Source organism: Papaver somniferum, chromosome 4 (assembly GCF_003573695.1).
Source record: "Papaver somniferum cultivar HN1 chromosome 4, ASM357369v1, whole genome shotgun sequence".
NCBI classification, from domain to species: domain Eukaryota; kingdom Viridiplantae; phylum Streptophyta; class Magnoliopsida; order Ranunculales; family Papaveraceae; genus Papaver; species Papaver somniferum.
This window is the reverse complement of record NC_039361.1, coordinates 57749065-57821153: the sequence shown is the minus strand read 5'-3', so window position 1 is coordinate 57821153 and position 72089 is coordinate 57749065. Positions and strand designations below refer to the sequence as shown.

Sequence of the window (72089 nt, the reverse complement as noted above, 5' to 3'; positions counted from 1 at the left end):
TGCTTTGCTTTGTATCTGGCTTGTGACTTCTTTAATTGTACTTCAACAGTTGCATGAATCTGAGATATCTTCTCCAAGAACTTTTGTGGCTTTTGTCTTTCACTTCCTTCCTTTCCCCCCACTGAGGTGTCACTATAAAATAGATATGGTAAACTCTCATCCCAAGTTTTAGGATGTTTAGAATTATATCCCCTTAACATGTGAACCATAGTACTGTTGACCACTTCTGTTTGTCCGTCTGTTTGTGGATGAAAATTTGTACTCTTCTTCAACCTAGTGTCTATCATCTTCCATAAATAATCCCAAAAATGACTAAGGAATCGACTATCCCTATCAGAAATAATCGAAGTAGGTAAACCAAAATGCTTCTACACATGCTCAAAGAAGAGCTTTACTGCACCGGCTCCCGTTACCGTCTTTGTACATGGAATTAATCCAATCATCTTTCTGAATCGGTCGACCACAACGAACAAGTAATCATAACCAGACTTGGTCTTTGGTAACCCGCCAAGAAAATCCATAGAAATACTCTCTCAAGGTCTTGATGGTACTGGTAATGGTAGATATAACCCATGTTTTTTGTTGGAGGGTTCAGATGTGCTACACAACTTACACCCTCTAACTAACTTAGTAACATCATCTTGCATCCTTGGCCAAAATACATAGCGTCGGAGGTTAAGTAGAGTTTTATTCATCCCAAAGTGTCCAGCAATTCGGGAAGTTTGTGCCTCTCTCAGCCAATGTAAACGATCTCCATCTTCTGGTATGTAAAGTAACTGACCTTTGCATAACAATCCATCTCGAAGTTCTAACTCGCCTTTCAAACCACTCTTTACACCTTCTAACACCTTTTTGAAGTCCTTGATAGATGCATATGACTCTGCATACTCTTGAGGAACAATCGGCTGAATTCTCATGGCCACCATTAATGCTCGGACTGGTGGACGAGACAACATATCTGCCAACTTGTTTGTTACTCCCTTCTTGTACTTAATGAGAATGTTGAAACTCATCAAGTAAGACATCCACTTCATGTGTCGGGCTTGTTGTAGTTTCGTCTGAGCGTGTAGATACTCCAATGGTTTGTGATCTGAATGTACCACTACTTCTTTACCTAAGAGATATAGTCGCCAATGCTTGATACATTGATATAAAGCATAAAATTCTTTGTCATAAGGTGAGTAGTTCTTAATAGCACCTGAGAATAATTCTGAATGGTACTCCACTGGTTTACCATCTTGTAACAACACTCCTCCCAGTGCATAGTTAGAAGCGTCGGTCTCAACTTCAAAAGTACGTTGTAAGTTAGGCAATGCCAACACTGGTGCTTCTGAAATCTTTCTTTTTAGTAACTGAAAAGCGTCTTCATAGGTTTGCTGCCATTCAAACTTTGCCTTAGGTCCCGTGAAACCATACAATGGTCCTGCAATATTTGAAAAATGCCGGATAAACTTACGCAAGTAGGTAGAAGCCCCTAAGAAACTTCTGATTTCAATTACGGTACTAGGTATAAGCCACTTAGTGATCACTTCAACCTTCCTTGGATAAATCTTCCGTTGTCCACCACCTACAATGAAACCGAGATACACCAACTCCTCCTTCCCAAATTCACACTTCTTTACGTTCAACTTCAGCTGGCCTTCATGTAACACTTTAAACACCTTCTCAACGTGAACGAGATGCTCTTCCCAAGTTCTGCTATATATTAGGATATCATCCAAGTAAACAATCACAAAATCTTTTATAAAAGGTCGTAACAAATCATTCATCAAACGCATAAATGTCGCTGGAGCGTTACACAAACCAAAAGGCATCACCAACCATTCGAACAAGCCTTGTTTGGTTTTGAAAGCAGTCTTCCATGTATCATCTTCTCGGACACTCATTTTGTGGTATCCGAATTTGAAATCCAACTTTGTAAAGACTCGAGCTTTTTCCAACTGATCCATCATGTAATCTATCATAGGTAAAGGGTAACGATTCTTGATAGTAATCTTGTTCGATGCTCTATAATCAATACACATACGCCAGCCTCCATATTTCTTTGGTACCAACAATACCGTTGATCCACAAGGTGAAATACTTGGCACTATCATTCCTAATTCTAGGAGTTACTGGACTTGTTTCTTGATCTTATCAGATTCCTCGACGGTCGTTCGATAAAGACCTACATTAGGCAGAGAACTCTCCCCGGTCAACATGATTTCATGCTCCATATTCCTTTTTGGCAGTAACCCTGTGACATCAGAAAACAAATCCTTGTATTTCAAATTTAACTTTTCTAGGTCGCCTTCTTGTTGAGCAGTCAAGGCTGCTAAACTTACTCTACTCGGCTCCTCTTCAAGAGAACGGATCACAAGGAGAATGAACTTTGTGCTAGCATTCACCAACAAGAGGAGAATTTATATCCCGAATCACAAAACTTTCCCCATCTTTGGTAAGATATACTTTTGTTCCCTCCTGTGTAGAGTTGCATCTCTATCCCATAGGTAAGGACTACCTAGTACTACCTGGAAGAAATCCAAAGGAACTACATCGCATGTAACTTCATCAATATATGACTCATCTAGAGCAAATTTGAACGTGCACTGCTGTGAAACTTGTAAGCCTCCTTCCTTTTGAATCTGTCCGAAAGGGTATGGTTTTGGATGTTTGTTAGTCTTCAATCCTAACTTCTGCACCAAAGAATTTGAAAGTAAATTCTTCTGACTTCCCGGGTCAATAACAACATCAACTAGTGATGTTTTGACTTGCATCTTCACTGTGAAGAGTCGCTCCCTAAGATCATATTTTTAAGGTCTTTCTTTTGCCCCTGTCATAAGAGAAAGCTTTGAATTGGGTTCCATTAGTCCATGCACTTCTTTTGGAGTTTGAGTGACTAGTGCTGCCTTCTTGGCTTCTTTCCTCTGCAATGCTTTAGGTTTTAGATGAGGGTTCTTAACCCAACAATTGTCGACTATGTGACCTGTTTTCTTGCAATGGGTGCAAGTCAAACTTTCCTTGTCACTAAACTTCCCTTCTTATTTGCTCTTCTTCTTCTGAATCGTCTTCTTCATAATCATCTTTTTCCGAAGCTTCAGGTGAAGGTGTAATCTTTTTCTTCATCTTCGTCTTGGGTGTATGAGAACGAATACATTCACTCATCTCCTGAAGGGTAACTTGAATTAACTTCATGTATGTTTGCATCATAGCCACCTTTTCTTCCATAGTTTGTGGTTCGCCTTCCTTAGGATCATCATCTTACTTTGTCATCCTTGATCCCCTTGTTTTCTTAACATCTTCTAGCTTCTCGAGTACCTGACTAAACTTTATGTAGAGAGATCTAGTGAAAACCATAAAGCACAGGGATTTACCCTAAAAACTAATCTTGCTCGTGATTCCAACTTGGTACGTATTGATCTATGTACCTTGGTAGCTATTACTATAAAGGCGGAATTCAGAATAATAATAGACGAGAAACTTAGAAAACATAACACAACTAGTAATTCGAAGAAAATATCTTCTCTATATTATGAACAAGAAAACAATTACAACTCTCTCTTTGTTACGCTCACAATCTCTCTAAACAGTGGATCAACCTTAAACTGTTTGCTAGCTTGCACAAGTATTGTTTCAAGCTTCTCCTAGGTTTTCTCTGCCTAGTATCTGTATCCTTAGCTATTAGCCAAAGCCCTTTATTTATAGCCTTCATCGTACTCAGCCGACCAAGGGCTTCTATTAGAAATATGTTTCCTAAACTAAGAGTATTGCCTAAAACAAAACTCTTCCCTAACTAGGAATTCTGCCTAAACAAGGATTCCTGCCTAGAATGGGATTCTTCCCTCAACTTATCTTGAGGTAAACTAAGTTCTCTAAAGGAGTACAGATACACCTGTATCAGGCTAGCTGTGTTAACTCTGAAGGGTTCCCTTATAAATACTGCGTGTGCATCAATAGACTTATCGGCTGAGAGTTATTGGCTAGTTGAGAGCCTGTGTTAGTGTGACATCTGTCTTGTTCCGAGTGGGTGCTAGTTTATGGTTTTCTCTTTCTTGAATTGTTGCTTTAAAGTTGTAAGAGAAACCTGTTTTTAGGTAGATAATGAATATTCAGTGTGTTCTTGGATACTACGGCAGAGTTACCTTATTCCGATCCCATTTCCGTTAAATTTTAGTGACATTTAATTCAAATCGTACCAAAAACAGTACAATTGGTATTCAGAGTCGTTCCTCCCTATCACCAAATTTTTTTTGTCACCATGGTTGCTCAAACTTATAAGGAGCTTACTGATGCATCTAATAGACACCAGGCTCAGATCGACAAAATTCAACTTCAACTTTATTCGATGCTTACTAAAGATGAGTTCGAAAACAGGATGAAAGTTAATTTTGAAGCTTAGCTGTCAATTTTGACAAAAAAAATTCTGTCTGAGATGGAAAATCTCCATTCAACCAAAAATTTTGAACAAGGTGACCATAGTGGAGCTACATGTAATCAAGCTGGTTTTGCTGATGACGGTGATGGGCATCGTTTCTAATCTTACTCGGGTGGCCGTGATTTTCACTTCCATCCACCAAGAATGGATTTCCCACGTTTCGATGGTGAAAATCCCAAGAACTGGATTCACAAATGTGAATATTACTTCCAGATGCAAGCTGTGCCAGAACTCAACAAGGCTGGAATGGCAGCCATACACCTTGATGGCAAGGCAGGTAAATGGTTTGAGAATTTCCGTTTGAATAAACATCACATCTCATGGAAAGAACTAGCTGAGAGTGTTTGCTCTCATTTTGAAAACCCTGCTCATGATAATATAGTTGGTATCTTTAATAAATTAGCTCAACTGATCACTGTTGAAGCATATTTTGAAGAATTTGAGTATTACAAGGCCTTATTGCTCAGTGTTCATAAGGATTTTCCTGAATCTTATTTCATTGCTAGTTTTATTGGTGTCCTAAAGGAGGAACTCAGAAATTCGATTTTAATGTTTGAACCTAATACACTAACGAATGCCTTTTCTCTTGCGAGAATGCAAGACCAAACTCTCCTCCTACAAAACAAAACTCCTAAAACCACACCAAATTTTTTTTCTTCCTCTTTCAATACTTCAAGACCCTTTCCACCACCCACCTTCCCTACTAAGCCTACTTATTTTTCTCCTACTTCTTCTACCCCATAATCCATACCTAAACCCTCCCCATCATTACCCTTCAAACGCCTCACCCATGAGCAGGTGCAAGCAAGAAAAGCACAAGGTGTATGCTTCAATTGTGATGAAATATACAGAAGAGGACATGTGTGTAAAAAACAATACTTATGTGTGTTAATAGGAGAAGAGGCTGAAGAAATCTCTGATTCTGGATTGGACACAGAACATGAGACTAATGAGGAAACCTTAATGGAGAGTAACATGGAAATATCACTAAATGAAGTAACTGGTACCATTTCAGCGGATACAATAAGGATTCCTGGTTCTGTCAATAAGAAGAGCATTTCAATTTTGATAGATACAGGCAGTACCCATAGCTTCATTGACTATAGCTTGGCCAAAAGCTTGCAATGTCCCATTGAACATACTGCTAATCTCCTAGTCACAGTGGCAAATGGAGATAAAACTGTAAGCTCTAGAATTTGTTCTAAATTGGATTGGTCCATGCAAGGGCACAAGTTTTGTGGGGATTTAAGACTTCTTCCTTTGGGGGGCTGTGACATTGTGTTGGGTGCTGATTGGATGAGGAATTTGGGAGATGTCTTATTCAACCTTGCCAAGTTATGTATTTCCTTCAAACATCATGGTAAGAAGATCATTTTACAGGGCATCACACAAAAACCATCTTTAAACATGATGAGTGGATCTGCAGTCAAAAGGTTCTTTCAAAAACACTCTCATGGTTTGGTTGGTCAGCTTTTTTCTATTTCCACCACTTATGGTCCATCACAACCACTCCCAAAGATTTCATGTGTCCTAAATCAGTTTACTGATGTATTCTATGAGCCAAAATATTTACTACCACAGAGAGATTTGGACCATAAAATTCCCTTGCAACCTCACTCTGTGCCTATGAACTTGAGACCCTATAAATGTCCCTATATTCAAAAGTTTGTGGTTGATCACCTAGTTCAAGACATGCTACTTTCTGGCATTATTCAACCCAGCAACAGCCCATTTGCCTCTCCAATTCTACTTGTGAAGAACAAAAACAACTCTTGGAGGTTCTGTGTTGATTACAGGAAACTGAATAGCATTACCATCAAGGACAAGTTTCCCATTCTAGTAATTGATGAACTCTTGGATGAGTTACATGGCTCCAAATTCTTTACCAAGATTGATCTGAAATCTGGCTATCATCATATAATAGTATTCCCTCCTGACACACATAAAAATGCTTTCAGAACCCATCATGGTCATTTTGAGTTCAAGGTGATGCCATTTGGCCTCACAAATGCTCCAGCCACATTTCACGCACTCATGAATAAGATTTTTCAACCTCATGAAGAAGTTTTTTTGATTGTCTTTGCAGTAATAAGATTCGAACTCTAAGACTTGTGAAGATTAAATTTAAAGGTTTAATGAAAATAAAAAGCAAAAGCGAGAGTTACTGGGAATAGGAGTTCACCAAATATTCAAATTCATGCGATTCACCTATTTATTCTAAACCATTATAGCTCATTCAATAAGAATTTTGACTCTATTTCTTTGCCTAAGGTAGATTCTTAAAATATTAATTTTAAGAATTATTGCATATTTTCATGCGATTCACCTATTTATTCTAAACCATTATAGCTCATTCAATAAGAATTTGACTCTATTTCTTTGCCTAAGGTAGATTCTTAAAATATTAATTTTTAAATCTTAAGCATGGCATATCAAAAGAATTATCCTAAGCATAAACCATCAAACGAAATGACAATTAATTAAGAGAAATCTTTTTCTAATTTTAATTTAATACAAATAGTCATATAAATAATTAAATGAATTTACCACATGACGAATTTTGGTTTCCTCCGTCGTCCCAGAGAAAGGTTTATCTTCACATAGTGAAAAACACGCTCAAAATATATTTTTTTATTGCTCAAAATGTGTTTACAAAGAGGAAAATATAACTCAGGAAATTCGCAACGCTGATACGGCGTTACAGAGCTCACAGTTACAATAAATATCACAAATTGAAGATGACGTTAAAAACTGACCGTTACAAAATGTTAAAGATACGACCCTTAAAACGACAGTTTTCTACGGTTTTATGTTCTTCAGGTTCTTCTTCCCTGCAGTAGCAGAAAAATCTGCTCTGCATCTTCCTATTCCTCTCTGTAGCCTCACCCAACTCTCGATGCCCCTCTCTGACTCATAGGAATCATTTATATACCCAACAATCAAGAAATATTTCGAATAAATGCTCATAATCTCCTCAGTAATGACATTAAACTCGGGAATATTTTCTTTATTCTCACGCGATTCCGAGTTGTTTGATTTATCCCCAAAACTTTCATCCGACAGAACAATCCTAAGAGAATATCTTCTCTTCAATCCTAAATTCCTATTATAACTCCGAGAATCAAATCAATTACACCCGATAATATCTTCCTTGCCCTGTTTTGGATAACTACCGAAAATAACCGAGTTTGCTTCTTCAAAACACATAAAAGACATGTGTACATAGTGAGCATATAATATTTGTTCAAATCCCATGAAAATTTGCGATAATATCTTCCCAAAAATACAGCCATACTCCAAAAATATCTCACGGGCACGTGCATTAACCTGTTTTTCTTCCAACTCCACGTAACCTCCTGATTCTTCGAGTTTAAACAACTTGTTATCCCTTTTTAACCGTAACAGGGTTGTATTAATCCAAATATACGAGAAAATATCGATAATAACTCTTCAATCAATTTTCAGAAATCTTCACAGGTTTAAAACATTTTCCCGCTTAAAGTGTTTTTTATCTTTTGCTTCAAATAGATCATTGTAGCCAAATTCGATCAAGTTCAAAGACCTTACCAAAAGGAAGATACCCATTCAATTTCAGCCATTAAGTCTCACTCGAACACCTCCAAAATCCAAACCCTAATTCTGCCACCATTTTTCCCGCCAAAATTGAATATTCAAACGAAGAAGAAGGTCTCCCCTTATCCTGAGTGTTGGAGTGTGAATAGCAACAGGTGTTGATTAGTAAAGAAGGTACCCCTTAGTAATTAAGCTACCCCTTATCCAAAGTAGGGGTCTGTTTAGCAAGTGTCCTCCGGGGTGCAAAAACCACTTTTCGAGCAACTTTCTCCATAAGAGCTTATTTCCTTGAAAAGACATAAAACAAGTTTATTAGTAATAAAATGAGGCCTAGCTAATATAGTTATGGGTGAAAATGCGTCGCACTTTCGTGCTCATCACCTCATCTCAGGAAGTTTATTCTGGTATTCGTTGATGACATTCTTATCTATAGTCCTTCCTTAGAGGACCATGTTCTTCATTTGCAAGATGCTTTACAAATTCTCAGAGACAATCAGCTTTTTGCAAACTTCTCCAAGTGTTGTTTTGGGCAAACTGAATTGGAATATTTGGGACATATTGTCACTTCTAATGGAGTTAAAGCTGATCCTGCTAAAATCTCTGCCATGGTGGATTGGCCTACACCTACAAATATTAAAGCATTAAGAGGATTTTTGGGTCTGACAGGGTATTATAGAAAAAATTTCAGAATTATGGTCTTCTATGCAGACTATTAACTGATTTGCTTAAAAAAGATTCTTTTGAATGGTCTCCAGCTGCCACTGTTGCCTTTATTCAACTCAATAAAGCCATGACAACTACCCATGTACTTGCATTACCTGACTTCACCAAATAATTTGTTTTAGAGACAGATTCTTGTGATTTGGGAATTGGTGTTGTCCTCATGCAAGACAACAGAGCAATTGCTTTTTACAACAAGCCATTGGGACCCAGAGCTGCTGCCATGTCTACTTATGAAAGGAGTTGATTGCCATTGTCCATGTTGTAACTATATGGAAACACTATTTACAAGGTACACACTTCATTATCAAGACAGATCATCAAAGCATTCATTATTTCTTAGAGCAAAAGATCTCCACTGTATTGCAACAGAAATGGATTATGAAGCTATTAGGTTATGACTATGAGATTGTGTACAAGAAAGGCTCTGACAATAAAGTAGCAGATGCTCTTTCTAGAAGACCTCATGCAAATGCCTCCTGTCACTCTACATCTCTTTCAAGTTCAACTTGGACCCAAGACATTATTGATAGTTATGCTGATGACTCTCAAGTTCAGAGTTTAATTGCTTCACTTATTATTACTCCCAGCTCTAATATTAAGTACACTTACTTAAATGGAATTTTAAGATACAAGGGAAGACTCTACATTGGCAGTTCAGCCACTACTAGAACCAAAATTTTGGACTACATCCATTCTTCAGCAGTAGAGGGACATTCTGGAATGCAGGCCACCTATATTAGAGCCAAATCTTACTTCTTCTGGCCTGCAATGAAGAATGATATTCTACTATTTGTCTCCACTTGTGATGTTTTCCAAAGGCATAAAGGAGAGCATACTTTTCCTGCTGGCTTACTTAAGCCATTGCCCATTCCATACCATACATGGCAACACATCTCAATGGACTTTATTGAAGGGTTGCCAATGAGTGAAAGAAAGTCAATCATTCTAGTAGTGGTAGACAGACTTACTAAGTACAGCCACTTTATTGGATTGCACCATCCTTACACAACTGCCTCTGTTGCTAGAGAATTTATCTCTCATGTGTTCAATCTTCATGGGTTACCTACTTCTACAGTTTCTGACAGAGACAAAGTTTTCACAAGTCATTTTTGGGAGGACTTATTCAAGGCATTGGGTACTCAACTGCATTTAAGCACAGCATACCATCCACAGACTGATGGTCAAACTGAAAGGGTAAATTCTTGTCTTGAAAGCTACTTGAGATGTATGTGTAGTCACCAACAAAATAAATGGCATCTTTGGCTTCCTTTGGATGAATGGTGGTACAATACCAACTACCACATTAGCTTGAAAATGAGTCCCTTCCAAGAAATCTATGGATATCTACCTCCACACTTAGCTTTTCCTTCTTCTGCCACAACATCTGTTGCTGTTGTTGAAGACTATTTGAAACAGAGAGTTGTTGTCCTTGATATTTTGAAGGATACTCTACATAAATCACAAGAGAGGATGAAATTCTTTGCTGACAAGACCAGAATTGATAGGGTGTTTGAAGTGGGTGACAAGATTTATCTCAAGTTGCAACCTTATAGACAAGCTTCCGTGGTTTTGAGAAGGAACCTCAAACTAGCAACAAAATATTATGGCCCTTTCACTATTATCCAGAAGATTGGTGCAGCTGCTTACAAATTTCAATTGCCAGCAGAAGCTAGGATCCACCCAGTCTTCCATGTTTCCCATCTCAAGAAACACATTGGCACCACTCACATTCCATCTCCTTCTCTACCTGTGCTAGATACTGATGGCTCCATTTTGGTAATTCCTGATGCTTCCTTAGACTCTAGAACTATATTACGCAATGTTATTTTTGTTCCTCAATTGCTCATCAGGTGGACCAATGCTTCTGTGGAAGATGCTACATGAGAATATGCACCTCATATTACCCACCATTTTCCTAAATTCCATCCTTGAGGATAAGGATTTGCTGATGGAGGGGGCATTGTCATGTGCATTTCCAAAGGCTAGTTGTGTTAACTCTAAAGGATGCCCTTATCAATACTGCGTATGCATCAATCGACTTGTCGGCTCAGATTTATTGGCTAGTTGAGAGCCTGTGTTAGTGTGACATTTGTTCTGTTCCGATTGGGTGCTAGTTTAGGGTTTTTTCTTTCTTGAATTGTTGCTTTAAAGATGTAAGAGAAACCTGTTTTCAGGTAGATAATGAATATTTAGAGTGCTCTTGGCTGCTACGGCAGAGTTACCTTATTCCGATCCCATTTCCGTTAAATTTCAGTGACATTTAATTCAAATCGTACTAAGAACAGTACAATTGGTATTCAGAGCCGTTCCTTTCTATCACCAATTTTTTTTTGTTTGTTTTACATGTTACCTTATTGTTTGTTTTGCATGTAATCAATAGGTTGCGGTCATGAGAGGTCAATATTAAGCTTTAACTGGTGGTATGTTTCTTACCCATTTTCAATATATTCCATGATGTTTCTAGGTTTGATCTTTTCATAAAAATCAAAATATTTAGTTTGGAAAGGTGGTTTAGAAAGTCGACATCTCATCAAAAGTGCCTGTTTGAAAAGGTGAAATTTAAGATTTTTATAATAGGGAAAGGAAAATTATTTAGGGGGAAAGATGACTCTCCGGTCAAACAAAGTTGATTAAGGATAACTGGGGAAGAAATAGAAAAAGCTTAATAATCTTCCATCTTAAATACCACTCCATGTTCGTATTCCTATTGCATATATATATATATATATATATATATATATATATATGTCTTTTTCTCTTGATACAATCCCGTATATATTTCCTTCGTGAATCGATTGTTCACTTCTTCTCTTATGATCCGAGTGAACATATTGAAACAAAAGCCAATTTTATCAGTACCCCTTTAGATCCAGTCACAATTAATCCATAGGAATACTGGAATAGTTTTTATCGATTGTTATTTGATATTTTCTTGGGGTTTGAGGAGATGCCTACAAACAATTATGCTAAGAGCGGCAGGTAACAGATATGGTGAAATAGTTTTTATTAAAATTTGTGGAGGAAATGTGGTGTGCAGTAGTGGGATTTAGCTTATGAAGATGCGATGTAAGGTTGTTTATTTTGTTTTCTTCATTTTTTGTTTTATTATGATGATTTTCTCAAAATAAAATATGTATAGCAAAACTAGGTGTTTAATGGTTTTGTTGTTATCTTTTTGTAATGTTGTTCATGGTATGATATTTTGATTTCACACAAATGTTTAATTCATTGAGATTATTTCATAATGGTTACTGCAGTTCACGTGTTCATGATCTAAAAATGATAAATTTTGGGAAGGAAGGACACACTTATTCATTATAATGGTAGTTGTATTACTGTGTTGTTGGTATCATTTGCTTGACACAAATTCTAGGTTTTGGCATATCACAGGCTTCGGTGCGGGTTAACTAAATGGTGCTTATGATTTGTATTCCGCGAATCAGATGTGTTATGTCGATGAATACACCGACAGGACATTCCAAACATGTGGTGTTAGCCAAAATCTCAATTTGGTAAATCCATTTACTTCTATCTTTGGTAAATCTCTGCGATTCACATGTCTTTGTGCAAGCACCTGCTGGGAAAGGATACTTTGATGTCAATTTTCTTATGGATGTGTCTCAGATACTGGTGTTGTTCCAATTGAGTGCATAACTATTCATCCAGAAGTCTGGCAGGCTCTTTGAATCTTACGAGGGAATTGAGGAGTGTCCTGGATGAGCAATGAAGGAATAATGGTTTGGATCATGGTGGAGAGGAAACACAACCAATTTTATTTGTCACTTCCTGACGCAGGGGCAACCCATCAATCCATCACTTCCCTACTTAGGTTCGGTAATATTTTGATTTTTATTAAGAACATCCTATTACTAATTTTTCAACTAGAATTTCTTGTGAATTGACATTATCTAAATTTTATATGCACACTGCAAATGGATTTCTAACAATTTGATACTTTCGAGCCTAAGTTTGCTTAAATTTACTCCATTAGGTGTAAAAAAAAAACCTTTCTCATGTTAGAGGAGAAAGGATGGAAATGTGAGTAGGTTTACAGTATATAACTCTCTGTTAGAATCAACATATTTAACCAAAATGTTGGAGACTTTAGACTTTATGTAACTGTTAGCTTAATTCCTTTAAAATTAGTAATTTACAATGACGCCTATTATATTTATGAAATGTTTTTTTTGAAGCATTTATGGAAAGATACATACATATTAATGACGTAATCTTTTTCAACAGTTGTAATTATATATGGAAAGAAAAATTTAAATTAGTGTTTATAAAACTCAAAATATCTAAAAAAACCTTAGGGCAAAAAAATCTTTAGAGGTCTACTTATGGTAAAAGAATCCCAAACGGCTAGCTTAAATATTACTCCCAATTGCGGAGTAGTATGGTAAAAAAAATCTTTTCCTTACCCTATATTTTCGAATTGATTTAAGAAAGAAAAATATTTTCATTACTTTGTTATATTTTATTTCCATACAAAGCAAATTAATTCCATTTCATTTCTCAATTCTCATTGTTTTCTTTGCAGCCGAGTCTCAGAGATCTATATTAAGGACACCGGCATGGACATTTGTAAAATGAATAATTTTCTTTGTCATTTTAGATATAAACATGTACAAGTCTTTTCGATGATGTAGTAGTGGATATATAATAATAAACCAGGATGATACTGGCCCCGTTCATCGTTTTCAATTCTATGTAGGGGCAAAAGGATAGATGTTAATATGAAATAGGAATAATAATGAATGTAAATCCAAAGCAACATTGTTAAATTATTGTCCTGAGATAATTATACTCTATCTTGGCTTTCCTTTATAAATTTTTCTGATATTTTTGATGAGGTTCTGCTAGATTATTGAATTATAGTTTTTTGTGAAACCTATTCTTATTATTCTCTTTCTTTTTTGTACATGTTGTACGCATGAAATTGCTTTGTTTTATAGACCATGCCGTAACGGCACTTCGTTAACTTGACCTACGGTTGATGTAAAAAGAAAAAAATCGTCCCTTTAATTGTTCATTTCCAAGATAGTTTTATGTTTTGTTTCAAGCCACATACATAATAAAATTATCCATATGCATCACTAAGAATTCAGCAACCAAATTATTTAATTAACCAATACTATTTAGATTCCCTTTGCCAATAAAGGTAATCCAATCATTAATTAATGGAAAATCCTTGCGGTTAAAGTAACAATCACGAGTATTCAAACAGAGTCTTAGTGGGATGTTAGTTCATTGCTTGATTACAACTTCTTTGATGAGAAGCAATTATCTGTTTTGTACTATTTAGAATTGGAAAACTATTTTATGTTATATCGTGTGTTCTTTTAATGTCTCTAATAAGAAGTTGGTGCCTGGGTTGGGTTGACCGCTTGATTCTTAACACAAGTATATGATTTCTGAAGAAAGATATACCAATGCATTTTCTTGATTACATCATCTTCGACGAGAAACACTTTATATTCTTTGCACTTTTTAGGGTTGAAAATCTATTTTATATTAATATCGATTTTTAGTATCACTAATATAAGATATCCATACAACTATACAATGAGTGTGACTTTTCATTTAACTATGGGGACTTGGATTCTGGAAGAGAACTTGAGTTGGACGCTTGATTCCTAACGCAAGTATATGATTCTTAAAAATATAGATCGGTGAATTTCCTTGATTACATCATCTTCAACGGGAATCACTGTATATTTATGCTTTGCAATATTTAGGGTTGAAAATCTATTTTATATTAACAATAAATACAATTTTGACCAGTAGGATCATAAATATGAAAAGAAAAAAATGGTGAGAATTCAGAACCAATACAATTTAGGTTCCATTTGCCAATAAAAATCCTCCAATTATTAGTAGGCGATCCTTATGGTTAAAGCAACAATCACAGGTATTCAAACGGGGTCATTGTGGGATATTAGTGCATTTCCTTGATTACAACATCTTTGACTAGAAACACTTCATCTGTTTTGCATTATTTAGAATTTTCAATCTATTTTTATTTTATATATCGTGTGTTCTTTTAACGTCTCTAATATCAGGTATTGATACAACCATATAATGAGTGTGATTTTTCATTTGACTATACGGACTTGGAGCCTGGAAGAGAACTTGAGTTGGCTGCTTGATTCCTAACACAAGCTTATGATTCTTAAGAAAGATATATCAGTGCATTTTCTTGATTAGTTCTTTGACGGGAAGCACTTTACATGCTTTGCGATATTTAGGGTTAGCAATCTATTTTGTATCAAGATCGTGTTATTTTTAGCATCTCTAATGTCAGATATCAAGTTGGAGCCGGGAAAAACAATTCAGTTATCCAATTTATTTTTTACGCAAGTATATGATTTCTGAAGAAAAATATATATGTGTGTTTTCTTAATTACATTTCCTTTGACGGCAAGCACTTCATATGCTTTGCGTTATTTAGAGTTGGCAATCTATTTTATATTAATATCATGATTTTTTTAATGTCTCTAATATCACTTGTCGATGCATGTATAATTGCTAATGACATTTCCTTGATTACTTCTTTGACTAGAAGCACTTTGTATATGTTGCACTATTTAAGGTTGGCAATCTGTTTTATATTAATACTAGAACTTGACACGTGCCGCAACAGCACGGCTTCGAAAATAAGTAAGAAAACTTATGTAAATTTAAATTGGTGTCATCCATTTGTTATTTAATATTTAGGGTTTCTGGCATGTCCATAGTTTTTATTTTGTTATGCATTTTTTGACTCATGGATACTAACTATAATATATTTATTAATTATCAAGTTGGCCCTTCTTATCATGATAAAGGTAAAGGAAAAACCGATGGATCTTTTTATTTTTCAGTCCGCAAATCTTTTCTTATACATGTACTCATATATGATTCATTCCTAGCATTTTCCACCTTGACGTTCCCCCAAACTATGCTCCTCCTTTCCCGAGTTGTATCCTCAATCCATTCAAAGAATTATATCGGTATTAATTTTCCATAATTTTTCCCAAAAAAAAAAATAATTATTTTATATGTTTTTAGTTTACAAAAATATCTTGTCAATCATTTGAAATGGTATTGCCCTTATGCATATCCCTTATTAAGCTACGTAGGCTGCAACAAAATTACAGCACCTGAACTCATACGTCTCGAGAATAATTATGTAGGTATTAATAATATTCGGATCCTTGTTGATTTTTGCCCCTTTAAGAATAGTCTGAAAAGAGTAACACTCAGAATTGACTCAAGGATACATATCGCATTGTATGTTCTTACTATTTCAATAACATAAAGAAAAGCTAATGCATTCACTTAAGCAACTATATTTTAAAACGTTAAGCCATTTCCGATGGAAACCATTCGACTCATATAGGATGTATTCTAGTTCTTCAGAATACCTAGATAGTCTATGTACTTAATCCAAGGTTCACCGAACATAATATAGGTAACGGTTTGTCATTTCCTAACATTGAGACGTTTTCTGCATAGTTGGATCCAGAGTTGGAAAAAATCTCTATATTTATGCATTTTCCAGCGAGATTAATCCATGGATGGGTTACTTCCCCGGAAACTGTTGATGAATGACCGCATTAGTGTCAGTTGAAAATCCTACACCGTCAAATAACCGCAGTGGTTAAGCGGGGATAATATTGGCGGAGGATCAGGTCATACAAATGGTATCAGAGTCGACCATGGGTTACTCGTCAAGGGTGAAAGAGTATGTTGTACGGGTACGTTGTGTCAGGTAAGGGTCTCATGAGTGACAAAGAACACCAGATTCTAAGATTAAACATATCCCCACTTAAGGTGGTGGTATTATAGTACTCCGACTCTTTATAGTACCTACTCGGCAGATAGGATTCGTCGAATATAATATAGGTAATGGTTTTTTCATTCCTAGCACCGAGAACGTTTCAGCATAATTAGATTCAGAGTTGGCAAAAAGTTCTATAGTTAAGTATGCTCGGGAGAGAGTAATCCTGGGATGAATGACCTCCTGGGAAGATGCCTCTGGATGACTGCAGCGCCGACCATGGAAACCCCACAGTTTCAGATAACCACAATGGTCAAATGACAAAGGGTCAGACCATTGCATTCTACGACATTAACCTTCCAAATGTGAGGTTATTTGTTGCATAAAAACAATGAATCCATGACATTAGTTAGTAAGTCAAATGGTTAACTACTTAACCTAATAACAATATATTCTAATAATAATAAACAATGTTATCCGTCATCATTGAATAAAAATAATGTTATTAAGAAATTCATGAGACGATGCGAAATTACTCACTGGGCACTACGACTTGCCACCATCTCTATGGTCCACTAATATAATTGTTAGCCAGTCTGACTGAGTTTGCTACTGCTTTTTTCTTTCAAGAAAAGTACTTTGAAAACATATTTGCGGCAATATTTTTTCATCCGAGTGTTTGGTGAAAATATTGTAAATTGCTTTTTATGCAAAACACTTCTAAACTCTATCAACTTTTAAAAGTTGCGCAGAAGGAGCTTGCTAAAGATACAGTCCATCCCTAATTCCAAATTTGTTTTCCTTTTTTATCCCAATTCTTTTTTGTAACTGACAAAAATTATCCCTAAATCTATATATTACCAATTTTTATTCGTTATATTTTACTCTATAAAGATAATTATTTTTCATTTTCAAACTATATTTTATATTATACAATTTCAGTGAAAGACTCTTTAATTTATCAATAATAAATATTAAATAACTATTGATTTTTAAAAAGTGGTTAAGAAAAGTAATACCTTCTAATAATAATACTAATAATAAATTTAATATTACATATATGTCTAATAGTAAAAAATTTACTTATTTTTAAACACTGTAAAATAGAATAAAATAATTTTCCAGAGATATGTCTATTTTAGTCGTTTGCTACAACGATAGTTGAACTTGATATTTTCTCAAACAAAATTTGACGGCTTTTAAATCAGTTTTAGCTTTAGTTTATATTTTGTAAACGTTCAATTACTTTTTTACATAGCTCAGCACAGTAACGCATCGAAAAAGCACTTTCGTAAAACTCACGGTAATACCAAACTGATCTTAAGTATTAGTTAAGAAAAATATATTTATTACCATCATTAATAAAATAATTTATTATCATGGCAAATTAACATATATTTATTATTAAGAGTTAATGGAACATTAGTGACATGGTAAATTTTATCCATTAGATGCATTTATAATTCCAATCACAACCATCAGTTATGACAAACAGTTACATCCATAGATTTATATTTTGTGAGGACAAATCCTGACCACTCTTTACATAGGCTAAGTTATCCGAACCATGCTTTGTATTCTTGATTGTGTTATTTTTAGTGTCTTTAATATCAGATATCAACACAACTACATAATATGTGTGATTTTCCATTCAACTACAAGAAGTTGGAGCCTGGAAAAACAGTTGAGTTAGCCGCTTTATTTTTAACGCAAGTATATGATTTCTGAAGAAAAATATATATGTACATTTCCTTAATTACATTTTCTTTGACGGGAAGCACTTCATATGCTTTGCCCTATTTAGTGCTGGCAATCTATTTTGTATTAATATCATGATTTTTTTTTAGTGTCTCTAACTTCAGATATCAATGCCTATATAATGGATAATGAGTGTGATTTTTCATTTAACTATAAGAAATTAGATCCTGGAAGAACAGTTGAGTTGGTCCCTTAATTCTTAACACAAATATATGATTTTCGAAGAAAGATATGTCAATGCATTTCCTCGATGACATTTTCTTTGGCGGGAAGCAATTCATATGTTGTGCAACATTTAGAGTTTTGAATCTATTTTATATTAATATCGTGTTTTTTTTAGTGTCTCCAGTATCAGATATTATACAACTGTATAGAAAGTGTGATGTTTCAGTTAACTACCAACAGTAATGTTAATGTAATGTAATGAACTACTTACTGATTTCAAAAGTCGGTATAATTTTTCAAAAGTATTTTATTTAAGAGGATTTCTTAATCTCCAACACTTTAAACAATACGTAATTGGTAAATAATTTGGTTCTGATTGTTAATCTACTAAATGATTGCTTCATAAAATAAAAAAAAATTGGTGTTTTCATGGTACACTGCAGTTGTTAGATGAGATCCCTTCTTGGACGGATGCGGGGCTTTGCCCAACTGAGGATCGACTCCGCTCGTACCCAGTTCGAAGCACGGGCTAAATACTAAAAAAATAATTAATTATGTATTTGTAGCTTAAAATATTTTAGTTTATTTGTAGAATTGATTATTGTTTTACTATATTGCATGAAATTAGTTTTCAAAACCATGTTAGATATTTAAATCATAATAATATTGTATATTTGATTATTATAAAGTTTTAGATATTAATTGTCAATTTGTTGGATAGTTTTTCTATAAGATTATTATAACTCTTATTAGGACGGGTGCAGGGCGATGTCGCGCCTCAATGAACATGAACTAACGATGTAAGAAATTCCAACAGTCCCGGTGCGTAGCACGGGTTTCAGACTAGTTATAATGAAAACTATGAAACGAGAAATTAAAACGGAAACAAGTTGAATGATGAAAAGATAATCAATAAAGCATAAGACAACATTATTAGGTGGATTTTAAATTGAATATTCATTTAAGAGACTGTTTAATCATGAGATTGAAAATAACGAATCAGAAAAATAATGAAAAAATTTGTGAGAAGAAAATACTGAGTTGATTTACCCGGCTAAATTGGGGCCTATGCCACTTATTTGGGGCCTGCTACTAGATGACAAAAAAAGGTCATTAGAAATAACTTTCACACCACCCTTTATCCAACAATTACCTAGGTACCTATTTTACCCCTGATTAATTAGCATTAATTAATCATATTGGGTGTTAATTATGTTTTAGATGTGAGATCAACTAATGTTAAAGAGTTCTTCAAAACATCAAACAACTTAAATTTTTTGTTTTTTCTCGTAAACAGTACCCAGAATCGGTTTACGTTCATGCACCTGTAAACCGATTCAGCGTTGGTGTTTTCAAAATTAACAGAGGACTTTCATAATCGGTTGACATTGGCATAGGTATAATCCTATTGTCCAAATCGGGGTTTTATGCGACATATATAAACCGATTGTTGTCTTTCATAAGAATTTTTTTTCCATTTATTTCATTATTGTACGATGCATTTAGCACATGCATCAAGCCTTTAAACCCCTAGGCGACCCTAGTGGACGAGTTATAGTCTCGTGATGGTTTACATAGAGATCTACCCACAAAACCTACACAAAAACTTCTAAAACCATCAATCTTCATCGGAGGAATCCGAGTCCGATTCACCCACCATCATCATCTCCGGGGCATACTCCGGAATTTTGGAAACCATGAAGTGATAGTTTGCATCGAATGCGAATGCTTCCCCCTTTTCCTCCAAGTAGCGCGCTTTCACGACTTCATGCTACAAAAACACAACACAAACTTACTTAGTTAGTGGTGCTTCATTGGGAGATAAAACAACATGGATTACGTAAAGTAAACCACAAAAATACTTACAAATTGTTCAATGGACAAGCTAAAGTGGCTAGCATTCAAAATGCGATGTTGGATAGATAAATAAGCAAGTATCGCACTGTCGATGACTTGGTGCCTATCATGGACTTGTTGAACACTTCTTCCATTTGGATTCCCAAAATCTTGCCTATATTTGTTATGCACCTTTGTCCAAAAGTTTTCAGCATCTACCCTTACGGAGGACTGATTTTTTATTCGAGTTTCCGCGTACCATTCTTTGGTGATGGATAGATCTTCATTTGAATCAAATGATGCCATTGTTGTATGTAGAGGTATGAAATGAGTAGTTGTAGAGTATATGGAGTGAGAGGGAATAAAATGAGCAATTTTGGGGAAAATGGGGTCCAAGGATGAGGTCTTTATATATAGAGAAAGTCCCTAATGACTTTTTTTTTTTTTTGAAAAAAGTGAAATAATTTGTAATAATCGGTCTTCTCAAAGGTAAGTAAAATCTGATTCTGTTTTTATGCCACAAGGAATCGTCTTTCTTGTGACCAATATAAACCGACTAAAGACATGTACAAAATTTGAATTTTCACCGATACCAATCAGTTTATATAGATGCGTATATGATCCGATTGTAGCTTGAAAAACATATAGGAAAAACAGCATTTCTAAGACATGAAAAATCGGATTATACTTACCCCACACATATACCGATTCCTTTATGGACCCTAGACAATCGGATTATGTTGACATATCGGGTAGCCCGATTGTTGGCATGTGTTCAGGTAACAGAATTATTGAGCATGCATAAACTTGTTTGATACACATAATTATAATTAAAACTTTAAGTGTATTAAGTTCAACACCATGATCATCCAAAATATAAACCTTAACCATCCCAAAAGAGTGTTAAAAACTTAAAACAAACACAAGTCTTATAAACTTAAACTTTTAGTATCTAAAACTTAAACTTAAAAACTTAAAGAGCAGGAGCATCAGCAGCACCACCACCACCGGGAGCATTTGCAGAAGAAACAACCATTTTTTCCCACATACCTTCCAAATATCCATGGCGATCGCTCTCAGCTGAAATCATGTCTCTCCTTCTCCTAGTGAACTTCATGACCTCAAAAAGTTCTTCTAGTGCAAGCTTGTCTATCAGTGCAAGGGCTTGTTCAAGACGGGTCTCACGCCCAAAAGCAAACTTATAGATTCTTCTTTCTGGCAGTGGTTCTGGTTCCCTAAGAATATCCTCCAAGGTGAGCTCTGAGTGTAAAACGCTAGGTGTCGAAAGTCCATATCTACAAACAAACAAAAATCAAGTTAACAATCGGTACATAACTAAACATATGTAATCTGATTCTCCTAGTGAACCTCATGACCTCATAAAGATCTTCTAGTGCAAGCCTGTCTATCAGTACGAGGGATTGTTCAAGACGGGTCTCACGCCAAAAAGGAAACTTATAGATGCTTCTTTCTAGAATTGGTTCTGGTGCCCTAAGAATATCCTCCAAGGTGAGCTATCGAGTGTAAAACGCTAGGTGTCGGAAGTCCATATCTACAACAAAAAAATCAAGTTAACAATCGGTACATAACTAAACATATGTAATCCGATTCTCAACAACAAAACACACAAGAATATCAAACATAAAAAATCGGTTTATGTGATACATATATAAACACCGATTATGGAATGGAATCTGAAGAGACAATCTTAATCGGTAAATTAACAAGCAAATAAAACCCGATTACGGGATCGCATAGTTAAAAAAACAAATTGTACCCATAATCTGATTTTATTTTCTAGTGCATTTATATACCGATTCTGGAGATGTCTTTTCATATTCCGATTCAGGATCCAGAATCGGTTTATGTTAATCATCATATAAACCGATTACTCTGCATGCTCTTCATGGCCGAAGAACAAAACCCGGTTTATTCGATATGTCAGTATAAATCGATTCTGGGTAAGATCAGAGATTTGGGTTTTAAAAAATCAAAAATTTAAACATGTAAATCAATGAGGAAATGAAAAAACTACAACGAATTGATGTAGATTTACCTTTTTCTTGGTTGAATCGAAGATCGTTGAAGAAGAGGATCAAAAAAAAATTTGATTAAAGTTTTGAGAATTTGGAAAAATTATGATGAAAACAGAAAGTTTTTTAGGTTTAGGTTTTTTTATGTTTTTGAATTTACTGAAAATGGAAAGATTAGTATTTGTATGAGATAGTTTTAGGAATTAATTTGGGGGTAAATTAGTATTTTTGAGAAGTTTGGTAGCCCATACCAATTTGGTGGAGTGGGAAGAGGTATTTGATTCAGAAAATGGGTCATTTGACAAGTAACACTCAAAACCAGGTCAATATGGACGAGTAAGATTTTGTCTGGGTCAATATGGACGAGTAAGATTCTATTTCTTCACACCATTAATTAAAATCATCACCACCTCCATCACTAAATGTAATCAAACCCACCACCACATAAATAATAACTAAAACCACCACCACCATCAGCCACAGTAACTACAACCACCACTACCAGCATCTACAACAACTATAACCAACACCGCCATCTTCCTCCACCATCAAATTTGAATACCCTAATTAATTTCGTTAAATTTTTCCAATTTCATCATCATCTCATAATTCCGGAAAGCTAAATTAGGTTATAAATCGGTCAATTCACAAAATGGGGAATCGAAATATGGATTAGTTCTTGATAATCCACGTAAGTCTCCTAACCCTAATTTTGTTTTAATTCTATTTTATGAACGAATTGCATTGGCATGTGTAAATATAGCTTAAAACATGATTAAAATTGGTTTGGATTAAACTGGTTTCATATTGGTTTAACTTTTGTAAAATCCAGTTTAAAATTCATTGAATTTTGTTTGTATGTAGCTAGTTTCATCTGGGTTAAGCTCGCGTAAAATCTAAATTGAAATTGATTGAATTTTGTTTGTATGAAACTGGTTTCATCCTGTTTTGGATAGCGTTGGAATTGTTTTCATCAAAGTTTTAACATGGATGAAACTTGTTTTTTGGGTTGTGTTTGGTGGGAAGAATGAAATCAGTTTCATCTAGTTTACATGTTGATATACCTTAATTTTTTTCAGAATACTCATGGTGAAACCAATTTCATCTAGTGTAGACTGTAATATGACTGTGTTTTCGTCAAAATATACAGGATAAAACTAGTTTTATATAGTTTATACACTGATATACCTTAAATTTCGTCAGAATACCCAGTTACAAACCAAATTCATCTATTTGTAGACTTTGATATAACTGTAGTTTTATTAAAATATGCATGATGAAACCAGTTTCATATAACTTACATATTGATATACCTTAATTTCGTCAGAATACTCAGGATGAAACCAATTTCATCTAGTTGTAGACTATGATATAACTCTATTTTCATCAGAATATGCAGGATGAAATCAGTTTCATCTAGTTTTAAACTGGCATATACCTAGATTTTCGTCACAATATGCACAATGAAACTAGGTACTTCCTGCAAATGAACCAAGTGTGCCAATACAAATTCTTAAGGAAAAGATTAATAATATTGTATTAGTAGTTGTAGGAAATGCGTATAAATGAATGATTAAAATTGTTTCTCTACTAACTCTTCGAGATAATTGTGATGATGTAAATTGTTTAGATTGCAACTGCTTGTGGTATGGATTGTTTGAGATGGATGACGGTGCTTTAGAGTAATAAATTGTTGATATATCTTGTGTAGAAGTTTCTGCTGTTTTTGGACATGAAGTAATAGTGGTCGTGGAAGTAGGTGGACTGTTGTTGGACATGAAAATGTCTCATCTTTTTGGCGTTTCATGATGTTTTTTACTGGTTGTTATCTTCATATTGTTTTGCTTGCTCTACTTTCCATGTGGGCTATTACTTTCTTGCTCATTATGAATTTTAAAAAATTTGAGTTATTACGTTTGTGGCTTCTATTAAATTAAGAAGGGTTTTGGTGCAAGATGATGTTGGGTGTGCGCCCTATGTCTCAGCACATCCTTCTAGACCAGCTATCCGTACTGCCTTTGATGATTTCCTTGACACATTAGGTTCTGCTGAAGCGCAGCTTGCACAGTTGCATCATGAACGGTTAGGTCAGTACTCATACCCGAGATGGAGAACTGCTGATTAAGTGTATTGTTGCTGCTAATTGACTCATGTAAACAAGAAAGTGAATGTGGTTGTTTGCAACATCTTGGTGATGTGAAGCTGTACTGGTTGGTCTGAGATGATGCCTCAAGTGGTTGCAGTTGAGCTGAACGATGCAGGGATGCTCTGGTGGTGCTTAGTTTGATTAGAGTACAGTTTGGCTGGGAACTACAAGTGCAAGGATGAGATGGTGTTTAATGTTAGCTGCAGATGTTGTTTGTGTATGAATGCAGTTGCAGGTGGGAACTACAAGTGCAGAGCTAAAATGTACTCAGTATGCTTGTATTTGAAAGAGAACGTGAATTGCATGTTTACTATTGGTATAGAGGAGTTCTGAAAATATGCGTCTGAGGAAAGAAACAAAAGGATATAAAAGGTTAAGGGTATTTTAGGTGATTGGTTTTTTTTTCTTTTTTTTTCTGGGTGAAATATCCAAAATGGATAATTGAAAAGTATTTTTTTAATTCCTATTTATTTAAACAGTATCAAAACTTACTCATCTGTTTCATCTTAGAAATTATTGTTTTTGGTCTTTTTAATTAATTTTGTGTATTTGATAGGCCCCAATTTAACCAGGTTAATTTAACATAGCCCGATCCTCGAAGCCTTAAATATTTTACTCAGGAGAGTTTATCATATAACTCATTGTTTATTTGCATATACGATGTACATGAGTTTGTCATATAACTCATTGTATGGAAATTGTTATACCTATGTCCGCATCGGTTCGTGTCCGCATACTACTCCGTGGCCTTCTAGATTATAGATTTTTGACTAGCAGTGTTTTCCTCGAAATTAATCAGTATACCCACTAACTTTTCCACTGCGCTACTGCTAGCCTTCTAGCCACTCCTCTCCTTCTGTTCAGTTGACTAATTAATTACTTTATTATTTGCCTAGCCACTTAAACGAAGGGTCTGTAATACTAGGTACAGATGCTAATTAGGCTCAATCAATTGGTCACATCATGGCACAGTATCAAATCAGTATAGTAGGTCTAGGTGTGATGAGTTCTTTAATGGGCAATGATAGACACACTCGGAATTAGGGCTGCACATACTCTGGTACGGACCGATTCTTTTATGGAACCGGTGTCTGTACTTGGTGTTGGCCGGTACTTTTTTTTGAGGACGGGTACCTGTACTTGTACCTGGTGTTGTACCTGTACCTCCGGTACCGGTCCGGTACAAGACCGGTACCGGTTTTTTTACCCGGAAAACGTTACAAATTAATACTAAGTTATACAACATTTTCATATGATCAATGTATCCAAAATAAGTTCAGGTTGCATACATACTTAAGTTCAACATTTCCATAACTTCAACAACAATCCAAAATAAGTTCAATTTGCTAAAAAGTAAAAAACAACATTTTCACAACCATAAGTCTGTCTACGGCAAGTCGACAAGAAATGAAATGCGATCATTGCAAGCGAAAATGGATGGCTGCAAAGCCTGCACTTGCAATTTGCAATCCTAGCCTACATTCATTTCCATACATTACATAGTAGCAATGAGAATTTAATATAAAAATGAATCTAAATTATGTTTCAACAAGGACAACAAGATAAAGAAAGTTACCAACCTTCCATTTCTTAGCAAGGAGCCAATAGTATGCATGGAGATCATGTTTCTAGCCTTTTAGCCAATAATTATGTTTTAGTGAGGGACAATAATATGCATGGAGATCATGTTTCTAGCCTTTTAGCCGGTTATCACTATGCACCCTCACCAAAACTCGATTCAATCTCCTATTCCAACAACAGAATGACAGAAATACATCTAGCAGATCCCAATTTCAAGCATGCATTCATCAATTTCCACACCGGATTAATGAATTGGTAAGTAAGTAAATTAACAAGTAAGTAAATTTGCACAAGAAACAGTAGTCAGTAAAGAGTGTAAGCTAATAAATGGAAATCGGTGACATTTAAAAGTTAGGAAAAAGCTAGCATTTCCACAAAACTGCAGAAATTGTTAAGCCCAAACTGATCATGCTCTTTAAAGCTTAAGCATCTACCCCACCATAAAAACTGCAGAAATTTGTTATTGTAAGTATGTTTCAAGAAGAAGAGAAACTTAGTGTGTCCCTTGTAGAAACCCATCATATATGTACTTTCAAATTACATCAAATTGCAGAAATTGCTGATCCTTCATTTATGAGAGTAAAATGAAATCCTATTGTAAAGCCAAGGAATAGCTAAACTGCATTGTGATCCATATCAATATGCACTGAACTCTTATTGCTTGTTTCTTTATATAAGAGTTGAGTAAAAATTGAGCTTACCACAAGCCATTGTGCAGTACTTGAGAACCCCAAAAATCTAATTCTTCCTTCTTCTCTGCTTTGGCCTTTGGACTAATCTTCTTAATATCTGAAGAAAAAAAAAATACAAACGAACTTAGAACATAAAACTGAAATTAGAAAAGGAATTCTACTGAGAGACAATCAGACAAACCAAAACAAAATAAAAGGAAAAAATAAACCCTAAAAAAATCAATACAACCAGATGTACAGTAACCCTAAAAAATCAATACAATCAAAACTCGGATCATAAAACTGAAATTAGAACCATACCCATGATTTGAACTTCATAAAATCAAAAAGTTTGCTAGAGATTATGTCAAAAAAATCAATATTCTAGGGTTCAATACGAAATCAATGTACAATCAAACGATTCAAAGTTTCAAAGCCTAAGGAGAAGAATACTGACCTGAATCCTGATAGAGATGGTGATCCACTGATATTACTGATATTCAATCTCGATTCAAACCCTAAGAGAATCGAGAAAATAATGTTGACGCTGAGTGAGAAGAAGAAACGAAGAAGAACTGAAGAATGCTTCTTCATTTTTTTTTCTTCTCGATATCCTATCTAGATCTCAACGGCTAGGATTAAAAACCTAGATAGATCTCAACGGCTAATAATAACCGGTACAGATGGTCCGGTTCAAGTACGGTTCTCCCCAAGAACCGGTGTCTGTACCGGTCTAGCCCGGTTCTCAAATTTCAAAACCGGTGTCTGTACCGGTCAAACCGGTTCCTGTTCGGTACCGGTCCGGTTTTTCCGGTTCTACTCCGGTTCAGGTCGTGTAGACCGGTTCTTGTGCATCCTTACTCGGAATTGAGTACCGTGTGTGCACCGAGAGACAATCACACGGTCCCAAACAACGTGCTATGCATTGGGATAGGGAAGGATAACAGTGGGCCTCACCCTTCCCTCACACGGTGTGGACACAGCTCGGTGTATCCATCATTTTCGTTCTTTAATTCCCGTGGTTATTGCAAGAAAATTTAAAACCTTAAACCTTAATTTTAATACTAATTAATGATATCAGTATATTACAGTCGGTCTCAAGCTGGATTGGTTGTTAATCAAGTCAAGAAGACGATAAAATTTTTTTACTAAAAACTCTTCTTTGAAAAAAAGACAATAAATCGGACGAGGTGATGCAAAATAAGGGACTCAAAAATCAATTGGTTATGAGTGGAATGGCCCTAAGAATTATAAATTGAAGGATCTTAGATAACCCTCATAATGTGGGACTAATAATTTCAAACAGTAACCTCCACACAAATGTAACCATGCCATGTAGCAGTCTTGCAGTTAATTATGAGCAAATGTAAAAGTCAATGGAGTAACTTTTGGTTTCCAAATTTCCAATCAGGATCAACCCTACAATGTCTACTTCAGAATCAGTAGCAAGAAGACAGCCCGGTTCCTTGCACCTTCCGGAAAACAGACATTTAGACTTTTAAACATCATCATGATTTAAATACTCCATTCCATTACTTTTGTTTGTTGCATATGAATTCAGATCAGCAGTTAATTTAGACTTTCTAGCACACAGTCTGCTGCTTTAGGTGTTAATCTAGCATTAGCACTCTTAACCACCCACCACCTAATTAGAGATGACTAATATTCACTTTTGGAGTGTATCTTCGCAAGTACATAGACACAATCATACATCAGCATCAATTAAACTCCAATCCAGTCCCACTTAACATTTTACAAGTAGCCAAAGGAAAAAAAAACACTGAAGATAACAAGTAGCTATCAGACACTTGTCATAAACAGGTAGGCTAAAATCTTCTATCATATATTCTCTACTTCCATGTACTAGCCATCCACTTGGACTGACATCTTCTTCTTCCTTTTTTTCCCCTATATAAACAAGACCTATGAATTCTTATGTACTAAATCTTCATAAGAGAACCTAAGAAGAAGAAGAAGAAAAACAATATTGTTTCATTTTGTCAAACTTTTTATGAGAATAAAAAGAACAAAAATGGCCAACATATCCATGGAATCAAGAATGAGCACAACACATTCAAATATCAGCAACAGCAAGAAAGATCACAACCAGCATGGGGCTGTGATTGAAGAGATTGAAGGATTAATCAAAGTTTACAAAGATGGTTACGTCGAACGTCCTCCGATCGTGCCGAATGTTGCGGCGGCCGTAGGCCAAGAGCTAAACTTGTTCTGCAAAGATGTTATCATTGATAAATTCAGTAACCTTTGGGCTAGATTTTATGTCCCAAAATGCCAAGGAAAACAACTTCCTTTGCTTATTTACTTTCACGGTGGTGGGTTTTGTGTGGGTTCACCTTCTTGGATCTGCTATCATGAATTCATATCAAAATTAGCTTCTGCTTCTGGTTGTGTTGTTATGTCAGTGAATTACCGTTTAGCACCGGAACATCGTCTACCAAAGGCTTTTGACGATGGTTTTAACTCTGTCATGTGGGTGAAACAGCAAGCCACAATGAGATCTAATAATGATCAGAGATGGTGGTTAAACAGTTGCAATTTATCAAAGGTGTTCGTAGGTGGTGATAGTGCTGGTGCCAATATAGCCCATAATGTAGCTAAACGGATCGGTGCGGCGGGACTAATTAACCCGTTGACACTCAGAGGGATCATCTTAGTTCAACCCTTTTTTGGAGGGGAACAAAGAACTTACTCTGAGAAATATTTAGCACAGCCTCCAAATTCAGCTTTGAGTCTAACCGTATCCGACGTATTTTGGCGATTATCTTTGCCGACGGGTTCAAACCGTGATCATCAATTTTGCAACCCTTTAGCCAAAGGTGCGACCCGATTAGAAGACTTGAGAATTCCTCCAGTTATGGTTTGCATCTCAGAGATGGATATATTGAAAGATAGGAGCTTGGAGTTTTGTAATGCTATGAGAAGAGCAGGGAAAAGTGTGGAGCAGGTTATGTTTATGGGTGTAGGACATGCTTTTCAGATTCTGCATAACTATCAACTCTCCCAGACTAGAACCCATGAAATGATTTCTCATATCAAAGCTTTCATCAACAAATGACTCGGCTCGTCAGTCGTAACTAGTATTAGCTTTGATCGACTCCCAAATTACAAACGGTGACCGATCATGCTGTAATATCAACTTTCTTTTTGTGTTTTTTTTGATGTACTCAAGGAAATGTATTGCAGAATAGTATTATATATCCAATTTAGAAGTTTCAATTATAGTGTGCGCCCTTCTAAGTTTCAATTTAAAAGTCAGGACTCAAAGTTTCCCCCTTGACCGCTGGCCTTGTTCTATTACTATGTATCCTGACAGATCAGTTTCCTACTTAAAAATTGTTAGACTAGTGCCATCATGAGCATGAGTGCATAGTGAACACACACCCTTAAACCGGTAGATTTGCTAATATTGTGATGCACAAAAATGGAAGTGAAGTATGAAGGTTCAGAATTACATGCTTGTGTGATAGCGCAACTCAAAATGTTAAACATGGTAAAAAATGTTTTTACTTTTGAGATCTATGGCATTCAATATGGTTATTTCTCTCCTTGAAATGTTTTGTATAGTGTTAGTCGATCAATGTAGAGTATTATTCCTGCTCAACTATCGTCCTTGCATGCGTGGGAGTGTGGAACGAAGTGTCTCAAGTACTTATCTTCAGCAGTTAAATCAAATGCAAGTTGGTACTGACACATGATATGATATGATATGATATTCACTTAATATGGATCCATATTATGGCGAATATGGCCAGCCAGTCGAGTCATCTGACAGAACATCTGAAAATGTAACTTACAACTTACAAATATGTATACCATCTCTTTCAGAATACATGCCAAAATCTGATCATACCATACCTTAAGGAATATATGGAAATGATCTAAAAATGATAAAGGACAAGTTCGGGATGTATTTTACCCACCAAACCAAATTAGTCGATATCAGCAAGATCACCCTCAATATGGTAGCACTCCACCTAGTGTATCCTTGTAGATCTGATTCTCTTACACTAACATATGAACCATATTCAAAAATAAACTAAAACCAATGAAATTTGATTCCACTCGTCTCAGATATTTCATTTACGCACGCAAGAAACCTGTTTTTAGTGATGCAGCAGTTTATACAGAATTGTGTAGAAACTTAGGTGGAGTGGTATATTCTTTGAAGCATAAGAAAAAAGAAGATTGGCTTTGAAGTTGAAAGTAGTGGACCTTTCTCTCTTCATTTGCCCTCAACTTTTTTGACCAGATTTTATCCATTATAAGACCACCTTCCATAAATGGAACAAAGTTGTTAGCCAGCAGAGAAAAGGGAATAAAATCAATTATGTCCAAGATCAGTCCATGACTCCATGTGGATTGAAGAATCTGATCTTATCTACCGACCTGTAATTTACATCATACAACTATTTGAAACTAATCTTCAGTAGCACTTGCCAGAAACAAAGTTCTATTTCAACACAGTTGGTATTTGATTACCAGAAAATCTAAAAATTAATGTACATTTTACAAATCACATCCACTAACACAATATATGAACTCTGGAATCCCGTTATGAAGGGATAGCTTCTATATTTCAATACACATCACTACACAAAACCTCGCACTAGATAGAACTGGACTAATATTTGAACTAAAAGCTTGTGGATATATATAATTTGCATTTCTTTTCCCTTATCTACTTAGAAGCATTATAATTAACTCTGGAGGGAAAAACTGCAGCAAACTTGCTGTCGTCGGAGTTGCTTATTGATGCAGTAATCAATTGCAGGCCAAATTTCTCCAATATATCTGTCGATTGCCCTAGTGATAACATTAAAGGCTCCCGGAAAAATCATTAGTGAACTAAATGTTGATAGTGGCTTCCCACAATCTAAGAAGTCCGTTGCGTCCACCACTGCATATCCTTTTCCTTTCCAAGTCTGTAGAAACACATCGTACCTACAAGGTAAACAAGCAAGGAAATCAACTTTCCGTAATCCCTGCATTTATAGTTACTGAAGTTTGAAAATGAATTAAGAGCAAATACAAAAGTCATTCAGGTAGTATTTGGTGATAAAATATATTTTTTTATAATGCAAGTATATAAAAGGATATTGATAAAATACCACAGCAACTGTTTTTGGTGGAGTTCTGTACAGTTGCCACCCAGCCATTTTAGATCCAGTTCCGGAGAATCCACCAAGCCTTTCTTGAGGCCGATGAAAGAGGGACATGGAATTATCTGCCGCTCCAATTCCTAACCAATGTTCCCCAGCACTGATAGATAAAACAGAAGAAGAATGTATAGTTACATTCTTCACACATCTTATCCCTCCTGCACAGACACAAAGATAAAAAAAGTACATTTAAATGCCTGAAGTGCTAAGCTCAAGATTAACTGCAATTGTTTTTCATCAAGGTAAGAAAGAAACTTATCAGTTTCGTCTTTACAAAAGACATTAGTTGCCATTTGTTAAGTTACTGTCTCGGAGAAAAATCCAGATTTTTTTAACTGGTCTCCACCACATCATAGATTTAAGAGATGAATCTGAAATCCAGGTAAAGCAAAATCTATACGAAGAAAATACTATTGCTCTTACCCTCCTCATTTTCCCAAAACCTGATCAGTCCATCAGTTGAACCTGAAAAAGAAAATCATAACATAACAATTCAATGGGTTGTTGACTACGTACTAAATTCTTTTAATTAGTGCAATAACAACACTTGCAACACGTTGAATAAACATAAAAACATTAATGCAGAAAGGGGTAACCAACCCGTAATTATCCCATTATTGGACGGTGATAACTCAACACATTGAATTGGACCAGCATGGCATGATAGTACAGCATCACATGATCCACGAGAAACAGACCATAATCTAGCAGTCCAGTCATCACTTCCAGTAATTACAGTGTCTCCAACCATCCTTATTGACCTGTATGATTGCCACAATTGAAACACCAACTTATAATCCTGATATAAAGAATAATGACAAGAACGTAATCAAGTCCTTCTAATCCAGTTTTGCTTACCGGATCCATTTTGTGTGCCCTCTTAGCTTGTGCATCTGTCTACCAGCACGGATGTCCCAAACATTTGCAACCCTAAAAATGAACAACTAATTATAGGAATTATGCTAATTATATAACATCAGCAATTTAAGCATTGAACTGCAGAGCACATACGCATCTCTCCCGGCAGCTGCTAAGATTCCTGTAGAGTCATCATACTCCATGCAAAGAACTGCACTTGAGCAACGACCTACAGTAGCAACACAAGTATCCGTTCTCACGTCCCACATCTTTATGCTTCCATCATGGGAAGAAGTGAGGACACGCTCTCCTGATAACATCCGTACCGAGCTGACCTGAAAACAAAATAACAAGAGTATAAGGTCAAGCATCAATCCAGTTATATGTTTTTTCAACTCTGGAAGTAGAGATGGTTGTATGTTAGTAAGTTAGACACAGAAAATAAAATCTTTATAGGGCAGCAAAGTTTGCAACTAAACCTGTGCATCATGGCCCTTTAGCTCTTCTAGAAGTTGAGTTGTCTGCTTATCCCAAACTATGACAGTTTGGTCATCTGATCCCGATACCACCTTCCCTCGGTCGGAGCTGATTGCACGGATAGCTCTGAAGTGAGAGAAAAAAAGAAGATATAACTACAATTAGTTTGACCAAGAAGTTCAAATAACAGTTCACTCTTAAGGTACCGGTGTTACAATGAAGCACAAGTAAAACAAATCAACGGACCAAAAATATATAGTTCAAGAAATGTAAAGGTATTGGAAAAATATCGAACAGTTTGTAATCAATACAAACTAAATTACGATTTAAGCACCTTGTATGACCTTTCAAAGTCGCACGAAGCTCAGAACCACGGATACTAGGATCCCAAAGCTTAACCTGAAAAATTAAATAGCCCATTACACATTCATGTGCAGATTAATAAGAAATCCTAAGTTACACAGAGAACCAGCTATTTTGAAAAAGGAATACCAATATTAAATCTCAGGGGACAAAGAACCAAAGGTCTATCAGGGAACAGCCAGCACCAAAATACTCTTATCAAAATAAAAAAGTAAGTTCGGAACTACCGTGCAATCGGTGCTTCCACTTATGAAAAAGCCTGCATCTTCACGATCACCAACCAAATCCCACACCTCTCTTCTCGTTACACAATGTAAAGCAGTGATGGCACCAGTGTGGCCTCTGAGAACACGCATACTTGACTGGATTTTCTTCTGCCCGGCATTTGATAATTCTGGCCTACGGGGAGAAGCTGTACCTTTGATGTTCTCATTTGCAGCTGAAACCAAAAATAATGCAGCAATGACTTATCAGATGGAATCCAGGTTTCTGAAGAGAGTCTGGAACATAAGCTCCTATAAACATTAAGAAATATACCTGGGTTGCTATTGTCAGAAGTCCACCTGCGGACACCACGACTGAAGGAATTGTTTCTTGTCGACGTATCTCTGCTAAACATACTCTGGACCCAGCTCCGGCCAACACCAGAAGCCTCAGTAGGCTGCTGGCTCTCATCTACGGCATCTGGAGATGGGGATGCTAATCCATACGGTGACGAAGAATGGACTTTCACGGAGGAGATTCCCCAGTAACCAACACGTAAATGCTGGATATGTGACAATAAACCACGAAGATTTATCTGCAATACCATAGATTATTAGTTTCTAATGTCACTCACAAAGACAGGAATTGCAGCGACCCGGCAAAAAGATGAGATTAAGAGACAGATATAAAACTGCCACATAGAAGAACCAGAAAAAACAGCATCACTTACAGAATTCTTGTAACCGGTATTGTTTTTATCAGCAATTGTCTCAATCATGTACCACGCATCAGTGTCAGGAAGTCCTAATCCAGCCTCCATTATACAACATGAAACAGAGATCAATAACGAAATGCTTGTTTCTGCAGCAGGCTATCATATATAAGAGGACGGGCCTAAGAGAGTTTACCATGTGAGAAGCCAGTATAATGAGCTGTACTGTCACAAGAGTCACGTAATTGGACAACCTAAATAAGGATCAGAAAAAGAACTGGTTATGAGTATACTATCATCTCAAACCACATACAGTAAACACTTTAAGTATGTAGATAGAGTCAACTATAAGCTTCTACATGAAATTATAAGACTGTTCACTTGCAAGTTTAAATGTTCAAGCTATCAGGGACAAAAAGTAAATGTGCAAGGCACTTACTTGTTTGAATTCTGGTCCACTAAATAGTCAAAGTATCCTTCCCAAAATCTGTAACAGGGATACCGAGAACTATTAGGCTATTAGCATATGTCCAACTCTTATGTGATTTGAAGAAAATAGGCATGACTGCAAACTCAGTAAAAAGCAGTTGCAATCTCGGTTGGCTGAAGTTTAAGATACAAGAGTAACTGCTAACCTAACGATATGGACTATCTATACACATTATATTTTTTCTTAACTTGGGTGCACTGAAGTTTGAAATACCAACCAACAAATAAGTGTGAATGTGTGACACAGTTTACGGATAAGACGAGATCAAACACAGAATCACTTCAACTCCTACAAAGTGGATGCCAAATGCATACCTTAGTTCCTCCCAGATTGGAAGAGAAAGGAGATGGCGTTGCACATAGTCCTTGACGTTATTAGAGTCTTTTTTGTACATTTCAGCAGATATTTCGAGGGCGTCTCTCACAGTTGACGTGTCATTGCGGGAGGTGGCACGACTAATTGCTGTTTTGAGCTAAAGTTTCACAAAACCTAAGACAAGTTACTAATGTGATAAGGCAGGTGTAAAATATTATAAAACGGACCTCGCCTACCAGAAGCTAGATCATAAACATACTAGGAATTGCCAATCAAAAGGAAAAACTACGACTTGCCTCAAAGCTTACTGACAATGAAATTAAGGGAAGAGACCAGAGTATGTAACCATTACTAGCCTAAAACTGCCCAGGAGTGTTTGCAGAAAGGTTTTTCTGAAATTTCAGGAAAAGGAAGAAAAAAACACAAAAAAGCAAAAACGACTTGCATCATTCCGCAAGGATGGAAGCGCAAGAAAGCTGCTGCTTCAGCACAGTATGACATATTTCGCAAGCTTTTCCAAACAGGATCATAGGTGATGGTCTTTCTACTGGCCAATAAGTCGATTGACTTTTATGACTGATCTTCAATAACACTAATCCTCCCCATCTATACTCTTGCTATTAACGAAAGGATACATACCAATTCCTTCACTGCAATGAACTGCTCCTCTGTCAATTGGCAAATCCATCCCTGGTAAGAATAAATTTATCACAGAAATTAAGTCAGCAGACAATCCCAACATACAACCACTAAACAAGGTTTGCCACTGGGATTTACATACAGTGTGAATGTGTTCCCTTATACATTCAACAAACCCACTTCCTCCAATTCCCTCTGCGTCCGACTCAATTAATGCTGCAAATGATATAGAGCTTATAATATGCGGCAGTTTAAAGACACTTGCTCAAGAAACACTGTACCAGATGGCCAGGTGGAAAAACTTAACAGCGCGAAAACAGTACCTAGTATTGTGCCATATTCAAATGAAGAAAGAGGATCATCAGTAGCACCCAACTTCAAAAGACGCAACCACAAACCCTGCGAACAAAGCACACCTTGATACTTAGAAGTTGGAAGTAAACAATAGGAGTAGATGAAAACTAAGAACAGTATTAGTAAGTCCATCAAGACATACATAATGTAGTACAAGCAAGATATAACAAAACTGAAAATTGCATTTACATCCATGTGTCAATAGGAAAAAAGAAGCACGTCCCATTAGCAAGAAGAGGTATCAACTGAAATTGGTAAGTTGTAACTGAATCAGCTAAATTAAACCAAACTCCCCTAATATGGTTATTCTTAGCTACTCGGAAACAAAACTAAGTGTTACGACTAATATTGAGTAAAGGTAGCTTCCTAACCTGCAACTTCACTTGTATATCCAGTACCATCCGTTCTCTTTCAGCCTGGCCAAAAAAAAAAAAACACAAAAGAGGTTCAAGTTATTTTCTCGTTCTAATTCATAATATAGATGATGCATCAGCCACTGTGGCACAGTTCGATAGAACTTACTGCTCTTTCCCTCGGACTGAGGCTTTCCGCTTTCGAGTCGAGTCTCACAGAAGGGGAGCTGGTATGAAAGAACCACGAAGGTCAGAGATAATTTGAAAGAAGCAGTAAGTCAACATAGATACAAGCACAACTTCTATCGCATTGAGGATGATAGATAACATGAATCTCCAATCTACAGGAATGAAATTCTAAGTGCCAGTGCCTCTTTTCATCTTACAAAACTCATAGTTGAGAGGACAGCATAGTTTTAGGTACCTAGGACCATGCTTTGCTGAATATTCCAGAGCTCCAACAGCTGCTGCAAGAATAGCCTTCCTCTTTTCTTCTTGCTCCTCCGTTCTAAAGTTTGCAGGAAATCTGTCATAACAGTGTTTTCCACCCGATCCTGATCAACCGAGATGTATGATGTTTAGAAGATAAACAATAAATACTGAGAATGAGACAAACTTGTTTGCTTTTTGCACACCCCTCTCAAACAGTTAAATTGTCACAAGATTAATTAATCACCTGAAATTCCAACACCAGCATCGGATATGGTTATGATCTCAGGTTCTGACGAGAGAACTGGAAAAATAGACATGGGATTTTGACCTCTTCCCATCGCATCTTGTAGCTTATCAAGAAGATTATTAGCTTTAGCGTCAGAACCAATGCCTCTCTCCAGGTAATCAATGAACCCCTGAGATTCCAGAAACTGTGCAATCTGTTGGAAAGCAATCGTCATGGTACTGTCAGCACGTAAATGTTCGGGTTAAAATAAAATGCCATATAAAAAGAGCAAATTGGATAGCAATAATCAAAACAGAGTAAAGAAAACAAAGTATTAAGACTGACTTTTCCTAGTGTTTAGCCCCAATTAAACCTGAAAGTGAAAAAAGATGATAATTAAGAGAAAGCAACATCACCATGGAGTCTGGTGGTTGGCTAGTTGACCGAGAGCGTTTTTTCATAAATGCTTGAGTGTTGAAGACTTGATTAGCAGAGGGTTCCTGACAAAGAATGATTGGATCAGAAGAGGAACTGGGAAAGGAAAACAAAAACCACAGCAAAGGAAGATAATATTCTTACCATGAAATTACGATAGCCACTCAAAATGGATGCGAAGAATTTTAAGAATAATAATCTGCAGACATGAATTGAAACATATAATTTGAAAAAGTGTTCTTATTGAGCAATGCAATGGATATCCAAACCCTCATATCTTGATTACAAGGAAGGCATGTATAGCAAAACTGATATACATCATAAAAACAATGAAAAGTTTGGAACCTCAAATCAATCTATCAGCAGATATTGCAACTGCTTCACAAAAATTTAGGTTGAAGATATAGTACCACCGTCCAATTCATGTACACTACAGAACTTGCATCAAAGCACTCCTACCCCGTGGTACCAGCTAATATTATCATATTTATGTAACGTTAAAGGCTCGTAAAGTTTAGAAGAGAAACAAGTGATAATTTTTCAGACATCATAGACCTTCTTAACCTCCTATAAAATCAACACAATACAGTAATCAAGCGTGTGAGGATCACTCCATTCCATAGAGTTCACCCATAATTTATGAACGAGCTCTTAACAAGCATGCACCACCCAAACATCTTACAGGTATGCTTCCATAGAAGTTTCAGAGGAACCTAGGCATCACCTAAATTGAAGATCTTGCTCCTCTCCCCAGGGTCTGCTGCCACCTTTTGGATAATACTCGGATGAAGTACAAAGTCTAGTCTTCATCTCATCTATACCAACAACATTTGGATACAAAAGTTTCATTATGTCACCCCGCAGAGTACTCAGTTCTGGCTCTGGCACGGGAGGTATATCTTCTGTAGTGGTGATGCGATTGTATTCAAGGTCAACGACAACTACCTAGATAAAACATAAGAAAATAAGCACAGTCAAGGTTTTGAATTTAAAATGTATAAAGGGGCAACAAAATGGACAGAACAGAACCCCGGATTAAATAAATTTCATCTGACGAAAACATTAACTAAGATTTTCATACCAGTAAACTTTCGCAGTATATGTACCAAACTTACTATCGGTTAAAGCAGCCTATGACATATAATATGAAATTACACAAGATATTATAGGTTGGAAAGTTCAAATCATCAAAAGGTTGTGTAAAAATCAACAAGGTAACTCACTTCCAAGCTAACACCTTGAGCACCAATTTTACTTTCGATAAGGTAGGAATAACCCAGTACTTATAAATCATGTTTAAACCATCATTCACGTATACAAGTACAAATGAAGGATACCATTAATGGTGTAATCATGTTCTTAGATGTTGTTCAATTACATATTAGTTGAGGAACTGTGCCTGAAATTGAAGGAAGTCTTTTTTGGTAAATTCAGCACAAGGCAAATATGAAGATATAGCCTTCTTTGATCCCCATTGTGAGGCTACAGATCCAAGTCTGCATAAAGTTTGTATTCAGGGTTTCAGACAACCAAAGCTCCTTTCCACCATTTCCTAGCTAGTATTTCAAGCACGTTTTCATTCTCCAAGATTTGTAAACTGCAACAAATCTTGAATGGATGGAAATCTGGCCAAAAACTCAAAAAATTTAAATGACATGCTTGTTTCTATCTTTATCTTCAATTTAGAGACCTTTTCTTTTTAATGAATCTCATGCAGACATGATGTTTGAAGCAACGCCTAGAAAGGAACAGAATAAATAGAAAGAGAATTTGTCGTCACAACATCATGCAAACAAAAAACAAAACCTAAGAAATCACTAAAAGATTATGCACAAGATAGAAAGCTTACACCATCCATACTGAGACCAGTTGTATCAACACCTGAGTGCAAACCCATCATGTATGGTGTGGGAGCATCAATATAGTCTACCCCACTGAAAAATAGTAATGGAATGTAGACATGCTTCAGAACAACAACAAAGAGCCAAAAGTTAGAGATTCGGTATAAAATCGAATTAACAGATCACAATGCTGAAGTACAAGACGAATGAAAGTGACAAACATAGTCTCATCACAGAAATGGTGCAGTTAGCACGCATGTCTTACGACAAAATAGCGAGAGCAGGATCAATGCAGGCCAACTTACCTGCCACCTGAAAGGATATATCAAATGACAAATGGCCTCCGACACCAGAGTTAGAAGTGTGTACCTGCCATATGAGAAAAAATGGTGCACACTTAAATAAAGACAATCCTGGTACTAAATGATTAATGCTAACCACTGATTAATGTCATTTTGTGGCTTGGTAATCTAAACAGATCAAGAAATGAAACCCAAAACAAGTAGACAAGAGTATAAGTCTGTTGCTACTTAGAAACTGAACCATATCATATGTCTTGAAGAAAACTTTTTGGTAGCGAATCTCAAGTCTCTCAATGTGGCCTTGAGTAACTGTTTCTGGACCAGACTAAAATAATTGGTTGCAGTAAGAGTTATTCGTCAGTAAAACGCCAAATTTGAACCTAAAAGCAGTAGCATTAAGAACTGAAGATCTTTCTAGTGCCCCAAGTCAAAAGCTTACTTATTTGATCGAATCAAAACACGCCTTTCCAGCAACACGGCTGTGAAAAGCTTAATTAAGTTGTCCACATCCAAGCACTGCACCAGTGGTTGAAAGGATATCTGTATCACAGAAACAGATGAATGTCAAAGTCAACTGGTAACCTGCTTACCACATGACCAAAATATCAGAAGATTCAAAGCAACAGTCGAGTTGTGTTGAAGCAAAGTGTCCATACATCAGCATGAGGCAGTCCATCATTCGATGGAGCCTCCACAGAAAGTAGGCAGTGTTCAACAGCAAAAAGCACCCTGTCCCTTCCCGGTGTAGGCAAAGGAACGTTTGACACAAGATACGCAATAACATCCCACAATGGCTTGCTGAAAATGTTACAAAGTTGAGAATTACTAACAATATAAGTAATAAGATGAAATGATACTAGTCATAGAAGTAAGTCATTCTGCTACACTTTTCTTTTGGCTGTACTTGTTTGCTATCTAGTTTCTGCTAAAATGAATTATCTTAATTTTATACCAACTGTACAAGCTAGCTCACACTGACTCGGGGTCTAAATCCTTTACATAGTTGTACTACATAGTAGACAGGTAATGTCCAAGACTGAAGTTCTCCTGATTCATATGAACAAATGGACATAATAACAGGAATAATAAAACTAAGCGAAAAAGGAAAAAAGTCGTGATAACAATCATGGATAAGACAATTCAGCAAACACAGAACAAAGAGTCGTCAAATAAACCATACCTGCTGCCAGTAGGAGAAAAGCAAAGAGTAAATAATTCCTCCAGTGTATCCCTAAGGACACGAAAACTGGGTGAGTGTGAAACGAGACAGATACATTTGTCCGCAAATGAATTCGCTGGGATTCGATAAGCTTCAGCAATATCCTCACTCACTGGATCTCGAAAAGCAATGCAGCTAACATAAATTTTAGACCCATCTCCCTCTGTTGAAAATTCTCAGGTCAAACTACTGAAACAATGCGAACGAGAAGGGATGAACCCCTTCAAAAGTAGTGTAAAATAAAAAGAAGGCACAATCAATAGTAGAAAATTCTCAGGTCAAACTACTGAAACAATGCGAACGAGACGGGATGAACCCCTTCAAAAGTAGTGTAAAAAAAAAGGCACAACCAATAGCATATCAACTTGGTATTGCTGAAACTACTAGCAATACTGCGGATGTAGAAGCATTCAAAGGTCGAAAAATTAGAAAATGAATAAAATAGTTTTTACTTAGGGCAGCAAGTTCAGAGTCCACTATCAGCCTAGGAAGATTTCATACTTTCTGCTTTTACATTACCGGAAAAAACACCAGTTGATAGGCTTCCATCCAAACAAAAGTTTTGAGTTACCTGCACTAACAATATTTGGCAAGGAAAACTGCATAAAACCAATGTTTTTCAGGTAGGGCTAAGCTCAATTTGGATCATCATCACAGATGTGAAAATTTGGTTAGGCAAATGTTTAGCTTAAGATTTATTTGTTTTCTATCTTTCTAGGTTCAGCAAGAAAAAGAAAGGAAAAAGTTTAGCTTAAGACTAATATGCAAGGGGCAAAGGTAACGAAAAAGAACAAATCATTTGATACCTATACTAATCATTTTCTAAATGATTATTTAGTTTATCTTGGATGTTAATTTAATGTTGGTTACTTAAATCAAAAGGACTTCTCTCTCCGCCATCACATTTTTGGTTGTTCTCTGTTTTCAAGTCCAAAGCACCTCGGTTTGGTATTGAATATCAAGCTTTATTACTTCAAAGGAATACATAACAGTAAGTTAACCAATAATGGAACCCAACAATAGCATCCTTTCTTAATACATAAACACGTAAATTTTCCTCAAAAAAGTCGAGCATTTCTTGTGAAAGAGAAGTGTCCGTGCATCTCTAATATAGGCTGGGAAGGTGAGGTCACTGAGGTGTTTTCACTAAACTTTTACGCCGTAACCGCATACAAAAATGTTTATCAAACAGGGATTACATACAGAAATGTACAGTGAATTATCAGAGCCGTTAAGTCCAAAATAACGATTTTATAGTAGAACAGCAGAGTTTTACACACAAGCCTGACCAGATTTAACTTCAGGCTATGAATAAATCAAACTGCTTATCTTGTGATTTCTTACCGTGATTCAACAATTCCATATCAAAGGCATATTTGATATTCGGAAACAAAGAGTATCTAAAGTGAAAGGCAATAACCTGAACATATGAAGGAGGAAAGCGAGTATGTGTGATTAGAGGAAACACAGGTGCAGGCATGGTGATGAGACGAGTTCATTGTACTCTTAATGCTTCTTAATTTTAAATGTGAATAGCTAAGATTTCATCTCAAACTCAACTAACAGCTATATCTGAGGAAAAGCATGGTGTGAAGAGTACCCGAACGGTATCAATCATGGATACCACGTTGATTGATTGAGTAAGATCACTCACATGTTAACATGCAGTAGAACGAACAAGTTTTAAGTGATAATTGACAAGGTTTTTAAAATCACTTTTAAATTTGGAAAGTAATGCTGGCTACCTTTCTTATGCAGATCTGACAACTACACCTAAATGGCACGTTTTTACATGATGGAAACATTCAACAAAGAGTTCCATCAGAGGCAAGGTTTGCCTCGGCTATTTAAAGGTTCCGTGTCTTGAATCTGGACTGCAATCGTTATAATCAAAATGCTAGTTACTGATTATCACTTCTATAGTGTTAGACAAGACCAAATGCTATCAAGGGCTTCCCCATTAAAAGCCAATACTTTTCGCTGAGTCATGTCACTTGCTAATAACCACACTATGAATTCATATTTAAAGCAAATAACAGGTGCAATGACGAAAAGGATGAGCAGGTACCAGTTAAAACTATTGGATAGCTTCTTGGGAGTGTGGCAGCATCATTAGAATCGAACCCTGATGGATAGATTTCCACACCAGCTGGCAGAACACACTGCAGTTGTCAGACAGTGTTAAATGATCATAAGCTTCCTAAAGATTATTTCATTCACTAACTAACATTGAACATACTATTACTTAACACAAAATCACCAATTGTACACGCGCAACATCGGTACCAAACTAACAATAATGTGTTGGCCTGAACCCCTAAGTGATTTAGTAATATAAAATCATAGACCCACCAGTGAATCATCACCCAAGACCCTCTAGTGGTGACTAAAATTGATTCCAGTCAGTCCAATACGTGTTCGCTAAGCAAGAACTATAATTTCAATACAGTTTCTTCCATTGGCACTACAATATCACTACAAATGCTACCAATTTCACTACAATCTCTTCCAATTCACTGCATTATCGCAACTTTAGGTCTACAATCTACATCAAAGCTGATTTTACTCTAACTACTTCCTCCCATTGAGAACCCTACAAATTTCTAAAGCAGACTAATAAGAAAAACAACAAAATGAACAATATGGCATCACAGTTAATACCAAACAGCTAATCATGAATGGAAATTTAGAACAATTTCATAATGTGAGATTAAAAACAACAAACTTAAGTTTGATGTGAGATTGAAAAACGATAACTTACAGTTGAGAGTTGAGGGGGAGGAGGAGGATAAAGAGAGTGATTAATAGGAGGGAATTGATCAAGAAGAGATGGCAAGTACATATGACTTGTGCCATGAAATCCTTTGTTCCCATCTAATGTTCTGATTTCTGGACCGATTCCACATACAACGAAGTATTCAAAGATCCGAGCCATAATGATTGATAGATTTAGTTTCGTCGATCCTTTCAGATCTGCAATAACTTACGAGTCTTTCTGTTTCATTATTTCCCAACAAAACTTCTTTTCTCTTTTTTTTTCTCTTTTTTTTTTCTTTTTGATTTTTCCTCTACAGAAATTTAAATTTGTTTTTCTTTTCCTTCTCTATGTGATTATTGGATGTAGTTTTTGTTAGGGAGTGTTTGGTAAGCGAATGCTGATGTGACTTACTATGGGAAGCATTTCCAAATTATCGGTGTTAACAGGGTGTCAACAGATCCGGTTTAGGAGTTGGATCGGAATCGGAACCGGTTATTGGAATCGGAAGGTCGAAACCGGTAAAAGACCGTAGTTTTAAATACTAGTAGTTTTTCTTTTCTTTTTTTAAAAGAAGAAGTTTTATTATAAAAAAGCTGGAACTTCTCTTGGCTAATGAGTCCCCAGTGAGTCATTCATAACAATTATATTAAGGGAATCAGGGTGTGTGATCCCAAATGTGAGTTGAGGTGTTGTTGCTGATTCCATTTCTGTGTTGTAGTTGTATTTTTGCTGCAAAGTCTGCAAGTCCATCTGCCGCTTGGTTCGCTTTCCTGTATATGTGTGTTATCATATATGCCTGTAGCAGTCGAAGATGTTGCTGTATTTCTTGTAGCATATTTTGAATGATTCATGGTGCCTCAGAGTGGTCTTTCGAAACTAGAGTTAACAGTACTTTTGAGTCCGTTTCGAAATGGATTTTGTTCCATTCTTTGGTAGCTGCCATCCTTACAGCTAGGGGTAGTGCCCAAGTTTCCGCCACGATTGTTGTGGTTTTTCCAAGAGGTGTTGCCATGGCTATAATCACAGCACCGTGTTCGTTTTCTGCAAATCCAGCCGGTGCCTGCCGTCTCCGGTTACCCTTGAGCGTTCAATTTGCTTGCTCCATCAGTGTTGATTTTCAGCCACTGGTGTTGTGGTGCATTCCATTGTATCCAGATTGTTGTCGAATTCCTCCTATGTTGCTGTTGTGGAGTATTCTGTATGCATATATTATGTTGGATCGCCCATCTGTATTCTTGGCTAAGAAGTAGGGAAATATGAAATGTTTTCCTCGGTGTTTGTACGATGTTGTTGTAAACCTTGGCGTTTTTGGCTAGCCAGATATTCCACATCGTATAACAGGCCAGTGTGAAATCCTCCTTTCATGTGTGCATCTCAAAAAAAAAACTCAAAGTCTAAAGGTGGCTGTAGCATCTGGGGAAAAGTTGTATTTCGATCCAACCTGTTATTTCCCGATGGTCTTCATATGTGATGTTGTTGCTGGGCAATGCGTGTTGGAAGTGGATGAGGCGGTATAACTATGTTGTTGTAAACATTATGTTGGTTTGCATTGTTGTTGGCATGTCTACACATCATCTCCCAAGTCGTCCTCGCTCTTGGGCAATCAAAAAGACAGTGTTGTACCGTTTCTGATTGCTGATTGCATATAGGACACATGTTTGTGGAGGTTATGTGTCTATAGTCCAAGGCTTCGAATGTTGGGAGTCCATTTTGGCGGACTTTCCAGAGGAAAAGTCTGATTTTTTTGGGGCAGTCCGCTTTCCAAAGAGTTTTGTACCTTTTTTCCATGTTGGATGTACTCATCTGTGGGTTTTGGTTGGTTGTTGAAGTTGGAGTCTGTAGAAGTATCTCATAGCCGCTTTTAACCATGTACTGCCCCTTTTTGGCATGAGGCCAAATTGGTTTATCGGGAGAAGAAGGGTTTGGAATATGGATGGCTCGAATCGCACTACTAATGCTTGTGGGGAAAATCTGATCCAACAATTCAGTGTTCCAATTAAAAGAGTGTGGCACCATTAGAGAACTTACTAAATTATTGTCCATATTTCCCAAGCTTAGAAAACTGCATGCATGGGTATCCACTTGTCCTTGAAAGTGGTAGAGTTTCCATCTCCAATATAGATCGCATAGTTTTCCTGCACAAAGTGAGCAATTTTGGTTATATTTTTCCATGCAGGGCTGACTGCTGCTAATGGAGTTGGAATTCTTCTCAGGATCGAGTCCGGGCCCATGTATTTGGTTCTGTATTGCAGATTGTGTTTGGTTTGTCATGTATTTGCCAAACCCGTTTTCTTAACAGTGCAAAATTGTGTTTCCTTGCATTTATGATTCTCAGTCCTCCTTGTTTTATTGGTAAGTGTAGCTTCTCTTTGCCAACCATATGCAGTTTTCTGGTTGCCTTATCATGTCCCAGAAAAAAAATTCCTGGCAATCTTGTCTATTTTTTGGTGAACATGGACCGGTAGTAGCTGGGTCTGCATAATGTGATTAGTTGTAGGGATCAGGCTTGTGTTTATGAGTAGCCATCTTCCCACCTGGTTGAGACATTTTTCCATCCACCCTTTGGCTTTCCTTTCCAGTCTTTGGAGAAGCTGAGCAAAAATTGGGGATGAGTTTCTTCGAATCTTGAAATCCACACCTAAGTATTTATATGCGTTTGCAGTTGTTGGTATGTTGAACATATGGGTCAGCCAATGTTGAACACTTGGAGATGTTTTCGGGTGATGTATGATTACTGATTTCTGTAAGTTTATTGCCTGTCTTGCTGAATTGGAGTAGATGTGCAAAACTTTGTTCAAGTTGTCACAAGTTTCCTTGTTTGCCGTACAGGTAATAAGCAGGTCATCTGCATACATCAAGTGAAGTATTGGCGGGTTGTTCGTCGAAATGCTTAAACCTTTCAATTTGCCTTCATTTTCCAAAATTGCCAAGTTGGTGGATAGAATTTCAGCACACATGATGAGGATGTAAGGGGACAAGGGGTCTCCCTGCCTGAGTCCTCTTGTTGGCTTGATGTGGCCTTGTGGAGTTCCATTGATGTTGATAACATACATCATTGAAGTTATACAAAGCATGATATATTCCACAAACTTGGCTGGAAAACCCAGAGAGCATAGTGTTTGCCTAATAAATCCCCAATCAAGGATGTCATGTGCTTTCTTGATATCTAATTTCATGGAAATTTTTTTTGGATTTTTTGTTGGTGGAGTGGAACGGATATGATGAAATAACTCAGTGGCAATGGCTATATTGTCATGGATTGCTCTATTAGGTACAAAAGCACTCTGGTATGGACTGATCATGAATTGTAGGATTGGTCTCAGTCTATCTACTAAAAGTTTGTAAATAATCTTATAAACCACATTGCATAAGCCAATAGGTTTATACTCATTCACCGAAATTGGATTATCAGATTTTGGTATGAGAGTAATATTTGTGTGGTTCAGTGGGTTTTCAAGTTCCACTTTTTCAAAAAAAAATGGTCGCTAGATCTATAATTTGAGAATTGGTTGTGTCCTAAAATTTCTTGAAAAACTTACTTGTAAATCCATCTGGCCCAGGAGCTTTTTCAGATACAATACTTTGAAGTGCTTTGTGTATTTCCTCACTGGTTGGAGGCTTCATGAGCTGTTCTCGGTGAAAATGAGAGATTCTTGGTGTCACATTGGCAAATAGCACCATGTTTATTCTTGTTGGTTCTGTTATGTATTGTTGTTTGTAGTGTTGTGTCATCATTGTAACTATTTGTCTTTGGTTGTACACCCATCTTTGGTTTGCATCCTGGAGCAGGTGGATATGGTTGATTCTGTTGTTAATTGTAGCCTTTGTATGGAAGAATCTGGTATTGAGATCGCCATTATTCAACCACCCAATTCTGGCTCTTTGTTTCCAGTATTCATCATGACAGTGCAAGACCACTAGGTGTGAATTTCTAGTCTCCTTTTCTTGTTGTAGCCAAAACATCAATTCAGTGCCTGTGGTTGTTGCACATTTTGATTGAGCCAATTGTATTTGAAATTCCGCTTCTTTGAGGAGCTCTGGTAGGTGACCAAAAGTTTGCTTGGGCCGATGTTGTAAGGCTATGGCAGTTTCTTTCATTCTTGTAAGTAATTTCTGCCCCACCGAAGTTGCTTGCTCATGCACAAAGTGTTGTTGCCAGGCTGTGATCACAACGTCTTTCATTTGTGGATGGAGAAACCACAAGTGTTCAACTCGGAAATTTTTTGTACGACATCTTGGAAATGCTTTTTCATTTAGCAGAAGTGGAGCATGGTTTGATCCTATTCTGGGTAAATGTCTGAGCAGTGATTGTGGGTGAATATCTAGCCATTGTTGTTGCAAGGCCTCTGTCTAGTCTCTCCATGATGAAGTTGCCATCAGTTTGATTGTTGGTCCAGGTGAAAGTGTCTCCCTGAAATCCTATATCAATAAGGCCATGTGAGTTTATGAAATTAATTAACATTCTGACCTGACCATTAGTAACAGGCCTCCCTCCTTTATTTTCTTGTTGATCAATAATTTCGTTGAAATCTCCCATAAGGAGTCATGGGATGGTTGGTGGAGTAATCATGTTGTCAAAAATTGTCCACATTGCAGTTCTTGGAGTAGGTTGTGGAGGTCCATAGACACCATTGAACATCCAAGGTGCTGCGAGCTGAGGTTGAGTTGGAGTGATGTAGGCATGGATAACATTCTGATTAGCAACTAAAACTGAGACATTAAGGTGGGATGTCCACATCAGGCAGAGGCCACCTTTATGTCCTACACAAGGAACAGAGAAAGAACCAAAAAAACCTAACGAAGTACACAAAAAAGTCATATGCGACACAGTCGCTAAAGTTTCAGATAAGAACAACAAAGAAGGTCTAAATTTACGTGTGTAATCACGTAATTTAGAAACCGTGAAGGCATTGTGAATGCCTTGACAATTCCAAGCCAGGTAACTCATGGCCTAAGCGTGTGTTGGTTCAGACCAACACCATGCGCAATTTTGTCTTCTGCTCCAGCGACAGTCCTTGCATCCAAGGATAATCTCCAAGCTGGATTGAATGAGGTTAAACTAACTCTGTTGCCTTTTCCTTTGTTTCGCTCTATCTGTGAGTTGTCCTTGGGGAATGTTGTTTGATCAGCAGCAGTTGCGTTCCTTGCTTGTTGAAAGATGTTCCTTGCACTCCCTGGATTTCTTTGTCTCTCAGTTGGTATTTCAAAAGCTGGTGTTTTTGGTTTAGTGGTGTGTTGCAGTTCCAACTGTGCAATGGAGGAAAATCTGCGGATTTTGGCTGGAGGTGGTTGAGCCGCAAATTCAGGAGTGTTAGGTAGCATCAAATGTTATGGTAGTCTTGTAGGTGTTCGAATTATCCTTCTTTTATAAGTTCTCAAGACTGGTGCAGGAGAAGTTGTAACTGTGACCTCCGGCTTGCCTTTCACCATGTGAACTAGCAATGTCACATGCATGCCCCTGTTTTGTACTTCATTCAAAAGAACTTTAGTATATTCAGGGTTAAAGAAAGTTAACATTCTATTGATACCAGGTTTTGATTTAGGTTGCGGAGAAGGTTCTGGGTGTGGATGTAGTATCTGATCCACCGATCCAGATTCAGTGGTTTGGGCTTCTTCTGAAGCTGCTATTCCTTTTCCTATGTTAATGGGCTTTGCCTTGATCATAGAATGGGCTTGTTGCTGGTTATTCTTCCTCTGTGATGGCGATCCAAGGCGCAGTTGAGCTGGCACGGCCAACGTGGCAAACGTTGTAGGCATTCCTAACGTGGCAGGCCGGGCCGATGTGGCATGCTGGGCTAACGCGGCAGGCTGGGCTGACGTGGCATCTTGGGCTGGCGTGGCAGGTAGGGTTGACTGGCCAACAATGGGTCCTTCTCCTCGGTACTTGTCCCGACATTCTTTATCTTCTCTGGTGCTTTTTCAGAGCAATTTTCATGGGCACAGTCTTTATTGCTACCTTGTGGCAGCTTAGTTGTCTGGCTTGTGGCAGTGGAAGTGTCAGGTTTCTTGTGCTGGTTTATCGGGTTCCATGCAATCCCTCGCCGAGTCATTTCTTCCGATAACTGTTATGGGAATGAAGTTGTGTTGTGTGATTTTTTCGGCTCAGATACCCTAATTTCTTGAGTCATCTCCTTTGGTACTATTTGGCCCGCCTCAATAGTGCTTTGTTGTGTTTTTTCAGCATCCTTACGAGCATCCAAACTTTCTTCCTTTGTCTTCTCCGCTCTTGTGGCAGATGATTCTCCCATTAGTGTCTAAGTAGTGCGGTATTCTTGCATGCAGTTGAATCTTGTTCCTCTTGATGTTGAAGCCTTCATTTTTGCATTAAGTTTTGAATATGGAAAGTCTGAGAACTTCCTATGTTGCAAAGGTTGGTTCAATCCATTGGAGTTGTGGCACTCTCTAAAGACATGACCCGGGAAACCACAGACAAAGCATAACACAGGTATCCCTTCATAAGCAAACTGCACCCAAACCCCTTTACCTAAACTTAGCATCACACCCGACATGAAGGGTTTATTCAGGTCCATCATGACTAAAGCTCTAGGTGGAGAACTCTCTAAATTAATTTGTAGCACAGTTCCTGTTCCTGAATGCTCAATGATGTCTCTAATTGCCTCTTCATCCATGAAGAGTCTAGGTAAATTAAGCACTTGTAGCCAAAACGGAGCAAACTTGAAACAATTAAGGGGGTGTTGTACAAAGAAGTTCCAATCCTCACAAAGTATTACATGTGGACCCGCTATCCATGGTTGGTTTGCAAGTATAAACTCTTTATCAGTTTTGTGCTTCAGAGACAATTGAATTACCTGAAACGTTGCATTAGTCTCAATATGGTGGATCTGTATCGGGAAAATCCTGTTACTCCAAGCTCTTTTGAACGTCGAAAAATCCTCAAACCCTCCAACCACTTTTAGTGCCAGGCTGTGTTCATTGTGGGACTGCATCAGGTTATGCATCCTATCAGTCAGCTGGAAAATAGGATATGGAGATCTTTTAGTTTTTTTGGTAAAGATGGCTTTTTTCCTGAGTCTTTTTGGTGGATCTGATTATTCAAAAGGTTGCTATCTTTTCTCAAATGATGGGTTGTTGAGCTTTTGGATGTAAAGCTATGATTTTTTTCTTTTTCTTTGTTGAAAAGGTTTTCTGAGTTGCTCGAAACAGATGTGGATGTAAAAGAGAAGAAGGTCTTCTGTGAATCTTCAGAAAAGTTTCTATTCTTCTTCTTTTGATTGTCTTTATACGAGATCGATTCATTAATGGGAGACACGCATGGGGAGTTTTGCAAGAATCCATGAAGCTTTTCCGAGTTGATAGAGTGAAGTAATGTGTGGCAGTTGAGTTGCCGAAGTGTGCAAGCTCGGATTGACATTTAGGGATTGACGTTTTCACGCATCAAAACATTAGTTAAGCATCAAAAGTACTAGATAATAAAGAAAAAAATTAGAGGTAAAATTTCTACGATTGCTGAAATTGTGCAAGCGACCTCGTATCAGCAAAGCATCCGCCAACCAAGAGATAAAGAACTCGCTAATGTACATGTTATGTGCTCAAGGGAATTCATTGAGCTGAACACTACCAGCTTGCGAAAGTTCAGCTGGTAGGAGATATCTCAATATCTGCACAGAAGATCACGGATTGCTTACTGTCGAGTACAGTTTGATATTTAATACTGTACTAGGTTTTTAACGGTATTTTAGGGAGACATCGCGAATTCAGTAGGCGAACTGCTGCTGTACCTGTTCAATGATCATTATTAGATAAACCCTCTCAAACAATATTTAGTTTCAATGTTAATGTTCACTTTTTATGCCAAAAAGAAAAATGCACACCAACTGCTGGGAAATCTAATATAACACTTAGCGTCAAATGATGCTAATTACAAGTTCGTACAGGTTAGTAATCATACAAATATGAAAATATTAACGCACACAAAACATAATGAAAATGGGAGGAAAAAAACAGGAAGGGAAAAAAGAAAAGAGGGACCAAAAGCAGAAAATATTAATATATCGAGTGAGAAGTGTGCTTAGTTAGACATCATGACTTGATCGCTAGCTTGAAGTGCTTGGCTGGCAAAAAACCTGACATCCACATCAGGGTCCTCACTAAGTTCAACCAAGCAGGGACGTATTGTCTGCTCGACCACCTGCAAGATATTAATACCACCGTCGCATAAACAATAGGAAAACGATTCGATAATAATACTACCATCTCATAAACAACATAAAAATTATGTGTACGTACAGATTGATCAACTATGGGAATGAGCGACTGCAAAACCTTCGCAACATTGAATTTGATGTTTGGTACTCTGTGAAGTTTGACATTGTCAGAAATATTCAAGAAAATTGTCCACGCAAAATGTGAGTCAACATTCATCTGATATTGTGACCAGGAGCAGGGCAACAGGCAAAGGCGTTCTTAAACCACTGTTCTATCTCATAATTAATAGCTTACCTATCTTTTGATGCATTGATTGCAATAGGAAGCAGCTTTGAGCATGTAATTTCTGACCCCATGACAGGGGCTAGCAGAGAAATTGCTTGTAAAATAGTCATCCGGTACAAATAGTGTGGGTTATTAATCATCTCGAGTACCTGTAAAGAATCAAACTCATTAAGACATGAAGAAGAGCAAGGAGGAAACAAACACATACATGTAAATGAGTGGTCTGATAGCACTATAATTACCCACAGGACATCAAAACACTTCTTCGATGTTTTACCAATTTATTAGCAACCGATAGGGGTGAAAATCGAACACAATAACTTTAAACAAAATTTGTTTGCCTGGCTTGTTCATACTAAACTAAGTAAGAAACATATATCAAGGATTAAGATCAAACCTGTGGAACTATGTGCTGCATTGCCCATTCAGGGCCGAATTCTTCTGCAAGGCGCTTCAAGTTATTAGCAGCAGCATCTCGGATAGAATACACCTGCAACAGGTATATAGGCACTAGATTATTTTCATTTGTACTGCATGTGTTAGTTGTTTATTCTCGAAATGAACTAAGCTAACCTTGTCTTCCAGCCACTGCATGCATAGAGCACCTAGCTTGTCATCAAAGAATCCAACACCCAATTGGCTTGCCAATAGAGGTATGTACTCTATTATTGCAAGTCTGACTCTCCAATGTCTATCCTCCGCTAGCTCAACAATAGCAGGTAACAACGATTGTGATAATAGATCAATTCCAATCACCTGCAAAGACAAGACAAGCAAAATAGCAAGTGAATAAAATGCCATTTCTTGCCTATAACTGAGTTCTTTTGATGCAAAAGCTAAGCACTGTTGACGGTTGATTAGCAACTAAATGCTATAACAAAAAACTCTCTCAAGTCTAAGAGCACACTCCAGATCGAGACTAGTTTAAAGATTTCTTTCGTAAATGCAGTACAAACCTGGTTCACTTGGTCAAGCTTGCTGATGATATTGAGCCTAACATCAGGGAATTCGTCTTTCAGTAGAGAAAGAAATATAGGTAAAAGTTGCTCAATTGTTGCATCCTGAAAATTTTGACACAGATATTTATTAGAATCTGCACTACTGGCACCCAAAGAAGCAGTAGAATAGCAGCTTCGTCAACAGACCAAACACATTGAATCCATATGGGCCTTTGCACCAATTTGGTTTAATTATAGGCTCTATACAAAATCGATGTCCGTTCCATGTGCCGGTCGTAGACAAGCTCTAGAAGATGAATAACTACGATATGTTTTGTGTATTTACTTCTCACCTTTCCCAAGACTGGTGCCATTCCCATTATCACTGAGGCCAAGGCAGAGCGCACATGCTGGGAAGAGTCTGTAGACAACTCCTGCAAAAAGTAATATCAACTTGTGATGAGTTATGAGAAAACATATGAAAGCACCACCAGTACACCACATGCCATTAACGAGACCTGGAACATTAACGAAGCAAGCGTACCTTCACACAGGGAAGAATGTGCTGAATTGCAAGTTGTGGGTTCAAGATTCTGCAAAACTTGGTTACTTTTCCAGCAGCTGCTATTCGTACTTCTGCCTCATTATCTCGAAGCAGACGCACGTATGCAGGAACCAAGTCCACCCTTGAAATATCACATTTACCACAAGTCAAGATATATGGTGAATAGTAAAGAGGAAAATCACTATATGGAAGTACTTAAACTTCTAATGTGCCAAAATGTGCATGACCGCATTTATGAAAGAAGGGCCATTAGCATTTTGCGAAAACTTTGAACTGGCTAAGTTTGAAGAACCGTCAACACAGTGAGTCACTTTCATATACCTGGTAGGCTCAGGTCCCATAGCTTCACAAAGCTCGTACAATTGATTTGCCACCATGTAACGAACACGCCAAGATTTATCCTACTCGGGAAAAGAAGAAAATAAGAGGCATAATAAACTATAATACTATCAACAATATCTAAATAACGTATTAAACCCTCGGATGTGACAAAAGTTAAGTATACAACAATACACATTCAGAAGCAGTTTTTCGCAGATGTCCTGGAAGTTGGAAATTGAGGGATATATATTTTTTCCCAGCAAAACTGAATACAAGAAGATGCCCCAAGACTGAAGGAGCACGATAGAATCAGTTGCATCAGATGGGTTTACCTGTGAGAAATTCACGACGACGGGGAGAATATGTGTCACACAGTCTTGCGCTTCCAACAACTTTCCAAGTGCTGCACAACCCTCCACAGCCAATAACCGAACAGAATCTTGATCTATAAAAGGGTTGTTGTATAGCAAATCCTTGTTACTTTCTGCTTTACCAATATAATATAAAATCACACCTTACAATGTATAGCACAAATTAACATACCATCCTGAGTCAGATCATCGAAAATCGACATGATATCTGTCTTCAGATGGGCAGATTCAACAGTAGCAGCAAACTTTCCCAAGTTTGATGCGGCAGATCTTCGCACCATAGGCATGTCATCCTGACACAGCTGACTGTATATAGTCCTCAGTTCTGTCTTCATAACCTCTGGGGCACTTGGATAAGCAATGTGAAACAGTCCACATGATGAAACCCTAGCTGTAAACCACTCACCAGCTGCCAGTCTCTGAGGTAAGAAATTATAATCAGTTCAAACAGAAGTCATTGAGGGATTTGATAAATAACCTATGTGTTTGATGAAAAACATTAAACTGTGACATCATAAATGAAGCAAGGTCACCATTTAAAACATAAGCCATACTGAGAGCCTCTCCAATATGAACTAACAAACTTCAAATGATCTACATGACCGAATATTTAAGATATTATTAAAGCCATGATTATCGCTTGAAAAAGATAGGTGAGCAAAAAAACATGGTTGTGCAAACGGCTCAAACAACAGGCCTTTTAAACAAGAAACTCAGATAAACACTTATTCTACACCCATTACAAGAATGACATTGGTTTTCAGGGTTAAACCAATGACATTTCGGCCAACAATGGAGCACTTCTTTTTCTTCTTCCTCAAGAGGCAAAAGAAGTCTCTTCCATGCAACAAAATCTTATAGAGCTGAGATAGCACAACGGTACTTAATTCCTTTGGCTTACTACTACTTCAGACCTTCCATTACTATCTCCTTCCAAGAGTTTTCTATACTAAGTTTCGTGTTCTGTTCTCTATTCTACTATTACCAAATGATATAGACAAGTCCACTTAAAACATAACATAAACTCAACAAAAAATCGAAAAATTTACCTTGACAAGAGGAACGAATAAATCGACCAAATCAGACTCCTTCATTTGAGCACCAATTCGACATAACGACTCAACAGCTTTGTCCCTAACACAAGTTTCTTCAACAGTACAAAGTGTCTCCAATGGTGGCAACAGCACATTTGCATAATCAATACCACCAACATACGGTATAAAAACACCCAATTCTTCAGCCATTGCAAGTAACACTTCATCATCGTCATCATTATTTTCACTAAGAAACGGTATCAATTCTTTTCTTGTTCTTTCTTCGCCTAATGCCCGTGCAATCGTTGATAGCCTACGTATCGAGTTTAACCTAAGCTGAATATCTTCGTTTTTTAACTCATCTATCAATATTGCTATTGGATACAGTGGCTCATCCATCGTAGCCATTGTATCTCTCTCTCAAACAAAAACCTGGAAATCAAAATTGGGTCAAAATCATGAAACGTAAGTCAAAATCAAGAAACGTGAGTCAAAATTAAGAATGTTTTTCGTTAGAGTATTAATGAAGATTCTTGAGATCTATGAGAAACCTTAATTTATGAAAACCCTAACTTATAAACAATAAGGTTCATTAAATGGAACTTGAAAGGTTAAGAGAGAGAGATTGAGTCAGACCTGGTGTTAATGGCTTTCTGAAAATGAAAATTTCTGATCGGAGATGAGGTTTAAAGTTTATCTTCGGGTGGATCTGATTAGAATGGGGGAAGCGAGAAAGAAGAAGAAAGCTCTTACGTTGGAACTATGAATGAAGATCTGAACTCGAGTCAGATTTTGTTCACCCACGGGTGAGAGAAAAACTGACCTTAAATAATCAATCATCGACCATTTCAAACAGCGGCTAGGATGGTGTATTCCGAGGGACATTGTTTTTTTTCCTTTAATATGAGATGAAAAGAGATTCATCGGCAAAGAGTTCCTTTTTTTCTTTTTTTTATGGAAAGGTTAGCCATACAATAACCAATAACCAAAAGGGGAAATTAGGCTCAGGCCCAATCCATGGATAACCCATAATATGAGGCCCTTAATTAAAAAAAGTTTAAATCTAGGCCCCGAGTTTTTAAAAGACCTTGATATCCTTATGCATATTGTCAAGCCCATAATTAAATAAAATTTAAATCTAGGCCCAAAATTATTAAATCTAGGCCCGAAATTATTAAAATACAGTGCGAAGGTGTAAACAGAAGTTACACATGCATATGGCATGTGTAACCAGAAGTTACACATCCTTATGATATGTGTAATGCAAAGTTACACTTGTATATATATGCAAATAAATAGACATCAAAAAAAAAACACAAAAAAAAAAGTTATTACTTTAATATTCATTTACAATAATTTCTTAGCATGTGTAACTAGAAGTTACACACGCATCTGTTTAGTGTAATTGAGAGTTACATATGTGTCTATCTAGTGTAACTGAGAGTTACACATGCATCTGACTTGTGTATTCAGCGTCAACTCCAGTTCCAGCGAGACCATTACCACGTTTAAGCAATTAGCTTTTATGAAGTTATCTAAAACCTGAAATATAACAACAAGCAATCAGTATTTATACGATTAAAATGAATAGTACATAAAACAATGTATATTTCAGTTTCACAAGCATCTGACTAGTGTAGCTAGCGGTTACACATGCATCTGAATTGTGTAACTGAGAGTTACACATGCATATAACATGTGTAACTAGGAGATACACATTCATATGGATAGTGTAGCTAGCAGTTACACATGCATATGACTAGTGTAACTAGGAGTTACACATACATATTGATATGTGTACCCAAAATCAGTATGTGTAAGTAAAAGTTACACATCTAAGTAGAAACTACACATCTAATTTGCATGTGTAACTGGTATCTACACATCTAATTAGCATGTGTAACTATTAGTTACACATGCATCTCACTTGTGTAACTAAGAGTTACACATGTATCTAATCAGTCTAATAATCAGTATTATCCTACCATTCTGTAATCTGGAGATAATGCATCATTATTATACATTGTTTGAGGCATGTAATTGAGATCTAAAATGTGGTTTTCAAGAATTATCATCTCATATGAAGGACAAATGATTAAGTCAACAGGGTTGAGCTTTTACCTCTGAGGTGGCAACGACACACTATTCCCAGATATATGAATCCCATGCTTCTTATGAAACAATTCATCACCCTGAAAATTGCAGCACAGTAGTCAGTACCAGACAATACAAGATCCCTAAAATTTTCAAAGTGAAAACCAAAACCAAAGTGACAATACAGGGTTTATCAGTTGACTTCTACTTCTCAGCACTGCTTTCTTTCATATATGTCAACACATATGAGCCTGGTGATAAGGATGAATCAGAGCTTTCTAATTTCTCAGAAAAGTACAACAATTGAGCAATCAAACTCTTTTGTGATTCAAGAGTGTTTTTTGTTGTTTCATCTATAGCCACTTGGATAAACAAACTAACCAATGAAGCAGTTCTCATTCAATTTATCAATTCTGATATCACCAGTGTAATTTATCGACAATTACACGCATCTGTTTAGTGTAATTGAGAGTTACATGTGTCTATCTAGTGTAACTGAGAGTTACACATGCATCTGACTTGTGTATTCAGCGTCAACTCCAGTTCCAGCGAGACCATTACCACGTTTAAGCAATTATATTTTATGAAGTTATCTGAAACCTGAAATATAACAACAAGCAATCAATATTTATACGATTAAAATGAACAGTACATACAACAATGTATATTTCAGTTTCACAAGCATCTGACTAGTGTAGCTAGCAGTTACACATGCATCTGAATTGTGTAACTGAGAGTTACACATGCATATAACATGTGTAACTAGGAGATACACATGCATCTGGCTTGTGTAACTTTCAGTTACACATGCATATAACTAGTGTAACTAAGAGTTACACTTGCATATGGAATATGCCATTTAAAGTGGAACGTTATTCCTACTAACCTTGTTTTTCAGATTGACCAAGACTCGCAGATGGTTCTCAGTACCACTGGAAACAAGGTCATATCCCAATGCGTTCAAGGTCTTCAAGAGTTAACATGTCATAACATAAGAAAATAAACGTTAAGAGAGAGCATGGTACGATTTAGTTTTTAATTTTAAAGGAATATAACCATGTAAAAGCCTTACTTCCACAAACCGTGAGCAATTTTTGAGAACATGTTCTTGATATTAGTTCAACCTAATCGACCATCAATTGATCTAAAAAAAGGCTAGTGTCTTGTCAGTGCGCACAAAAAACGTCGAGACCTGCATAGACATCAATTGATCCAAAAAAGGCTACAACTATTCAGAAATTATTGTCATAAAAATATTAAGATGCCATAGTCTAAACATTCCAAAAAAAAAAACATGTGTATTCAGCATTAGAGCATTACGAAATTTCACTTTTATTACCTGGTGAGGCTTGAAACCAGTGTTTGCAGTTGTTGGTTTTGAGTACGTACTTCCTAAGTTATGAGGCTTACTCGAAATATAATATCCTTGTACAAAATTCGAACATACCTAAGATAATGTGCAAAATTTCCTTAACATATATAAGAACGTAAACAATTCGCCACAAAAGCTCACCTCTGGGGCGCCATGAGTGATAAATGGACAGGGTTCCATCCCAAGACCACTGGACCCCTGTGTTATGAACATGATCAATTCCTAGAGTTAGAAAGCCTAATCTCACAGTGCCTTGAAATAAACAACATAAGAGCTCATTAACTCGTACCTGTGTGTACGAACTTGAGATATACTGTAAATTAGGACGTATAATTGGATAGATAAATTGTGTCGATTCTGAGAAGCTAACTGGAGTATACGGAAGGTGAGCGGAATTTGGTGTGGAAACTATCTGCAGACTTGGATGAATAGGTGGGTCATTTCTCTTCAGTCCATCTGGTAGCCTATGATTTTGTCCTTCGATCAACAAAAAACAATGTACATCAGACAACAGTGTTCGAAAAAATAAAGGCTAAGACAGTAATATTATTTATTTTTACCTTGTTGATGGTGCAGATTATCCATGCTGAGCTCATGGCTTAAATCAACAAAACTATTTCGTGTTTTTCTCCTTTTTTGTCCAATATCTAGATCACCAATAATTTGCCTAGCGGTGAACATTATACTTTTGTCACCTCCTTCTCCCACAAAAACTCTCTCTCCAGAGTGGGACTGAGTTGCTAGAGATGTGTGGAAATCATCGCTGCTGCCTCCTTGAGTTGCTTTTGTAGCAGATTCAACTTCTAATAGGCATTGTCCAGTGCACGACTGGCCACTAAATGAGACTCTTCATTAAGTGAACCCTTAGTCGCAATATTAATAGCCTTCTGAAGAAGCTCATTGTAACGTAAAGATATTAGTGAGCTAGAATCAGCTTGCATTTGGTTTCCCTCTCGATCCCTCACGGTTCCACTCTTGGCATCTTTTGACCACCTCTTTAGAATGTACTGTGGAGGAAGATCATGGATATTTCTGTGATACAGTATCTTAATGGCATGGCGGCATAAGATTCCTACAAACTCAAATTTCTTACAGCTGCACAAAACTTGACATGTTGAAGGGTCAAGTTTAAATTTCGATCAAATATATTAAATCTTGAAATCGTACTACATCATGATGTTTAAATTTGAACAACCAAATCATATAGATTGAACTAAAAATAATCTTTTAAGAATATGTAACATTGGAGATGAGCAAAACTCATTTCGAAAATCAAAGTATATAAAATTCGTATCAAATAGATGGGTAAAAGAGATAATGATTCACTGATTTCAAATCTTAAAACCGATTTTTGATCGAGATAAAAAATTAAAAGATCTATCGAATTTTGTTCAAGAACCCTAGAATTTTTTTTGAATTTTATTTTCAAAATTTTCTTCTCAATAGTAAGATTAAGGTGAGATGATGACAGATCTGACTCCAATTATAAGTTCAATAAGATATTTATGATGAAATCAAGCTTTTAAAAGTTCTCAAAATCATAAAACGATCTTGCAGAAATAAAAATTTGAAAATCGAAGAATTAAATCTAGCTATAGAACTGAAATGTTAATGAAACTTACATGTTCGATTTCATTTTGTATGTGAATCTTCTGATTCATTTGCTGTTGATGATTATCATTTCTTTTCCATTGATTTTCACTGTATCTCCCAGGAACAAGTGATGTTGATGTTGAATTTAGGTGTAATCACTATCTTTGTTTGTAAATCTTAGATCTAAATTTTGAAAAAACATTTTACTGAAAATCTCGATTAGAAGTTGTTTCTCTTCTTCCTATTTTCTAGCCGAGAGAGAGTAAAAGCAAATGAGAGAGAGAATGAAAAAAAATGAACTGAAAAATGGAATCTATAGCTAATTTTATTAGTATAAATACAAAAGGGCAGGTTTGGTATTATTAGAAAAATTATTTATTAACAAGCCCTGAATTCTAAAGTTTTGGGCCTAGAAATATCAAAATGTGAAAGAATGGAGTTGATAGATAAGGATCCATTTTATGGGGCTTCTCTATATTCAACCCATATAGTAGGGGGTTATAGTATTTTTCACTAACCAAAACTCTTTTTCTAGTAATAAATACCAGGTGGAGCAGAGATAGTATCCCGTAGATGTCGTACTTCCAAGTGTGCGACAAAGTTTTTTACACCGGCTGTCTGCGGGTCTAGACGTAACTTACCCAAAGGTAAGAATAATCCTTGACACATTCCGTGTCTTGTTCGTTTTCGGTACAGAGGGTGCAGTAGCCCATCACTTCCATGGGATTACGCATTCGCGGCCATTTAAGTGTGTATCCACATACTCCATGTCCCGGCTGCAGGGCTACAAGGTGATTCCCCTTCACAATCCTGCGAGCTGCAGAGCTACGGGGGAGTCCCCTCTTCACAATTCTGCAGGGCTACAGGTTAGCCATACAATCAAGAAATATAGTAAGTAAGCAATTTCTTGTTTATTGAAACTAGTTTTTCATCCGTGCGATGCGCGGGTTTGTGTTTTGCAACTTACGGAAAACTTGACTCATATTTTTAAACTAAATTAAAAACGAAAAATACTACAAAAAAAATTTAAAACAAAAAAAAACTTAATAATACATATCGGATAAGCCAATATATGAATTGGTGTGCAAGAAAAAAAAACTAAACCAATAAAGACAATGCGGTGAAAATGAACTTCTTCCTAGCATTCTTTCATATCCTCTTTTTCCCGGGCTTAAAGCATTATTTCACGGCTCTTCTTTGTCAGGAACGGTTTTTGTCTTGGACATAAAGCTTTTTTTCATTTCCTTTTTATCTTGGTAAAGAGCATCATACTTATTAACCTTGGATACCATGAACATGTTTATTCAGTTTTCCATATATTGAACCCTAAAACGGCACAAGCAGTACATCTGAAAAATATTTCTTGTCCATAAAATCATCGAACAGTGCCAAAACGTCTTCTAAATTGTTCTCATGGATTGAATTTGCGACCCTTTTATAAAATATCTCTAGAACTTAACACAACACAGTCATTCCAAAATATGGATACAAAAACAGATTAACTTATTATCCAAGATAGTCGTATATTGAACACACATGTTGGTAACAATTAACATTCGAACCCGATTTCCTTGAAAATATCCTTGAAAATAAATATTATCAGGCTTAAATACATCTAATCAGGTAACTATATGGCAAAAGACCTACATTACTCAATTCCCACACTAGGGATGGTCATGGGGCGGGTAGTGTCAATCCCAGTCACTGCCCCGTTTGTAAAAAAAATACCCATCCCTGCCCCGTTACCCATATGAATTGGGGCGGGGCAGGTATGGGGAATACCCATATGGGGCGGGTTTCCCATGGGTTACCCGTAACACTGAGTTAATACATAAATTTGATTATAATCAAAACTTAAATATGATTCAAACAAAAATAATAACGTAAGAACGACGCATTCTGGAATCTTAAATTCAGTAATTTATCGTAAAGTGAACAAAAGAATCTGTTAATGACTTATTAGTTTTTCTGTTTTTCCTGTCCCGTTCTATCTTCGTCCACGTTAACCATTTCATTATCTGCTTCATTTTCTCTATTTTAACTTTTAGAGAATGTGTTTGATCACAAAAAAAAAAAAAGAACGAAAGTGATGAATGTACAAGAACGATCGAGAATATGATAAATGAAAGAAAGCTCGACTAAGTGGTGGAAGTATAAAAATTATACACATTGTTGCATAAAAGTCTAAACCCCTAACTTATGAAAGATACGGGGCGGGTATGGGGCGGGGACCTTGAATCCCATCCCCACCCCATCCCCATCCCCGTAGCTTAGTTTTCGGGTATTATCCATACCCGATCCCATCTCCATTTGTGCGGGTAAAACCCCACCCGAACGGGACGGGTACCCACGGGGATGGGTTTGGGTGGGGCAAATGGCCATCCCACACTATGAAGAGGATATACGAATGATTTTGTTTCTATATTTTTCTTGGATTTTGGTTTTGCTAAGTAATGCACGTTTCTGTTTTTAGAACACATACAATTATGCTTATTTGAAAATAGTGCTGGGATCTAGGGTAAAGGATGACGGGAAAGGTGATTCAAACCGTCTTCGTCAGGCTTCAGTTGATCTGCATCTCCTCAACACGTCCATAAAGGATCTTTAATCTTTATTTTTTTGAAATATCACTTGCTCTTTATATCTTATCGACATGCTGGTGATTTTTTATTTGTTTGTGTAAATCCATGCACCCAAGCAATTAAGCAAAAATAAAATGAAAAAGTTTACACTACATATACAAAATGATAATTAAGTTATGACATCAAAAAAATTAGTCAAATCAGAACCCCGTGAACAAACATCAGAAAATAGAGAAAATTACCATGGTAATATATGTAGACAAATTATGGTACAGAGGTGATACCCTAGGCACTGGCTATGATGCTGGAGGTTGGGATGCTGACCCGGAATGCAGATGTCAAGGCATAATGCCCACTTTCACGATAATCCCCTAATTGTAACATGTACATGGACCCAGCACCACCATTCAATCCTCCATAACCTCCAGAAACTAGTCCACTAATAGCCCAACACCATATCCATGACCACCTAACGGTGGTACTTGACTACCCATAGAGGATAACTCCTTCCAACCATATGACAGCGAGGATGATGACCAAGTCCAACTGGCACATGGTGTCTAGCAGGCAAGTTGTTGCTGCTTCAAGATCAGAACCTAATGGTATGAAAAATGTGTTAATAATCTATTAGAAGGCCACCAAAAAATATTCAAACACGGTTACGGATAATCATTTTAAATCAAATAATCCTCTCCATAACTCTCTAGAATCAAAACTCAAAAAGGTGGGAGAAAATTAAGCAATAAACTGAAGTATTAGGTGCATTTATACCTTCAGCTCTACAAATAGAAACCTATATACATCTGGAGCTCTACAAATAATTCTCTCGAGCACACCAAGATTATGCTTTTGGCCTTTTTTTATCAGTAGAAACTGGTGTCACTGAAAGTTTTTGCGGGTATAAGATTTAATTTTTTTGTTCTTTATGAATAACTGAAAATTATTTACAAGAGAAAAAGAAAAAGTTTTTACAAGAAACTAGTTGGAAGCCTAGCAACAAGTTGGGCTCCAACACCTTTTTGAGTAACTAAACCTATTTTAACGAAAAGAAAATTACCAACTTTTACATTTGCATCATGCCTAGCTATATAGTTTTTCAATCTTTTCAAAAACTCGATAGTTTCAATACCAAGTTCACCCAAATTAGTAAAATCTAAGGTACCAAAACTATAACCATTAGACTACATACATCAAGATATTTAACCCGCTTGCGCTCGATAGCTTTAGCCAAGGCAAGTCCCGGTGTAAAGGCTTGCACACCACCTCCCGCAAAAGGAGAAACCCTGGTCACATCAAAACAAGTATCACGACCCTCTTCCTAATTGTAAACCAATATATCTTCCGGTCTAGCATCACCACCATCACGAGAAAGGAACCCCAGCGTTGCTTCAACTTTAGAAGGTACACTAGCACAATAACAAATATCCGCAAAAGTATCTCTAACAATATCATGTCGAAACTTAATATCAACCTCACTAGCACAATGAAGCGCGTGATCACCGTAAACATCCATGTCTCTATTACAACAGAAGCAAGAACTGTTGGCAGCAAACAAGGGGATGCCAAGTATGTAGCTAAGCACAACACTAAACTGACGTGTCCCAATTTTCTGTCCTAAACCATCCGTAGGAATAGCAAGGAGAAAATCCTGTGCATGTTTAGTTTTGTTACACTGCCAAAGTGTTAAGTCTCTTCTTGACATACTAAAGCGAGAGGGCATGTCCTTAGTCACGACTGCAAAATATTGAGCTGCCAAAGTATGCATTTGATGGGGGGGCAGTAACAAGATTGTAAAGCTGAGACGAAGAAATACCACTAACCTAAAGAAAATTGTCAAAAGAATTTTGATATGCTAAGCCTTTAACTGGAATGCACGCACCTTGTAGGATCATCTCCTGTAGTTCTTTATTACTCAAAGATTCTGTTTTGCTTTTGCTCTATACAGGTCGGGGGAGAGCATGTCTGATGTCTTCAGCAGTCAGCTCCCTCTCTTTTTCGCATGCCCAAGAAGTTGCTCATAGCAAAATCAAGTCAAAAGGTGGTAAAGTAAAAGAAAAAATATACCCCGTTCTGAAAATAACACGATCAAGCAAGTAAATTGTAAAATAAAAGCAAAACTAAAAGAACTCAAATATCAGATAATAAGAAAAACAATAACGTAAAGGTAAATCACCTAAAGATACTCCGTGCATGTAAACATATATACAACAGGCTACAAAGATAATATTGAATTGCAATAATCACCAGGGAAACATCGGTAGTTTTCGTCATTACTTGAAAATTTTGTATCAAATGTCCATGCCAAATCTAGCTTGCTAGTTTTGCAAACCGATAGCCGGCATACGTACGTCAATAATATTTCCAATGGCATCATTAGATGCACATGTGTCTATAACCGAAAACATAGAGACAATCAAATTCATTTATACCTAAACCAATAACCAAGATCCGCCCAAACTGCGTGGTTAACAAATCAAAGAGTGGTTGAGAATAAACCCATTTTTGCCAAAAAAAAAATAAAATAAATAAATTGGCAAGATAAACGCTTGACCAAAAATACACGCAGAGCTCGTGAGGTATCATCGAAAATTCCATACATAGATAAATCTTTAACCCCTCGTGAGTTATCATCAACATTTTCCAAATAAAATCTAAGTAAAAAGCAAAACAAAATCAAGAAAAAAAATTAAAAGAAAAAAAAATCATGATTCTATACCTTCCATCACATGATCGCATGAATTTATTAGTATAACCACAACGTTTTAGAATAACCATTTCAATTCTCATGAGCTTTCACTGCCGCATCCACTGATTACACATTCCAGGTTTATGCAAAACAAAAAACGAAGCAAAACAAAATAAAGAAAAGGAACACCAAAAAGACAGAATTTCACGATTCTATACCTTGCATGAATATATTAGTATGACCACAACGTTTTAGAATAACCATTTCAATGCCAATGAGCTTCCATTACTGCACCCACTAATTACATATTGGAGGTTTATGCAAAAAAAAATAGAATAGGTAAGACAACAAAACCATTAACATGAAGAAAAAGAAAAACAACTGAACCCTAGCAAACGATGAGATATGGTGTTGGCTCGAGCGCTTTATATAGAGCCAGACCAAGGCAAGAAATTCAAAAAAAAAAAAAGACAGTAGTTTGGAAATAATATTAATTAATAGATTAAAATTTACATAATTTTCTATAATATTGGATTTCGAATATATTTTTTTGATAGCCACGTTAAATGCAAGAAATGTTTGCTTCTAAAAAATCTTGCGAATCTTTTATAATTTAAGAATGAATATTTTTTTATAATTTTATTTTTGGAATCTAATAATTTAAGTAAAAATTGTTATTGAATTTATGGTCTTCTTTATTTCGTTGTTGTCACCGAGAGTTTTTTTTCTTTTTATTTCTGCTATTGATTCTTTGCATTTCCATATTACACAGGATTGATGGTTAAAGCTTGTCTCAACTAATTCAAGAGGAAGAGTAACCAGTGGTTACTTCCAGGTATTTTCCTCCGCTCATCCAAAACCCTCACTGTAAACTCGTTTCTTGCTCGATTTGGTCCATTCTTGGACCAAATCGAGCAAGGTTAACTCGTTAACGATGTACATAGTTTGTTTCTAAGATTTTTAGTGTTGTTTGCTTCGGCTTTTTCTCATGCAATTCAATCAGTGAAGGGGCTTTCTTTTCGTGATTTGGTTATGAGATCGAGAAGAAGGTGATTTTAGGGTATTTTTTGTTGTGATTGATATGCATGTTCAATTATTATATGGATTCTTGTTGTTGGGTGGTGGTTTCAACCTGGATGCTGCTTCTTTTTTTCTTCACCATTACTGGTGGTGGTGGTGTTTGGATTCAAAGTTTGTAGTCGCTGGTTTTTTTTGGGGTAATGGTTGTTGGTGACGTTTTGTTTTTGTGGGTTTGTTTCCATGGTAGATGTCTTCTTGGAGTTTGATGGAGTATGGTGGGGTTTTCTCATATTTGCTAGTGAGGAAGGTGGCTAGGGTTGTGGGTGGTGTTTCTGTGTTGTTGCCGGGAGAGACCTCGAAACCATTTTACACGGTAGTTGGTGGAAGGTGATGATCCTCTTTTCTGCTGGTGGTGAAGATGATGGATAGGGTTTCATTTTTGAGTCGGGCTGGATCTGCATGTGGGGTGGATTCGGGTTTGGTTGGGTCGGGTCTTTTTTGACTCGAGTTTCCTTGTTGCTGCTTGTTTAAGCTTGTTTTTATGGTTTGTCTTGAGTTTTGGTTCCAAGTGTATATTCGTTGTTGTTGTTGCTGACTTAGGTTGGAGTACTCGGTGGCTGGCTTGGATTAGAAGCTCAAGATCGGTTAGTGGATTAGTGGTGGTAGCGGGTGGTGGTGTTTATTTATAGGTTTGTGTTAGAGCATTGCTTGGTCGAACTCGCACGCGTTGCTATCTCAAGCATGTTTATCAATGTTAGTGATCAAAACTACAAGTCTTGATTTCTAGTCTACTATAGCTAAGTCTTGGAGTAGGATAGAAAGTGTAGTTGAGCTCAAGAACTCCATGGCGGATTATCATACAAGACGAAGAACTACTCAAGGAACTGGTGGAACTTCATCGAAAAAAAGGTATGTGGAGACTTGAACTTATCTATCACTCAAAAGTCTATGTACTCTACCTCCTATCTTGAGACAAAAGTCGTTTTGCTATATATACTTTGATTATACACATTTTCTATTCGAGCCGAGTTTATCTCGCCTATCTATTTCTCGAAATATGTGTTGGTAAGCTTTCGCTTTGGTCAAGTTCATCTTTACCTAGTGATGAAAGTCATATTATGTTTGAATCACTTTGAAAATTGCTTTGACGAAAAATGGTTTGTGAATAACAACTATATAACGTCCTCTAAGAATGTTTCAATGATTGAAATGAGAGTTTAAATTATATAACCAATGATAGATATAAGAATTGTTGTGGAAACACATATATGTATAAGTCCTTATTCCTTGAACCGAAGTTTGTGAACTTTGTTGATCAAGAGAACCAGAACAAGAGCCGTGAACTAAGTCCGTGAACCCAGTCCGCGAACTGGCGGAAGTTCTCGACCCGAGAAAATCTACTGGAGTTTGAGAACTCCTTCCGGGAACTTAAGTCCGTGAACCCAGTCCGCGAACTTGAGTTGGTTATATCTAAAGACGATTGTTTGTGAACTCATGTTTATATAAACTAAGGAATGCTAATTACAAACCGTGGCTATAAAGTTCATGAACCAATTCGAGTGAATCAAATTGTTTTTGCTTCGATTGTGTCTTGTGTAGTTACATAAGATTTCCTTGCAATTGAACAACTCTCTAACTAGTTCATTTGAGTCACTTGAACTAGTTATGGTGAAGAAGAATATGGTTGATATGAAAGTGCTCATATGGCTAACCATTTGGTTAACTATTGTTGAACCAACAAATGTACATGTTTGGGTACGGTTTCACAAACCTAGAAACGTGCATTTGATTTATGTGTAACAAGCTAGGTTTTCGATCTAACGGTTGAAAGATATTAGCTTGAATCTAATCAGGTTTTCATCTAACGGTGAATATTGAATGCTTTGTTACCAAGATAATATTGATTGCAAACTCTGATTTGAAAAACTATATAAGGGAGAACTCTAGCAACTGAGAAACCTAATCCCCACACCTTACGTGTGATACTAGTTATGTAAGCTAGAGTCGGTTCTACTTTAACCTTTGGTTTCTTCTCTAAAACTAGGTTAACGACTTAAAGACTTCATTGGGATTGTGAAGCCAGACCGATACTACTTTCTCGTAGTTATGTGATCTGATCTTGTTGTTTCTATCGTACGAGTACAATCGCAAAGATTGAATTGAGATTGATATCTCCGATAGGCAAGATATAAAAGTAGTGACAAACATCTTCGTCTCATCGTTTGTGATTCCACAATATCTTCTTCTGCCGCGTCGATTAAGATTATTGTGAGGTGATTGATAATACTAGGATGTTCTTCGGGAATATAAGTATGGGTTATCAATTGGTTCATATTCACCTTGATTTATCAAAAGACGGAACAAAACTCGTGGGTATATCTGTGGGAGACAGATTTATCTATTATCGTAGGCTTTTTTGTGTGATACAGATTTGTTTATTAAAGTCTTCGACTTTGGGTCGTATCAACTCTTAGTTGTGGGTGAGATCAGCTAAGGGAATCAAGTGCGTAGTATCTTGCTGGGATCAGAGACGTAAGGAGCGCAAATGTACCTTGGATCAGTGTGAGATTGATTGGGGTTCAACTACAGTCCAGACCGAAGTTAGTTTGTAGTAGTCTAGTGTCTGTAGTGGCTTAATACAATGTGTGTTCAACCTGGAGTAGGTCCCAAGGGTTTTCTGCATTTGCGGTTTCCTCGTTAGCAAAATTCTGGTGTATGTGTTATTTCTATTTCCGCATTATATTGTTTATCTTTATAATTTAAATATCACAGGTTGTGCGTTAGGTTCAATCAATTAGAATATCCAACCTTTGGTTGTTTATTTAAATTGATTGACACTTGGATATTGGTCTTTGGTACCATACAAGTTATCTCTCTAGTATTTGATAAAGACTCACAGATTTCTATTTGCTTAAGTATAGATCAAATTGAGGGATTGAGATATTAACTCTTTGATATACGTTTTAAAGATTGAGTCTTATTGATTCTCTTAAAAGTATATTAGAATTTGTCCATACAGATTGCTAAGCAAAATATTGGGTGTGGTTGTTGTACCCCCACTTTTTCAGTTTGTTTGAATAAAGGTTGTTTTGTTTTAGTAAAGGTTGGTATAGGACTTATATTGTTCCCTCAAGTGACTTATGTGGAGATCACGGGTCATTGGAGTCAGTTGTCCTTAGGCAGATGTATTCTGTGCCACAATGTAATTTTGCTCCTTAGAGTTGTTGTTCATGGTTGTGTCAGCTCTTTGAGCTTCAATACTAATACATATTATACCTTTGCTAAAAAAAAAAGAAGGTATTTTCATTTAATTTTAATTATTTTATCAGCAATTTTGCATTTTCATCATCATTATTTGTTATTTTATTTCAACGATTTAATTTTTTAATTTTCATTACTTTCTTATTTTGAACTGTTGTTTATTAAAAATTGTAAGATAATGATTAGTTTAACAATAGCTTGGAATTGTAAATAGGATTAGTTTGATTATTGATTATTTGAAGTGTAATTGGACATTGGACATCATACAATTTTATTTTACTTGAATTTTTTGATTTTTTTCTGATTATATGATGAAAAATCCTGATGTATTTTACTTGAGTTTATTTATTTATTTTAATTGAATTTATTTATTTAGTTGTATATGTAATTTAATACGAGAATCTAATTAGGATTTTATATATTTAATTATTTTATGTAATATTTTTTTCTTGAATGCTATTGGACGGAAAGATATTGGGGATGAAGATTCTCCTCAAATTTGATTGGTCGATATATTAAAATGGTGGGGTCAGAATCAACCAGGAGCTCCGGTTAATGAGAACGCTCGAAAAAACTCTGTTTTTATATAGAGAATTATTACATAAAATACTAGATTTTTGGACTTTCTAATTCAAATGTGTCAACAGACTCAACACATGTTTAAGGTTTTGTATTCTCGCCTCTTTGCCATGTAATTTGTTGTTGTATTATAATTATTGTTGATACATTGGATGCATGTTTGTGGGAGATATTTAAAGTAGTTATCGTTTTTGCAATTGTGTATTTATATGGGATTGCCATATTTCCTTTGTTGATGATATCCGATAGTTGTTTGCAATATGTAAGTATGGAAACAGTAGATAAAATATTATATGTTAACCATTTACCTTTCTTAAGTAAAGTTTTTGCTTCTTCCTGCAGAGTCGAGGTTGCCCTATTCGATCATGTCGCAATGTGCATGAAGGATTCTTCATCCACTGAATAAAGAATTAAAGAAGCATCTATGAAAATTATCCAGACAAATTTTATAGATAACCAGGATAAATAATAGGGTTTTATTAGTGGTTGCAAATTTACTCAAAATATGTGAATATTCCTTGGAGGAAGTTCACTCCTTGACCCAACCGCTAATAGAATCTGTTGAAAATTAACCAAATACAGAGAGGAGCCAAAACAAATTGCTCTTGCAAAAAGACATTGACGAAAAAAGGTGTTGCTCTATTTCCTATGCTTGTGTGCACATGGCACATTCCGGAGATATTGCTAATATATGAGCTGCCAATATACTTGCGGTAGGGAGCGCTTTTTATACTAATTTCCACATGAACAGTCTAATTTTCGGGATGACCGGAAAATTCCAAAAACATTCCACGAGAAATTTATGTATCTTCGTTTTCCTAGCCTTGATTTATCAAATGATTATAAATACGCTTAACCGGAAACAGGCATGAAGGATGATGTTTCCATCTTATTCTATCTGCACCCATGTTTCATGAAAATATAGCTATGATCGTTTCCTTAGTTTCTGGATCGAAAATATTATCAATCTTAGAGATATACCACGTTCCTTTTGGAGACATCAATCTGTTCCAATTTCCGGATTGGTTCCCCTGTATTTGAAGGCATGTATATTACATCTGAGTTAGATATCCACTTATCTTCACATTTTTTTGTAGATGCACCATTTTTTACTTGCCAGAAAAAATTATATTTTATTATATTTAGACCTTTTTGGGTACTGGTCCAAACCAAGATAAGTTCGAGGATCTAGTTGAATCATAAAGCTAGGTTGGAGTTTGCGAAATATTTAGCTTCTAAAAGTTTAGCGTATAGTTGGTCCTTTTCCATGACTAATCTACTTGCTAATTTCGTTAGAAAGTTAATTTGAATTGATGAGGATTTTTAATTCCCAATCCTCCTTTAAATCTAGGCTTGCATATTTTGACCAAGCTTTTACATGTCCCCTTTTTCCTTATGATTC

General features: G+C 36.5%; 3 protein-coding genes across 3 annotated transcripts; 1 reads left to right on the top strand and 2 right to left on the bottom strand.

Annotated features, from left to right (window-relative positions):
- The first annotated feature begins 28578 nt into the window (after positions 1-28578).
- LOC113275612 (probable carboxylesterase 17) lies at positions 28579-29902 on the top strand. Its single transcript, XM_026525149.1, has one exon. It carries the CDS (start codon positions 28674-28676, stop codon positions 29736-29738), a length of 1065 nt encoding a protein of 354 aa, XP_026380934.1. The 5' UTR covers positions 28579-28673; the 3' UTR covers positions 29739-29902.
- Positions 29903-31116: 1214 nt separating this feature from the next.
- On the bottom strand, positions 31117-44155 carry LOC113275611 (DENN domain and WD repeat-containing protein SCD1-like). The gene is made up of 31 exons (XM_026525148.1): positions 43824-44155; positions 43131-43224; positions 41024-41225; positions 40500-40641; positions 40283-40383; positions 39847-39910; positions 39550-39663; positions 38425-38645; positions 37845-37899; positions 37682-37765; positions 37284-37479; positions 37032-37161; positions 36777-36834; positions 36626-36670; positions 36224-36299; positions 36043-36116; positions 35901-35951; positions 35261-35418; positions 34896-34943; positions 34653-34710; positions 34475-34558; positions 34078-34339; positions 33768-33979; positions 33512-33576; positions 33180-33303; positions 32854-33035; positions 32701-32772; positions 32443-32603; positions 32266-32307; positions 31792-32000; positions 31117-31624 (listed from the first exon to the last, which is right to left on the bottom strand). Exons 1-31 carry the CDS (start codon positions 43995-43997, stop codon positions 31529-31531), a joined length of 3654 nt encoding a protein of 1217 aa, XP_026380933.1. The 5' UTR covers positions 43998-44155; the 3' UTR covers positions 31117-31528.
- Positions 44156-51556: 7401 nt separating this feature from the next.
- On the bottom strand, positions 51557-56378 carry LOC113275610 (serine/threonine-protein phosphatase 2A 65 kDa regulatory subunit A beta isoform-like). Its single transcript, XM_026525147.1, has 13 exons — positions 56137-56378; positions 55516-55932; positions 54639-54885; positions 54428-54540; positions 54096-54175; positions 53754-53895; positions 53563-53643; positions 53228-53332; positions 52845-53027; positions 52669-52761; positions 52281-52420; positions 52068-52134; positions 51557-51969 (listed from the first exon to the last, which is right to left on the bottom strand). Exons 2-13 carry the CDS (start codon positions 55906-55908, stop codon positions 51850-51852), a joined length of 1764 nt encoding a protein of 587 aa, XP_026380932.1. The 5' UTR covers positions 55909-55932; positions 56137-56378; the 3' UTR covers positions 51557-51849.
- Positions 56379-72089: the final 15711 nt, after the last annotated feature.

Bases quoted from the DNA above. Each gene is read 5' to 3' on its own strand.
- LOC113275612 (XM_026525149.1), top strand. From the start codon at position 28,674: ATGAGAATAAAAAGAACAAAAATGGCCAACATATCCATGGAATCAAGA.
- LOC113275611 (XM_026525148.1), bottom strand. From the start codon at position 43,997: ATGGCTCGGATCTTTGAATACTTCGTTGTATGTGGAATCGGTCCAGAA. The intron at 40,384-40,499 runs GTATGGACACTT...TCTGTGATACAG, and splicing joins ATGGACTGCCTCATGCTGAT to ATATCCTTTCAACCACTGGT. The intron at 33,304-33,511 runs GTGCTTAAATCG...CTCTCACTTCAG, and splicing joins ACTTTGAAAGGTCATACAAG to AGCTATCCGTGCAATCAGCT.
- LOC113275610 (XM_026525147.1), bottom strand. From the start codon at position 55,908: ATGGCTACGATGGATGAGCCACTGTATCCAATAGCAATATTGATAGAT. The intron at 53,896-54,095 runs GTATATGAAAGT...TGATATTTCAAG, and splicing joins ATGGGACCTGAGCCTACCAG to GGTGGACTTGGTTCCTGCAT. The intron at 52,421-52,668 runs GTTTGATCTTAA...GATTCTTTACAG, and splicing joins TGCAGCACATAGTTCCACAG to GTACTCGAGATGATTAATAA.